Source organism: Cupressus sempervirens, chromosome 10 (genome assembly GCF_028749045.1).
Source record: "Cupressus sempervirens isolate cs-2001-9-10 chromosome 10, ASM2874904v1, whole genome shotgun sequence".
Classification (NCBI taxonomy): Eukaryota; Viridiplantae; Streptophyta; class Pinopsida; order Cupressales; family Cupressaceae; genus Cupressus; species Cupressus sempervirens.
In genome coordinates, this window is record NC_143127.1 from 469,502,315 (window position 1) to 469,574,403 (window position 72,089).

The following is a 72,089-nucleotide window of genomic DNA, read 5'->3' on the forward strand; positions in this document are numbered from 1 at the left end:
TTCAAGAAATCTTAACCCAAAAGAGTTGATCGATTGGATCAATGAACTAGAGGAGTACTTTGAGTATGAAGATATTGAGGATCTGGATAGGGTCAAGTTTGTGAAGGAAAAACTAAAGGGACATGCAAAGATTTGGTGGCAAGAGGTTCAATTGGAATGAAATAGAAAAGGAAAGGACAAAATCACCAGATGGGATCAGATGATAGCTAAAATGAAGTGACAATTCATTCCTATGGATTATGAGCTTGATCTGTTGAAGAAGATGCAAGGAATGAAGCAAGCGAGAAAATTTGTTCAAGAGTATACCAAGGAGTTCTACCGAGTTCTCATTAGAACAGGCCATGCAGAAGCTAATAAGGATGAGTCTAGTTTGGATGAATAGTATTGAGGAGGCATATTAGTTTATCCTAAGAGTTAAGGAGAAATAGAGCAAGAAGTTTGATAATAAGAATAGTGGAAGAGGTCGTGGTGGAAGATCTGGTAGATGATTTTATGGAGATCATAATGATGATCAAAAGAATAAGGATGAGACTAGAAGTAGTAACCAGAGCCAAAGGGGAAACAATTCCAATTGTTTCCACGATCAGAACAATAGAGATTAGAGAGGAAGAGGTAGAGGACAAGGATCAGGAAGAGGAGGCTTTAGTGGAAAATGTTTTCACTACGAGGAAGAAGGGCATAGGGCATTTGAATGTACCTAGTGCCAAGGAAGGAAGAATCGAAGAAAAAAAGGTCAAGAAAGAGTTGCACATGTTAATGAAGATGCCAAATCCTCACATTATGAAGATGCTGAAAGAGGAGAAGTCCTAGTTAACAGAAGAGTCCTATTGAATGGTGAAAATGAACCTGATCAAATAAGGAGTTTGTTTCGAACAAGGTGTAGATATGAAGATAAGTGTTGTGATGTGATCATTGATGATGGAAGTACTAACAACCTGGTTTTAGAAATGATGGTCACCAAGTTGAAGTTGAAGAGATAGAAACACCCACATCCATACGGTATTGCTTGGGTGCAAGATGACCACAAGGTTATGGTCAATGAGCAGTGCTCAGTGAAGTTCAAGATTGGGAGCTACCAAGATGAGGTACTATGTGATATCATACCTATGGACGTATGTCATATGTTGTTGGGTAGGCCATGGCTATTTGATAGGCATGTTTTACATGATGGGCGAGTAAATACCTACACTCTAACTAAGGATGGAGTGAAACATAAATTGAAGCCGTTGAAGGATAAAGAAGAAAAGGTATGTAGTGCTTCTAGAATATGTTTTGTTGATGGAAAAGAGTTTCTTAAAGGTATGAAACATGAGCATATGTGTTTTTCTATAATTCCTAAAGATAGTAAAGAAGAAATAGAGGAGGTACCTGTAGAAGTTGTAGATATGTTGGAAGAGTTATTTGATATTTTATCACATAATGTACTTAATGGATTTCCCCCAATAAGGAAGATCAGTCACCATATGGATTTGGTTCTAGGAGCCAATTTTCCAAACAAGGTAGTGCATAGAATGACACCAGCAGAAAGTGAAGAGTTGAATAGGCAAGTTCATGAGTTGTTGCAGAAGGGGTTGATTCGAGAGAGTCTGAGTCCATGTGTTGTACTAGTAGTGTTAGAACCAAAGAAGAATAGAGAATGGAGGATGTGCACAGATTCTTGTGCTATCAACAAGATCACCATCAAGTATAGATTTCCTTTTCCAAGGATGGATGATATTATAGACTATTTGAGTGGAGCTCAGTATTTCACAAAGATAGATATGAAGAGTGGGTACCATCAGATTCGTATCAGAGAAGGTGATGAGTGGAAGACTACTTTCAAGACAAGGGAAGGACTGTATGAGTGGTTAGTCATACTTGAGGCTCATGAATGAGGTACTGAAGGAGTTTCTAGGTAAGTTTGTCATTGTTTACCTAGATGATATATTGATCTTTAGTAAGACATTGGAGGAGCATTTCATTCATATTCGCAAGGTGTTTGAAAAGTTGAGGGAAGAAAAGTTGTTGATAAACTTGAAGAAGTGCAATTTTTTAAAGAAGGAGTTGGTGTACCTAGGATTTGTAGTCTTGAGAGAAGGTCTGAAAATGGATCCAAAGAAAGTGAACGCTATCCTTGAATGGCCTACTCTAAGGAGTGTGATAGAGGTAAGATCTTTTCATGGACTTGTTACTTTTTATAGAAAGTTCATAAGAAGTTTTAGCAATATTTTTGGACCCATGACTGAAACAATGAGAGGAGACAGAGTTTAAGTGCACTGTAGGAGAAAATAAGAGTTTCAATCTATTGAAACAAAAATTTACTAAGAAACTTGTTTTAGCACTTCCTAATATTAACAAGGTGTTTCAAGTAGATTGTGATGCTAGTGGTACTGCAATAGGAGTTGTTTTGAGCCAAGAAGGTAGACCTGTTGCTTATTTCAATGAGAAGTTGAATGATTCAAAAAGAAAATATTTTCTTTATGATCAGGAATTTTATGTCATAGTTCAAGCATTAAAGAAGTGGAGACACTATCTTCTTCCCAAGGAGTTTGTTTTGTATATTGATCATCAAGTTTTGCAATATTTGAATAGTCAAGAAAAATTGAACCAAAGGCATCTTATACATTCGTTTTGAAACACAGAAGTGTGAAGTCTAAAAAAGTTGTAGATGCTCTTAGTAGAAGACAACTTTTGCTAGCAAAAATGTAGATAGAGGTGTTTGGGTTCAAGGAACTTAGTACATTGTATCCAAATGATCCTAATTTTGGTGAAGCGTGGAAGGCTTGTATAGAACCTGTTACACTTGACAAGACAAAGTGGTTGGATTTTATGATCCAAGATAATATGTTGTTCAAAGGAAGCCAGTTGTGCATTCCAAGAAGTTCAATGAGAGAGAACCTCATCAAGGAGAAGCATAGTGGAGGATTGGCTGGACATTTTGGCAGAGATAAAACTGTAGCTTTGGTTGCTAAAAATTATTACTGGCCACAATTATAGCAAGATGTGATGAAGTTTGTACAAAGTTGTCAAGTATGTCAGATGGCAAAAAGAGTGAAGTAGAATACAAGGTTGTATCAGCCATTACCTATACTAGAGAAGTCATGGGAGGATGTCAACATAGATTTTATTCTTGGATTACTAAGGACACAGCGTGGGCATGATTGTATTTTTTTTGTGCTTGACAGGTTTTCAAAGATGGCACATTTTATTCCTTGCAAGAAGATTGGCGATGTTGTTCATGTAGCAAAATTATTTTTTAGAGAAGTGGTCAGATTGCATGGTTTGCCAAAGAGTATAGTTTCAGATAGAGATACCAAATTTGTTGGGTATTTCTGGCGTACATTGTGGAAGAAGTTGAGGACAAATTTGAAGTTTAGTTCATCATAGCATACACAGACTGATGGGTAGATAGAAGTTGTGGATCACAGTTTGGGAAACTTGCTGAGATGCTTGGTTGGAGATAACCAAAAGGATGGGATATGATTTTACCATAGGCAAAATTTTCATATGATAATTATGTCAATAGGAGTACTGGTAAATCACCATTCCAGATTGTATATGGGAGTAGTCCCAAAAATGTTTTTGAATTGAGGAAGTTGGATAAGGGAGAGATAAGTAATGTTGAAGTAGAAGATTTTGTTGAACATTTGAAGAACATCCATGAGGAGGTGAGGAAGCACATCATAAATATGAATACATAGTATAAGGCTAAGGTAGATGTGACAAGGAGATATAAGAAATTTTAGATTGGAGATGAAATCATGGTTCATTTGAGAAAGGAGCATTTTTCAATAGGTACACATAATAAGCTAAAGATGAAGAAGTTTGGACCATGCAAGATAGTGAAGAGGCATGATTCTAGAAATGTGTATGAAGTAGAGTTGCCTTCTAAATTGAATATTTCACTAGTATTTAATATTTCAGATTTGACAGAGTATTATGAAGGGGGTGGTGGAGATGAAGTTTCAAAAGCACATTGGAGCATTCCAGGAACTAGTTCAACTGCCAAGGAGATTGAGGAGATACTAGACAGTTGTATTGGAAAAAGTACCAAAAATATAACTTATGAGGAATATTTGGTCAAATGGAAAGTGAGACTAGTTGAGGATTCATCATGGCTAGCAAGGGAGGAGGTCAACCATCTTAGTTTTCCTCTAAACACCTAAGATGTGATGGGGTCACTTCTCAAATTACCCCGGATGTCTAATGCAGGAGCATCCTGGGTGTAAGGAAAATCTTGCATCACCCAAAAATATTTTATTTTCAGCCTTTTCTATTTTAATAAGGACTAGTAGATAGGGTGGTTACTATTTATGGGAACCTACTATTTTTAATAAGTTTTTCATACGAGCTCAAAATGTTCTCATTTTCTACAAGAAGGTTCATTTTAGAATTGTAAGCCTACCATAAAAATCTCATTGCTCAAGCATTAGTATTAGAGAAGTTATTGCAGATTTTCAATGGAAAAATTTGCAGGAAAATCTTCAAGATCACCATTAGAGGCTTTAGAGTGCTCGGATGAGGTCCAAAAACTTGACAGAAGGGCGCTAGTGGAGTTCCAAGCATGTAGATTGGGAGTTGGCATTTCCAAAAAGTGGTTATAATAGCCAGTTGGAGCAATAGTTCGTGAGTTGTGGCCTTCAAAAGTTGGGCTACCAAAATTTCTAAAATAACTTGTTAAAGATGTATTTGGCCGACTCTATGTGTATTGTTAGGGTCTATCAGCCCTAAGTATTAAGTTTAAGAATCTGGAACCTTCCTGGGCAACATAAAACTGTCTATTTACAAAAGGCCTGAAGATTGTCTAGGACAGCTTTGGGTGATAGTTTGCAGCACTATCTTGTAGATTACTGTAATGAAGGCATCCATTTGGGTTAGCATATTGTAATTGAGAATTCTACAATTCTGCATTTACAGCAATAAGAAGAAGTTCAAATTTTATTCTCACATTTGTTGTTGTTTCTTTGTTTCTATTATGAGTTTATGGTATTAAGGGGAGTCCCCTGCATTAGTTGCATGCATTATTTTCCAAATGATGATCGACCCATGAGATGGCATTGCCAAATGGTGAAGATTTGTCACTAAAGTAATCTCTGGTCGCACTCTCAAAAACACCTTATCACCAACAGAAAAGTGATGATCCACCCTACGGGCATCTACATACTTCTTCGGCATGTCCTGAGTAGTAACCAAATACTCCCTAATATGAGCAACCTATTGCTCCATATCCTAAAGCATCTCTAGACCCAAAAGAACTCGATCCTCTAAATGATCCCAACTTAAAGGGGTACGACATGGTCTATTGTACAAGGCCTAAAAAGGTGACATTGCAAGAGAATTATGATACCCATTATTGTATGCAAACTCAACAAGGTATAAATAGTCCTCCCACTTCATGTGCCCATCAGTAGCATACATGTGAAGCATATCCTCTAGAACCTAATTCACTCTTTCAGTCTAACCATTGGTCTCTAGGTGATAAGCTAAACTAAAATTGAGCTACGCTACCAAATCATGCTAGAGAGATGTCCACGGTATAGAAGTAAAAAATGGATCTCTATTCAAAATAATCTGATGAGGGATCACATGAAAATGAACAATATCCTCCAAGAAAACATGTGCTAGAGAAGAAGTTGTGTAGGATTCTCTAATGGGTGAAAAATGTGCTACCTGATATAATCATGCCTCCATGATGACATAAGTAACCCTATGATAAAATCAATGGATATCATATTCCATTTCCACTCTGGAATGGTATGCAGCTACAAAAGACCCATCGGATGTTGATGCTTTGTCTTCACTCTCTGGCACTCAAGACATCAAGTAACAAAATTAGCAACATCGTGTTTCATCCCTGCCCAAAAGTACAGCTTCTTAAGATCATCATTCATCTTCTTGACACTAGGATGTGTGGAATATGGTGCACAATGTGCTTCCAAAAAAACCAAGGCATGAAGATCACCTAACACATGTACATTGATATGCCCCAAGTGTCACAGTAGTCCATCACACTCAAGCAATTAACCTAAAAATATTCCCTCGAGGGTACATCTTGACTTGATCACCACCGTCACCTCCTGATACCAAGTGTCACTAAGTAATGCCTCCAAGATGCGACCTCTTAGATCCACTCCCAATGACAACATTGATACCTCATGTCACCTCCTACTCAAGGCATTTGTGATGACATTATCCTTCCCTTTGATGTCATGAACATCAAAGTCATACTCACACAAGAACTTCATCCAACAATGCTATCATGCATTCAATTTTGACTAAGTAAAGATATACTACAAGCTCCTATGATCACTATGCAACTCAAACTTGTGTCCCAAAAGAAAATGTCTCCAATAGACAAGGTCATGCACCACAACCGTGAGCTCCAAATCATGAGTGGAGTAGTTAAGCTCATGGTCCTTGAGTTTTCTAGACTCATAAGTAATCACTCGACCATCTTGCATCAACACCGTATCCACGCCTTCCAATGAAGCATCTATGCAAACCATGAAATCACCTACAAGGTTAGGCACTACAAGGACTAGTGCACTGGTCAAACAGTCCTTAAGAGCATTAAATTTTTCCTTGCACTGATATGACCAAATGTACTTCTTCCCTTTCTATTGAAGAGAAGTGATGGGATGATCCACTCAAGAGAAATCCTTCATGAAGCAATGGTAATAACCTACCAATCCCATGAAACTAAAAACTTCTAAGAAAGTAGTGGGTACTGGCCAATCCATGATAGCATGAATTTTCTCTAGATCCACTACAATACCTTCCCCAGTGATGATGTGTCCCAAATACTTCACCTCTGACTAGAAGAACCAACATTTACTCAAGTTGCCATACAACTAATGCTCTCTCTAGCACTGCAATACTTGACATAAATGGACCTCATGCTCCTCAACAATGTTTGAATAGATCAATATGTCATCCAAAAATACAATGACACACTAATCAAGGTAAGTGAAATATATTCCATTCATCAAACTCATAAACACTGATGATGCATTGTTTAACCCAAAGGGTACAACTATGAACTCATAATGCCCATACCATGTACAAAAAGTTGTTTAATGAATGTCAACCTCCTAGATACAAAGCTGATGCTATCTCTACTTTAGATTAACTTTTGAGAACACTTATGCTCCCTTCATCTGATTGAATGAGTCATCAATCCTCGACAAAGGATATTGGTTCTTCAACATTACCTTAATCAACTATTGTTAGTCAATGCACAAATGCAAAGACCCATCCTTCTTCTTCACAAAGATGACTGGTGCACCCCACAGGGATACACTAGGATGAATATGGCCCTTTGCCAACAATTCCTCCATCTGCAATCGGATCTCACTCATTTCCTGAGTAGTCATGTAGTAAGGAGCTTGTGAAATCAGCTCCACTCTTGGTACAAGATCAATCCAAAAATCAATGTCATGCTAGAGTGGCATGCCTGGAATCTTATTAGGAAACACATTGGCACACTCATGAAGGAGTGGGTGATCATCAAGGGTCACCATATGGCTCTCAGCTTCCTTGAGATCACTGACAGAAACAAGAAACAATTGAAAACCCTTGCACACACTTTGCTTCAGTTGATTAGCTAAGATTCTCTGAAGTGAGACTAGTCTTTGGACTCCCAAAAGTTCCACCTGTCCACTTGAGTCATCAACACATTGTACCATCTTACGATGGCAATCAATATTCGCCTGATGTGTGGCTAACCAATCCATACCCAACACAATATCGTAAGATCCTAGAGGTAGGATATGAAGATCCACTGTGGTAGTGAAGGTTCCCAAATTCAAACTACAACCTCTAACGAACAAGTCTACAAACACCTTGGAACCCATGCCTAACTCAACCTACCACCGATCGACCTAACTTACTACCACTAGCCCACATCGTTGCACAAGAGATGGTGAAATAAAAGAATTTGAAGTACCAAAATCAAATAACACTAAAGAGGAAATACCATGCAATGTATTTGTAGCCTTGACTACTATACATTGATGCTCAGCTTGATGATTATCAACCACTGTAAAGACTCAATCATTTCTTTCCACATCTCCTACTATAAGTTTAGATCTAACTACACTCTTATCAAGTCCTATAGATGGTTTAATGGCACACTCAAAAGATCTATGGCTGGGTTGACCACAAGAATAAAAATTCCTAGCAATGCTAGAACCTATTCCACAACCACCCTGAGTGGCACTAGGATAAGGTACACTACCCCTACTAGAGTTTTGATAAATGCTCTAAGGAGGACAATCATGCTAAGATTTATGTCCTTGATTTTGGTCACCTCCCTTCTTTCTTGAAGCACCTGAAGTTTGCTCACCCTTGGTCCAATATCCCTATTGATGACCACAACATTTACCCCCTTGAGAGGGTGTTGACTGGGTTTGTCCCTTTCCTAAGGGCTGAGAATATTGTGCATCCTACCCCAAAGGTCATGCATTTTGGTTCTAAGAACCAAATTTACTATTGAACCCCCTAGTCATATTGCTCTCTAAGATCCTTGCCTTCTCCATGGCAAGTGCAAGTGTCCTTGGTTGATGAGCATGGACATCCCCAATGATAGAGTCCCTAAGGCCCCTAACAAAATGTTGAGTGATGAGTGCCTCATCATGCCTATAGCTGGAGTACTATTTTAGCCCAAGGAACTTCTTCTCATACTAATCTAGTGTCATAAATTATTTCCTAAGCTCATGAAATTCATCAATGCTAGCCTCATGATACTGTGGCAATAGGAATTTCTCCCTAAACCTCTCCTCAAAGATCTCCTAAGTGAGATCCGCAACATTGATATGAAGCCTATCTCTCTTCAAATCCCACCAAATAGAACCATGTTCCCTTAGTTGTGTGATAGCACAATGGGCCTTTATGTAGCTCCCATAAGGTACTAAGGAAAAACAATGCCCCATATCTAGCAACTAGGTCTTAGCCTCGAGTCTTGTCCCCTGGTCATCAAACAGTGGTGGCTTGGACCTCTAACATTCTAGCATCGTTTGACCTAAGTGAGATCATCATTATCATTACAACCAAGGCCTATCCATTGGTGCCTTCTACCACTAGGTGGTATTCAATAATGTTCCCATTCATGCTCCTCCTCTCTATGTTCTGATTGATGGGAATCTCCATGATGAGATCCCTCCTCCTGATTGTGATCTTGTTGGCGCTCCTCTATATAAGGGCCCAACCAAGAAAGAATCTCTTGCAACACCGGCATTAATGCCCCAATGCCATTCTGATTATTGTTACCCTATTCTCCCTCCCCTTCTTATCATCCCTCTTCCTAGTGTTCTTCTCCATGGTTATTGCTACAGGCACCACCCTAACCACTAGGTCTACATGTAGGAGGCATCATTATGGAAGCAACAAGACAAGGTTAGAAACACACATCACAAATATAGAGTCAAAAGCATGAACCAAATGAGATATCTCAATATCAAACATAAAATAGCAATACGCAACAGAAAATAGAAACATAGTGGAAACATAACACAGAGATCCCAATGTTGCAACATGGGCTCTGATACCAGATGTAATGTCTTGCCCAAAGATCCCTGGAACAAGGATAAATATAAACCAAGATAAAAAAATGTTTAAAAAATTATGGATGCATGCAAAATACAACATACGAGGATCACAAAGATTGCAATAGAAGACTAAATGACTATCAAAACACCAATAGATCTCCAAATGCAACTACTAACCAAAATGACTAACCACAGAAGGATGCAACCAAATACGAATCTGAAAATGTACTGAATTCAAAAAAGAAATTCCAAGGTATTCAAGAACACCATAAAGGGTATCCAAAAAACCTTAGAAAAACTTTTGGACAAACCAAAAAGTGCCTATTGGCTACCTAGATAGGTTTTTCCAAAACCTAGGTGATACTTTAAATCATCACAATATGATACTTTCTAGTATCGTAGGACCTTTCTAATGAAGGTGTGTGATACAATCAAGGTTTTGGTGACACTTCTCATAAAGGCATGCAATACTTCACAAGTATCGTACAACCTTTATTCAAGATGCATGTGATACAATAGAGTGTTGCATGATAGAGTTTCAATCAATGTGCGACACTTTCTTGTATTAAGCAATTCATCTTCTTTGGGCATGCGATACTTTCTAGTATCACCCAATGCTGATGCATGGTCACCTAGGAAAAGCAAGAAATAACACTAAGGACAAAACAAGGGATAAAATAGCAAAACAAACCTCCATATCAAGGAGTACCGGATCCACAGTCGAGGCATAGAGACTCGAAACAATAACTACTAGATGAAACTACATCTAACCATCTAACATAGTAGTAATAGAAAGTATAGAAGGTAACTTCAGAGTGAACTAAAAAAACATCATAATAAACTGAAACAACATCGCAATGAACTAAATAGCCAAACTAAGTATGTGGTTCCTCCCAACTGTAATAGCATCATGAGACCTCAAAGGTCCTAGCCATCCCCCATGCGTAACATACCAAACTACCAACTAGATTGTCGAAGCTATCTTATGAGGACATCACTACTAAAATGTGCTACAACATACAATTAAGGAAATCTAACATGCTAGAAGTAAAGTATAAGATAATCCTACAAATCAAACTCATCATTTAACATATGTTAAATATCATAATACAGGAATGTGATAATTAAACTAGCATCATCCAACATGATATCCAAGCATTCCAATGAAAGCATAAATCACAAGATAACATACTTTGAAAATTGAAGTACCAAGTGAAACAACAAGAAACGATCATACTGGGGTAAAGAACTATCTCTATTCATTGGTCCCCAATAGTGGTGAAGGTAGCTACGCCTCCCAACCATGTGGAACCCATAGGTCCACTCCTGTTGTGCTAATGGAGATAATGATCCAACCACAAACACACATAAAGCAAACGTCCATGGCTAACACTCATGCCAGATAGTATGATGACCGAACCCAAGATCAAAGACAATGCAAAACTAGAGGTCCTAGTCAAACACTCAATGGGCTACTAAGTAGGGGTCGACATCTTGGAGAGTCACTTGGCATCGAAAAGACCAAGCTTGGAATTGTGCGGACTCAACTTCCCAACATAAGGCTTTCACTCTAAAGCATTTTTATTATCTTAAATTTTATTACCACCCAGTATTTTATTTAGTTATCACTTACTTAAAACTTCCTCTGCTAATCCTATGGTGCCCATAAACACCAAGTTGTGAGATAGAAGCCCCCTCCATATGCTACCATACCCTACTCATGCTCATCCAATGATGAGTGCTCATAGGCATGCATATTCCCAACCTAACCCCGAATGATCATAACTCCACTGAAGTATAAACAGAAGATTGGGCCTCGCAAGTCAATTGACAATATACGCATATGTACTTGCATGTGGCACATCACCATCACAAAGATCATAACACAAGAATTGGATGAGAACACAATGCAAAATATCACTCAACCAAAAATAGCTCAAGAGGGTAGATGAAGCACACATCCCAATGCAACATAAAAAGAGCAACAATGGTCTAACTGAGATCCAAAAAAATGATCCAAGTCCATGACAAACATCATGCCAAGAAAACTTGAGAAAATAGGATAGCAGGCAAAATGAGGTAAAAACCCCAAAAACTGGAAAAATTCGAAATTAAAACCCATTTGGTCTTAGGGCACAAAAGCCTCAAAAATCCAATAAAATTTGGTTTCAGACACTGTATGCAAAAATAGCCAGCATAATGGTGTGAAACCCCATACCCTTATCCTAAATACAAGGAAGAATGTTCATACCTGACCAACCAGGTAGAACTAGCAAACAAAAATGGAGGGGAACACTAGTTCATAGCCTCCTAACAAAATACTACTAGAAACAGAAGCTAAAATGAAGCAAAAAGAAGAAAATAGGAAAGCCCTACCTGATAGCCAAAAGGGCTAAAATAGAAAACAACCAGGTAAAATAAATAACCCACAAATAGAGTTGAAAATGATGGAAAAGCAAGGTCTCCCCGAGTTGGATCCAATGAGTCCATCCTCGTGAAGATCCCACGCTCGTAGCCCTCGCAATGAATAGAAAAAAAATTCATTAGATAAGGATTTCAGAAAAAGCTCTCCAATTCCTAAATTGCAAAAGTGAAAAAGTGAGGAATTAAATTCCTCTTTCAATACTTATTCAATTTTTGAGTGAATAATCAATTAGGGCAAATAACTAGCCAACCTAGTTAAACCTTGAATCAACCCCAATGAAAATAGGTTATTCCTCGTAATAGGAATTCACATAAGGAAAAGCTACCAAAAATTATATTCAATATAATTTAAAGCCTAAAAACCCAAAATCACATAAATTTTCTTAACAACTTTCATAACAATGGGAACCTCAAAATGCACAGACATGCTCACTATTCTAATCATGTAATGTAAACAAGTTCGAATTTGATAATTACCAAAAGGTTTAATTAAATAAATAAAATAAGGATGTGTTGACCATACAAGAATGACATTGGTAAAATATGAATGGATGAATCACTAGCTCCATGTGCCACTGCCAGGGATATAATTCATGCACACTAAAATACACGATCAAGTATTACATATAATAATATAGCTGAGGCAATAAATGCATTAAATAACTAATTTAACCATTTATTCAATTATACCTAAATAGTCCATTTACACCATTCATGTTCACCCATAGCATAATGAAATAGAATGAAGTAAATATCCATAGCATAAAATCTATCACATAATAGAATCAGAGATATGTCCAAATACCAGATAACCAAATATCATCATAGACCTATTGTCGTTTAAAAATAGCATCAACATGAAAATATGATAAACTAAATAGCATAGCAGTGTAACATCTATGATATTGAGATCAAAGTATAACATCCAACCCTTAGGTCATCTCAAAGTACAAATAATGAGAGTATCAAGTATCTCTCAAATTAAAAATAAATAAGGTACAGACTACAAACATGAGAGGTACTACATAACCGATTCACTTATTAGAATGTCTCAGCAATGATCCTTCGATTATCACTCTATTTCTTGATGAGTAATCACCTCTTTCCTGATGTGTACTTGATCATTTCTAATCAGATGTATCTCTAATGTCTTCTAATTCCTTTCTTTGTTCTCCTCTAACTGATTCTACAATGTATTTCAAATCACAACTCCTTAGTCACCATGAAATCTCTCTTTATGCATACAAAACTCTCTCTTTTCTCCTTCCTCATACATATAAATTTTAGGGTTTGTGCTCCTTAAGAAGACCTAGGTGACTTATGGGTTAGGTATGAATCAAGGATTGTGATTCACCCATATTGCCACTTAATCCTTCCCTTTTTATGATTGGTTGTATGTTATGCATAGGGATTCACAATAAAGATTCATTCTTATCATCTAAGATCGTAAAACAATCCTTAAGTCAGCCCAAAAATGGTTAACATAGAAGTTTGTGCCATTACAAATAACTATGTCAAAACTGTATAACTCGGCATCTGAAGTCCCTGATGCTTAGCATCAACTACAATTTCAATGTTGTAACTCACCCTCTAAATGACTCAGCATCCATTGATAACTTGGCATCTGAAAAACTTGGTACATACTATCTGCTTGGTACTTGAGTGACTCATCACTTACTAGTTACTCGGCACATATTGTTGCTCAGCACTTGAGTGACTCAACATGCACTATTTGACATGTTATTCTTGGCATGCATTATATGTTCGGCATGAACTAAGTACATAACTTATAAATGACTTAAGTGAATAAACACTCATTTGAAAAAACCATTCTAAGATCAACAATGTCCCACTTTGACATGAGTGATAAAAACACTTGGTCATGCATGAATGATTTTCATTTACAAGCATAACTCAAATATCCAATATCTTTGTTCGGCTTATATACAAAATTTTAAAATTTTGCAAAACATGACTTATCAATCATACCTCAAAATTCAATAACTCCCCCTAAGTTAATTGTCTTGTTCTGTATCTGAACCAAAATCATTCCTCCTACTCAATAGATTTGCATAAGCTGATTTGTGTACTTTGTTTTTGTCTTTGACTCCCTCTTTCTTAAAAATAGTAGCTCCCCCAAAAATATTATCTCCTTCATTATTTCTTATTTCTCCCCGATTTTTATTTCTCCCCCTTTTTGACACTTATGTCAAAGGGTTATACAATTATAATGTGTTTATTCAAAAAAAATTTATGGATCTCAAACATGATTTTCAAAGCAGCATCCCAATTGTCACAAGCTACCTCCAATGATTTGATTTGGATGGCCAGCTTGGCAACAAGGTGTACTAAGCCTTTATGAGTAGAAAGATGCAAATCTTTATTCATGAGTGTTTTAGCAAAGGCTAGTTCCTTGTGCAATACCTCCATATGTGGAGTTAGCATAGACTAGATGTTGATCAGTTTAGCTTTTATGTTTGCTTCATCTACATGTAACACTACTAACTGACTCTGGGAGTTTAGGAGGTTCTTGAAATGTTTCTCACTTTAGGCTAGAGACCTTGGTAAAGTTATGCAACTTGACTGCATATGAATCTTCAAATTTATTATGTAGTTCCTGACTTCCTATGTGAAGAGTGTTAGATTGCACAATTTGCTGTACAAAGAAAAAATGTTCTCTAGTACCTTCTTCACATGGTCAATTTTGGTTGCTAACTCAACATGTGATAGTGAAATAGCACTTGATATCTTTTCATTAACCTTATTTTGAAAATTTCTTTCAGACCATTCAAGTAATTTCACATTTGAATCCAAGTATGTGTCATTTACCTTCTCAACTAGGTTGGTTAACTGCTCTATAATCATCTTTGTGGCTTCTAGTGTTAGCAAGCTAAATGCATCAAGAAAAAATTACTTGATATCTAGAAAAGCTTGCTTTTGTGTATGCTCCTATCTAAGAAGTTCTAGGTTTTTCTTCTTTGCAAGAGCATCATGTAGTATGCTCATCTGTTCAATAGTGATGGTTGCAAAATCAAACTTGGACAACTCAATCACTTCATCCAAGTTCAAATCAAAAGATGATGTAACTTCATCTACATTGGATATTCTTGGACTTGGCCTTGATGATTGTAGGGGTATAGCTTCTATACTTTGCCAATGAAGAGCTTGACTAGGAGGAGTAGTAGTTCCTGGCAAAGACACTAGTGTTTGTATTGCTAGTTTCTCCCCAGATGTTGTAGTCAAATCTATCTATTTAGTCCTATCCTTGTCTTTCTCTACATTCTCAATTGCACCTTGATCTTGTGTTGTAGGTGTAGGAGTATCTACCTAACCTATTGGAACTTGTGTTGTATCCAGTGCTTCTATAGCAACTTTTGGTACTAACATAGTGTGTACAAATTTGTTGATATTGCTCATGGATGGCTATTTTCTTTGATACACTACAAGGGGTAATCTAGGTTGTATCATGGTGGATTAAGGAGGGGTTGTAGATGTCTCTTGTGTTAGAATTTCCTCCCCTACAGATGCCTTGTCTACCTTCTCAATCACATCAACACTTACTAGTATAGGATGTTCACAAAGTTTTTCTTGAGTAGTGAAATCTATCAGTATCTTCTTCAAGTCTTCCTCTATAAGGGGGTTGATGTTCTGAGTGATAGTATCAAAAAAATCATTAATCTTTACAATATCACTATTTGTATTCAACTCATGTTGAGGATTGGCACTTGGCACTAGTGTATCCAGTACACTTTATTTTATTTGTTGCTCAGCCTCAGTTGTAGCCTATGTATCTTCATTTGTCTCAGTGCCTTCCTCTTGTGCAACTATCTCAGTGTCAACAGTAGTAACCTCAGTTACTTCTTGTTGTTCATCCTTGTCCTCACCTACCTCAATAGGTGTCTTCTTTTTTTCCTTGCGTACTGTTAAACCATTTAATGATTTCCAAATCTAAGTGGTCTTCTATACAACATCCTCAATATTATTTTGATGTATGCTAAATGCTTTGTATTTGCTAGAGTAAATAATTAATTATTTATTATTTATTCTATTTACTTAAGTTTACTTAGGTTAATGCATGTAGTTAATAGTTGTAGTGATGAGCTGTTGACAACACGGGAGTTTGTTCCCTTCTAGCATGTTCCACCTTTTTGTGGAAGTGTGCTTAGTTGTCAACTATATCTTCTACCACTTTCCAGCTTGTTCTACAAGCTTCCATAAGGCCTTTATATTCGGGCTCTCTCTTTGTATTTCACAACTCATTTTTCATTGTAAATACATTTTTCTTGTTTTTGCAATATCTCTTTCTCAAGTCCGTTTAGGATTTTTCCAAGCTCCACCTCTTCCTTCTTTGGTTTTCCTTTGACATGCTATTTTCATGCAAGTGATCTTGGTGAGTTGTGGAGTTGGATTTCATTAACTCCTACATAGTATCAAAGCCTCCCTACTGCTTCTTGGCTAAATGATTTTTGAAGCCACGATTTGGAGACACAAACCCTAGTTTGTTTGTGCATTTTTCTTCAATCTAGGGGAAGAGCATTTTTTTAGAGCACTTTGGGCCCAAATGGACAACCAAATGGACATTTCTATTAGATTTGAAAGGCCATTTACAGTCGAGATTCATATAAAAAAATTTGATTTTGGAGAAAGTCACTCCGGGAGGCAAAAAAAATTTGGTTGCAGGTTGTTGTACAGTCGTACGGATGAATTTTGACCCAAAAAAAAAATCTTTTTTTGACGCACCATTGGGTGGCCACTACTACACCACCCCGCGGCCACCATTGTGTAGCTCGCAGGCTGCCACAACCAACTGCACCACCACAAGGCAGCCCGAGCCCAGTCGCCACTAGCAAGCCACCCGCTCACCACCTCTGCCAATTGCTCCGTTGTTCTAGGCAACCTTTTCTAGGTTGCACCTCCTGCACACTGCCTCTATAGCGCTCTGCCAACTGTTCAGCTGTATGGAGTTTTTATTAACATTTGGCACAGTTGTGGGGGTGACACATGGCACGGGTGCCATGTTGGCACTTTTCCACATGGCACTTGCCACTTCACTCGCCATGTTAGGACATTTCCACATGGCCCTTTTTTGTCGTGATGGCCCTTAGGCCATCAAATTTTTTGTAGTAGATTGCTAACATCAGCACTGCACCAACACCCCTGCCAAGCTCTCTAGGGTCATTTTGACCTACTTGCAATTTTTTGGCCATAACTTGAGCATACGGAGGCATTTTTTCAATCCAAAAGAAGCATCAAAAAGTTGGTTCTGAGATGGAGACTTTGATATAGGTATTTTTAGGTTTTGATGTAGTTTAGTTGCTCATTTTTGTAGTCAAAGTCTAAAGTTCTTTTTTTGACTCCGGCAAGCTTTTCTTTTACATCCCATGTCCATTTTTTGAAAACATTATATTTTTGGAAAGCTAGTTTTGTCATCTTTTCATAAATGTTGTCATTTTCTTCAAATTCTGCCCCATGCTTTTTCTATTATGTTTTTGGCATTTTTTCTCTATGGTGGATATCTTGGGTGTTCCAGGTCTGAGGATCATTTTCATGGCATGGGATCTTTTTTTTTGGGTTGTACTAGCTTTTGTATTAGTTATTTTCCTTTTCTGATCATTGTAGCTATCATTTGTAAGCATTTTTATGTACACACACTAAGATAAAATGCCACTCTTTCATTTTGGGTTCATGAACATTGTTTTGAGACAGTTGTACTTGCATTATTTTTATAAAGCACCATGGGGGGGATAGTTGTTTGCCGCTTTTGTGCCTTCTTCCTTTTGTTTTCTAATGCAGCATCGGTGTGACCATGTCTTTATAAGTGTTTGTACCTCTTCCCCTCTCTCATCATTCTTGGTTTTGTCTACAGAGGATATTGGCCCACCTTCTTAGTTTCCTATCATCTCACCCCATCTACATTAAGTGGGGGTTATTCTGGTGTTCTAATGCTTTTGTGGTTTGATGGTTCGATAGTGTGAGCTATGTATTTAGTGGTTGATCCTATATACTAGGTGATTACAGTGGCTGACTACCTATGCATTTCGGTGAGATGGATCATCTACCATATAGACACGCTCGATTCGTGCCTTCTTCTTCCATGGAGGTTCTTTAGATCAGTAATTTCTTTCTAATGGCAGAATTTAAGGCTTCTTCATGCTTCAGTGATGCTCTTCATAATCACTCTTTATCCCTGTCTTTTGGGACATTCTACTACTTGGAGGCTTCTTTAGTCCTTCACTAGGTTACCTCTTTTTGGGGGAGGGTTTTTCCCACGTGGTTTACTCTCTTTCTCCATTTTTAGAGGTTGCATTTCTTTGCATTTTACATGGGTACCTAACATGGCCTTGTTGTCGGGACCCATTTTGCATTTCATCTTAGTTTTTGTGAGCTTAAGGCATTCCCCTAAGTTGCACTTAAGGGTGGTGTTAGAGTAAATAATTAATTATTTATTATTTATTATATTTACTTAAGTTTACTGAGGTTAATGCATATAGTTAATAGCTGTAGTGATGAGTTGACAACACGGGAGTTTGTTCCCTTCTAGCATGTTCCACTTTTTTGCAGAAGTGTGCTTAGTTGTCAACCTTATCTTCAACCACTTTCCAACTTGTTCTACAAGCTTCCATGAGGCCTTTTTATTCAAGCTCTCTCTTTGTATTTCACAACTCATTTTTCATTGTAAATACATTTTTCTTGTTTTTGCAATATCTCTCTCTCAAGTCCATTTAGGATTTTTCCAAGCTCCACCTCTTCCTTCTTTGGTTTCCCTTCGACAAGTTATTTGCATGCAGGTGATCTTGGTGATCTATGGAGTTGGATTTCATCAACTCCTATAGTATTTAGGTGCAAATTTTTCTACATGCTTCTTTATTGCCTTTATCATTGTTGTCCTATCCAACTCTGGCATAACTTGTGCAAGTGTAATCTCTTTGATTTGTCTTTCTATATTAAGACTATATTGCCACTTTTGCTCAACTCTGTCATATAGATATTTTGGTAATGAGTTGGCAATCTCAATAGGATTTTGTTTGAATGTTGCCATCATGACATATATTGACTCCTCTACATGGTTCATCTCAATTTTTCCAAGTTTATCAAATTTAATGTGTGAGACCAAATAAATCAGCATTATTCTTTATATTCTCACATATATTGTCTAAATCTAAAGAGGGACTATGACTTACCACTTTGAATTGGTTGTTGTCATCAGATTACGTCCTCTCTTCATCATTCAACTAAGGTCATATACTTTCTCCTCGGTCTCTTCTTAGACTCTTCTTTGCTAGCTAATCTAGCCCTCTTCTCTTTTGTATTTTCTACTTCTTAAGCCTTCTTAGTAGTAGCTCTTGTGCTAGTTCGAGTAGCTTGAACTAAAGGCTTAGGTTTTACAATCTTCTTAGGTTTGATAGCCATTATGGCTTTAGCTTTCCTTTTCTTCTTCTCTGGTGCTTCACTGGCTTCTTCTCCCTTCGCACCTTCTTCAAGCTCGACTTCCTCTTCTTCTTGATCTTCCCCTTGACCTTGAGTTAAGGCCAGTGGTGCTTGAGCAGTAACATCGTCATCTTTATCTTCATCATCAATATTTTCTTCTTCATTTTCCTGTGCTCCTTCACCAAATTTCTCTTTGAGTTTCTTGATAATTTTATTCTTCTTTCTTATGATTGAGGTAGTCTTTAAATCCATTGTAATTTTAGATTTAGCCACATCATAATTCCCAAAGGCAGTAGCCTTAGTATCTACATCTTCTGCAAGTAATGTTGTAATTGTTGCAAAGGCTTCATCCACATTGATCTCATAGCCTAGTAGCCTTAGCCACCTTACCCTTAGAACAACAGCTTGAACATATGTAAAATCAGTGTCAACTAGAAAGAAAACATCGTTGAAATGTTTCTCAACTAGTGAAACTAGTATCCTTAGTCTTTTCTTCATTGACTGCTTAAATTCTTCAAAGTAGCTAGTCGTTACAGACTCAAAATTTTCTACATGTTGCTAAATAAATTCATCTATTTGCACTACAATAGATTTGTTTGTTTTCCATGCAATTTTACCAAAGGTAGAGAATGTATTTTGTACATAGAAGAACATACATATAAGAATTGAACCAAATTTTCATTGTGCACTCTTGGTCTTCCTTATTGCTCCCAAATTTTCTGTCAATTGTTGCAACTACAACTCAGCAAGATCATAGGTATGATCTTTCTTAACTATCTTGTAGCCCATGTCAATAGGAATACATAGTACACTATTGAGCCTATTAGATTGATAGAACTTGTGTGTTATAATCCTCACTAGGGATCTGAGATAGTGTCAATTGTCATTCCTTGTTTGTTCCACACTACCCCTGTATTCTTCTCAATAACTTCTTTTGCTTCACTCGTCAAGGTTTTAGGTTGGTCTAGGGTCGGATACCTTGTTACTCTACAGACAATATTCTTTGTGATCTTCATTGGTTCATTTTCCAACCAAATAGAATTATCATGAATTCTGCTCAAAACTATCTTTATCCATTCAATTTTGAAGACATTGGGGAAATCTAGGGCACAAGTTAACCCTTTTGACTCTATAATTTTCAATTCATATTTCAATATTTCATTTTTCCATGATTTCCCATAGGTTTCCCTAATCTCCATGTCACCTATGCTACCCACCTTGCATGTGTAGCAACATCTCACATCTTGAATCATTAACACTCGTGGTGGTATCATCAATAACGCACCAGATGTATCTTGCTTGTAAGCAATATCAGGAATAGCTCTAAAGTTTGGTTGCTTAATCTCATTGGTTTCAATTGTACATTCAAAACTTCATTCCCCTCTTTAACCTTAGTTGCTTAAGAACTAGACGCCATTATGAAAAACTAAGATTTGCAAAAATTCAAATTGTGTAGCTTGGCACATGATAAATACCTTTGTAAATCTACTAAGATGGTGTCAAGCAACTATTGAATCCTATTTGCAAACACTTAGAATGACCTCTTAAATTTTCCTTTAGCTCTTCGTGCTCTTCTTCAAATTTGAATGATGTCAAATTAGTCAAAAATCAATCATATAGACCTTAAAACCTAGCATTTAATGCTTCGTGCTTATACAATTGTAAGCTCAGCTCGAATAGAGATTTCAACTGACTCAGCTTCCATGAAGTTTCCTTTATGCTCAACAACTACTATGAGCTCGACCAACACTATCATTGATGATATCTCGGCATCAACTAACATTTCACTCGGTAGCTAAAGTGAAACTCTTCATGCCCAGCAATAACATGAAAACTATCACAACTTAAAGATTTCTTCCAAATTATTATCAACACTTTGCATCTTACTTCATGCATTTATAATATTTGCAGAACTAAAACCTTGGAACTAGTGTATAGTATACCTTTTAAGAATCAGTCTCATACATACCTCTTGGTTTCTTAGTTGAAGATGATGTGATCATCTAATCCATTGGATGAAGTGACCTCATCTAAACTTGATGTGATGTAATCTTCCTTTCTCTTCCATGTCTTGTTCATCTCATCTCTGACATTTTCAACATCTGCCTTTGCTTTGCCTTTGTTGAATTCACTGCTAGGTGCTTTTGACCTTGTTGGACAATTCCTACTTATGTGACCAGTCTTTAAATAGCTAAAACATGTAGTTTGACTCGACCATCTTTTGTAGTCACTTTTGAAATGTGTTCTTATGCAATTTTCAGCAACATGTCCATACTCTTGACAATAGTGACAACTATACTTAGTATTATAATCCCAATTATAAGAGTTGCCATTGTGCTTTACCTTTGCCTGCTTTTTTGATGACCATTTAGGCTTGGATCTGCACTCATATGCTCTATGTCCATACTTCTAATAGTTATAGTAGTATCCTTCAAATCTTTGTGTGCCTATGGTCTTGGTTCTGCATTCATGTGCCTAATGTTCTTGTTTGTTGCATTTGTGGCAATGACCCATGAACTTTTGCTTAGGATTCTAATTTGCAGTCTTGCTCCTGCAAACATTAGCAGTATGACCTATCTTGCCACAATTATGACAAGTAGGTTTGGAGTTCTTACCTTTTTTACTTCTTTCTGCATGATTTTTGGATGACTCTCCTTCTTTAGTACTAGTGTAATGTAATCCAGTAGTATCACTGTTGGATCTAGGAGACCTCATCAATTGCTCAAAGTACTTGATAGTTTCACTAGGTCTATTGAAGCTTTCAACAAACTCTTTTTCTCTTTTCAGATCATTTCTCAGTTGTTCATTCTACAACTTTAGTGTTGTGATCTCAATATCTTTTCCATTCAATTCATGATTGGCAATCATGACTTGATTCATTGTCTCCAATTGCATGTTGGCAATTCTTTGTACTTTTGATATTTTCTCCTTCATTCTATTGACTAGTATCCTTTTGTCATCTTCAATCATGACTTTGTCTTCTATGGCTTTCTTTTTCTAATCAGTGAATTCACATAGCAATACTGATTGGACTTCTTGTTCTCTCTTGAGATTTCTGACCTCTTCGATTAGGGTTTCATTCTTTTCCATCAGATTTGCAACTACTGCATCAAATTCACTTATGTTTCCATCTGCAAACAATTTAGTAGTGTCAGTTTCTTGGTAATGTGTGTCATTCTCTTCAATAGCTATTTCCTTCCTTCTTTTCAATGATCACTTTAACTCATCTCTTGCTTCATTCAGCTAATGTAGGGCAAGTTGTATTTCAATGTTCTGGTTCTGAATAGTCTTTCCCAACTTGTAGACTTCTATTTCCAAGATCTTTCCTCAAAGCTGCAAAGCTTTACTTCCAGAGAACTTCACTCTAATACCAATTGTTGGAAATACAATAGGAAAAGTAAACTGAGAGAGGGGGGGGGGGGGGGGGGGGTTAATAGTGAATCAACACTTAAAACTTTTAACCATAAAATCATTCACTTCACATCCATCTCATAATTCAATAAATAAACTAAAATATCAAATCAAGCATATACATCTAAAGTATGTAAATAAATGAACATTCACACAAATGTATGACACAAGATATGATTACCTAGAAACCCTCCAAGGAGAAGGTAAAACTAGGGTGGGGATGACACCCACAAATCTCTGCTACTGCAGTAATAAAGTGTATCCAATGAAGATTACAATGTTTTGATCATGAAACATGATCTACCCTATGAATGGTCTACAATGTTAAAGGCTTACAAAGACTATCAGGTCTCACGCTGTTAAAGGATTCCAACACCCTGTAAAAAGTGTGCTTGGTAAAAGGACTTTGACTTACAATGAAGTAAGCACCCTGTTAAAGGATTTACAACAGCCTATTAAGACTACACAGTTAAGAGATTTAACTGATTCACCTATTAGAATGTCTCAACAATGATCCTTCGATTAGCACTATGTTGCTTGATGACAGATCAGCTCTTTCTTGATGTGTACTTGATCCTTTCTGATCAGATGTATCTCTATTGTCTTCTAATTCCTTTCTTCTATTCTCCTCTAACTAATTGTACAATGTATTTCAAATCACAACTCCTTCATCACCATGAAAACTTTGTTTGTGCATGCAAAAATCTCTCTTTTCTCCTTCCTCATACATAAAAAGTTTAGGGTTTGTCCTCCTTAAGAAGACTTAGGTGACTTAGGGTTAGGTATGAATTTGTGATTCACCCATATTGCCACTTAATCCTTCCCTTTTTCTGATTGGCTGCATGTTATGCATAGGGATTCACAATAAAGACTCATTCTTATCATCTAAGATCGTAAAACAATCCTTAAGTTGGCCGAGAAATGGTTTACATAGAAGTTTGTGACATTACAAACAACTATGTCAAAACTATATAACTTGGCATCTGAAGTCCCTAATGCTCAGCATCAACTACAACTTCAGTGTTGTATCTCGACCTCTAAATGACTCAACATCTATTGATCATTCAGCATCTGAATAACTCAGCACATACTATCTGCTCGACACTTTAGTGACTCGATACTTACTAGTTACTAGGCACTTGAATCACAAAGCACATATTGTTGCTTGACACTTGAGTGACTCGGCATGCACTAGTTGACATGTTATGCTCAGCATGCATTATCTGTTCGGCATGAACTAAGTACATAACTTATAAATGACTTAAGTGTATAGACACTCATTTGTCAAAAACTAATCTGAGATCAAAAACCCATGTGTACAATAATGTAGTCTTTTAGTAATGGGTACAATTTCAATCTCGCATTCTTTGTCCTATCCCCCAAAAAATAAATATAACAGTTCCTTGACCTTTAACGACTTAAGGGGGGGAAATGTGTATAATGAACCCATCAAATTTATTTAACAATTTTTCACTTCCTAGAATATATCTATTGTAGTACATAAACTATTATTAAGATAATCACATCCTAATTGTGTTATCTTAAAATGATAAGTTATCATGGCCCAACTTAGCTCATTTTTAGCTTCCTTGTCATCAATCCATTTTATTAAGTACACAACTACTAACTAGAGGAGGGAAGGGCCTTGACATCTAACTCCATGCACAGACTTTTACTCTCTAAAGTATGCATGTTTCTCCACTTGACTAATATTTGTTGTATTGCTACATCAAATTAGAACTCTTTGAGTTTCTAAATGTGCGTCAACATTTAGATTGTTGAGATGTCAATGACTAAGTTGGTTTTTTTATTCTTGAATTTTGAAAGAGCCTACATGCATAGGGACAAGGTGCTCTCATTTTTTTATAGTTGTAAATACATGAAATTAAACAGCTTGAAGTTCAAATAGGTTAAGTTTCTATGAAGATATTGATGTGCAATAATGTTTTGCACAAGCAAGATTGCATCAACATGATCGCAAGACTTTTTTCAACTTACACAACAATTTAATACAAAAAATAATTATGAATACAATGATTCTCAAGTCATAGTGATTTTGAACTTCAAAAAAAAATAAAGCCTCCACTAAACCATCAACATACAAAGTATAATGAATGAAATGAAATCTTTCTTAAGTCTATGATGGCAATAGGTTATATAGAGAAATATATCAAATATAAGAAAAAAGTCAAAAAAAAATGATAAATTGATATAAATTGAACGAGGAAAAAATGAAAAAAAAAAAAACATGGTATTCTTTGTAGTCAAGAAGTAAACAACCACTTACACATTTTGAATTCATTTCATTCTAATAAAAAACGTAAATGCTTTATTGTTATTGTTGGTTCATTTTTATAATGTTTTGCCCTCTTTATTTTAAAAATGTTTGATCTGCAGCTTTTGAAATTTTAGAATTTTATTGAATTAGAGAGGATGATGTGGATTCATATAGAGTGAATTTTAAGATTTAGTGTATTGATTACTTGATTTGATATCCAAATGGTTAGCCTCATATTTACATATTTATATTGATTTCTAGATTCCGAATATTTGTTGGCTCTCTCTAATCTAAACATCATTGCATAATATTTGTGAAAAGAAAGGTACAATTTTGACAAATAAATTTATTTTTATGTCTAAGTTATGTTCTTGACAATATTAGTTTTAGTTGTTTGAGGGCTACAAGTTAGACAAATAAATTATTTTATAAAGTATCAAGCATATATTGATGTTGACAATATTGTGTTTCCACAAGTTACTTGAAAGATTGTGCATACATGAATATAATATTTTCTCATAGTTCTATGATATTTTTAGAGCTTTATTTACAATGAACTACTTATTTCAATTTATTTGGTATTGTCTAACAGATAATTGGATACATTTTTGTGAATCAATGCACCATGCATGCGTCATTTTATGTTACATTCATTTGTTTTGTTTTGTGTTTTTTTGTTTTTTTTTACATTGCACTCATTAGAATAAAATCCTACCAGACTCAATAAACCCTTTATCTTCATAAAAATAATTTTGTATTTTATTAAGCATTGCTGCTTAAATTTTATTGTAAGTAGATCCAACAAAGTACCCATTAGGAAACATTTACCTCAAAAAGAGCTTGTTCTAAATGACTTCAACGAGAGAATGAAAACTAACAAAGTATGTTACAGGGAAAAGTATATTGTTACCTTTAAGAGTCAATAAATCTATGAGAGTAGAGTGTTTTCAATAAAATAACACTGGATATCATTGCCAATCTGACTTCACATTTGTTTTTCACCTTCATTTTTCATCCTCAATTATTTGGGATATGATAGTTTAATCATACTGGATTTCATTTGCTTATATTATATGCATGATTTCCTTTGCTTTGGCATTGCTGATTGGCATAATTATTAGTATAAAACAATTCAATCTAATTACTCTGTTTATTGAAACAAAAATGTCACTGCAGATCATGGAAAAGCTGGGGCTCTCAGACTCCCATGCCCATCGTTATTCCAAGACATCTAAATGCAAAAGAAGTGAGGATGAGGTGGCAGTAATGTACATAATTACTATTATATTGAAATTTCTAACATGGATTTTAAAACAGTAGCTGTCTTCTGCTTCTAATGGTCTGATCAGTGGCAATGGGGGAAGCAGACGAAGGGTGCCTAGATACTCTGTATCCTAACATACCCATAGTCTCATCAATCAAGTCCTTGAAGATCATTCTTTCAACATCTAAGACCACCTCACCAATCTCACTCCTATAATCGCACCACCTTTCTGCATTCTCTGCTAAATCCTTCTCCATTATGGAAAATATATTCTCACACAAATCCACTGGAGGAGAAGAAGACAGTAACCCCTGTAGCTCATCCCATACTAGTTTTACTAAGTGTTCTCCGCTCGGCCTCGTGCAAGCTAGAAGAGAATTATGCTGCTTTGTTATCCATGGCTGCTGCAACTGAAGGTAAGGATACAGTTTCCTCTGTAATATGTCATTCACAGTTCCGAAGAGAAGCTCTCTATTCAGCTTCTCCTGATCATCAGATTTTTGAGAATTCCCTTTTTGTTCCAATATATGGAAGAGCTCTGGATTTATCGGAAACCCAGATGCATGGAATTCCATGGGGATCGAGTCTGGATCCTTTTGCAGGAGACCTGATGCTGATAGGATTTCTAACATGTATTTGTATTCAGGAGCCTTGTTTTGGTTGGCAATGGCTATGGATTTCATTTGCAGATCCATGGTTGTGTCTTCTGTTGTGGCGAGGTCTTCCAGTTTTCGCACCAGACTCTCAACATTTTTTAGTAGTTTGCTATTGATAGCTATGGGGCTAACTGGGATTGGGTCTGGAGAATAGTAATTGAAGTCAATCCAGTGGTCCTGGTTACAAGCCTCTCTGGTTTCACCTTCTGCAAATGAACAGTGAAATGAGATTCATTTATAATGGAAATTCTTAAGTCAGATATTAATGAAAATGACTTGGCTGCAACAACTAGCAAATGAGTCATTTATATTTGCTGATTTCATTTACTTTTGGAATGGATTTCAGAAATAATGGTTGACAGAGGGCCACTGATGGTGTACAGAGAGCTAATAAAAAATTAACACAATTGGCACTAGAACATCTGATATGGCAGATTTGGTCATCATGTTGAACAATAGACTGGATGACAAACTAGACAAAAAGTATTTCTTTAGAGAAAGCAACTTTTTACATTATGCATTAAACCCCAAAGCTACTGGTACATGCATCTAAGCTATCATTGCAAGGATAATGATCTACTTTTGAGATGTATTCATATAGAGTAAATTATATGATATCATCCAAGGTAGAGCTGTGAGTGCACCTACAAAGCCTACATGTCATAGGATACCAGTCCTTAAAACATCCAATCTTTAAACATTATCACAGGAGGAGATTACACCTAGAGAGAGAAATTCATCCAAGGAAATAATATTTAAGCCATGGAATGAACACCAAAATGAATAGCATGTTAGTGCAAGCAACAATCCTACACTACTTCAGGTCCACGTGCTCACAGAGAATGAATTCCAGGGGACTATACAAGGCAGAGCAGTGAACACGTACAAAGCCTATGGTAGAAAGAGCATTGGAAAGCTCAAGTAGACTACATGCCAAGATTTCTATACACAGAAAATTACTGCAAATTTATGAAATTTTAAGAATCTGATGAATGAAACTCCTACAGTACACATAATGGAACTACCAGATGGACATATGCCTAATGTTCAGATGGATGAAATCAGTCAAGGATGTTCTAAAAGGTATGGTTTGGGGAATAATGTATTTGAAGTAATTGAATTAATGATTGGTATAATATGAAAAGAATTAAGTACATACCTTTGAAAGGGATTAAGCATTTTTTGACTGGCGATGGAGATAAGTCCTCCTGGTAGAATAAAGAAGCATCAAGTACAGACACAGGGCTGGGCTGCTCAGAAGCCTCTGGGGCTGTACTGGATGTCGACATTTCTTCACACTGATTCAAATGAAGTTGTTCCATTTTTGAATGCAACTCTTCATCCTTTGATTTTGGAGAATTTTTGCAGATTTCATGTCTGGTCATTGCAGTTGATGCCTAAACAATACATATAAAGATTAGAAATGGAAACCGTAGAAAGTGTTCATGCATTAATTAAAACAAAAGAAAGCATTGAAGAAAAACAAGGTTGCAAATTAACCTGGTAGTCTGTTCTGAAATGTGATGTTTTCTTCAACTTGGCATTTGTGGAACCAGTTGATTGTACTCCATAGTAGTTTTCATTATCAAATTTGCAGCCATATTCTTCCTTCACATCACTGATTTTGCTTGTATATGACCTTTCACTACTTGTAACTTCATAGTCCATATGTGAAATTGAGCTTAGGTTACTTTCTGACCGAAGAGAAATTTCATCTGCCCTTGGTGTATCTGGGCATTGATCTCCTGCTGTATCTCTGCTACATTCACTCACTTCCTCCAGGTGCACAACAGAACTTCCTTTAGTTCTAATTCTGTTTCGAGGTGATCGATTTTCTGTTTCTGATCCAAATAGTTTGGTACTTTGTTTTGGAGACTTTAGAGATCCAGATTGTCTGGGTTTCCTTTCAACTTCAGTCTTTCTTCCTTGTGCTTTTGGAGTAGAAAAACTAGGATGGTTGTTCTTTGCATTGTTAATGATCTCCCTAGAAATCTGTTGGCTTCGGGTAGGAGGACTCGAAGATGGCAATGGAGAGCGAGGCCTTCCCCTTTGTGAAACTTGACCTGACTGTTCTACAGACTTTGTCCTACTATTCTGTTCTCTTTTATTTTGCCTTGGAGAAGTAAGTTCATTGTTGTAACAGTATGTAGACTCTCTATTATTAGGTTTACCTGATTGGGGGTCCTTAAGAACTTTGTTGCTGCCCACAATTGATCTCTTACCTTCTGCATTCTTAGACTGATTTATTGAACACACTTTTCTTGGAGAACCAGGAAATCCTTCGATTGGACCACGAGTAGAGTGATTTGATTTGTTAACCAGTTTTGTAGGCTTCATTATCACTATGGGTGCCTCAAAAGCTGTTGCAGAGTTTGAGCTTCCAGATTTCATATGGTATCCTTGCATTTCAGATGCCCTTGAAGTAGGTTTAGCTTCTTGAAATACTCTGGATCTAGGTGTGCAACTTCCATCAGTTTGATGCCGATTTAGCCTCTCTTTAGTGGAATCCAGGAGACCCTTATGCTGCATTGCTTCAAGAATTTGTTTGAGAGTCCGAAGATCTTTATCACAATTTTCAAGCTCTAGTAGCTTCAGCCTTTTTTCAATTTCACCGTAAAGGTCTTGGGATGATCCATCATTCTTTCTGGTCAGATCTGGCAAGAAGTGTTGAGCTTCAACTGCTTTTCTTGGTAATGTCTGGCAACTATCTGGTTGTCTCCATGGAGCAGTTTCAACAGGACACCTTTGAGCCAAGATTGCTTTTGGAATTGTTTCCTGATGCTTAAATCTGGGTGAATCTGAGCACTGAACGTGTCTTGTAGAAGTCAACTTTCTGTCATCTGTTTCTTCAACAAGATTATATCTCTCTGTCCTGAACTGTTGTTTAAATTTATGGCTCTTTGACAATTCAATTAAAGTATTTTCTTTCTCTCTACTCCGATTATGAGATTCGACCTTCAAATATTCTAAGCTTTTCCTCACCTCTGCGGAAGTTCTTGAGACAGATTCTTCTTCAGATGAGCATTGGTTCGGTAGTTCCCTTTTTTGAGAGGGAGTAGATGAACCGGTTGGCATCTCTTCTAAACCCATCAGACGTGCAACAACACTTGGTGAACGCTTATTTCCACTACACTGTTCCAGCTCTATGAAATCCCCACTAGAATGGCCATGCCTTTGGGTAATATTGGGTGTGTCGTTAACGGAAGCATTTCTTTTTAAATCAACAAAATTTCTTGAAGATTCTCTACTGTCCAAGGACAGTCTTGGAGGTTCTCTGAGTTTTAGAGATGAGGAACGAGGTATTTCCTTACCATCGTATGAAAACCTTGGAGAATCCTTTAAAAACGAAAATCTTGGCCCTTCTTTTGATTCAAAAGAAGGCCGCGGGGCCTCCTTGCTCTCCACAAAATTCCATGGAGCCTCTCTTAACTTTGAAAGAACTCTGAGAGACTCGTTCAAATCAGCAAGAGATCTTGAACTTTTATTTACACCTTCTGAAGCTTTATCTGTTGATGTCCTTGACTTGCCGTCTGATGAAACTTGAGTCTGTGACTTTGGTTTTTTTCCCACTTTTGGTGAGAAACTCGGTGATGACTTCTGTTGTTTACTTGCATCTTTTACATCCATTGGAGGTCTTGGAGAGTCCTTTGGCTTGAGAACATATTTGTTCCCCTCTCTGCTTTGAGCTCTGTCATCAGCCTTGATCTCAACCGAGAGCCTAGGACAATCTCTGTAGAATGAATCCCTTACCACATCTCTGATATCAAGAGAGAGCCTTCCTGCCTGTCTAGAATCGAGGGATGGAGAAGGTGGTTCTTTGGAAAGAATAGAGGCATTTCCCCTGGTGTCCGCTGACAACCTTCGAGGATCTTTTGCATTCAAGCTTTTCGTGACTCTGTCATCCCACGAGCTCCTCGCAGCCTCCAGCTTCTCCGAGGCCATTGATTCAGGGATAGACGCAGAAAATCTGCTGCTGCTGCTATAGTCAACAGAAGAAGCCCTGGAGGCTCCTCTGGAACTTGGTTCTGCATTTGAATGTCCCAAGGAATCGACTGGCGATCTGTGATTATCATCAGCTCCCTGCATTTAGGAGAGAAAGGCGCACAATTCTTGATCTATATTTTCCCTCCATAATAGCAACATAATGCTGAATGAATTCACTAATATATCGCAATGTAGTTCTCTCTATTTTAACTAACCCAGTAAAATTAACTCGGGAGGGAGATTTCAACATACCACATACTGTACAGAAAGTGTCTTGTCATCAGGCCTTGGACTCTCACAACTGGAAGATCGCCGAGCTGAAAGAGAAGGAAAAAAACCGATGGTCAACGAAACTCAAGCATAAATTGTAGCGCTGATGTCATGAAAGGCAGCGAAAAGAAGATGTAGGATTTTCTAGAAACAAACCTGCGGGAAGCTTCTTTTGGCCATACAAGCGCTTCACAGCCAGAATCTGGTGCCTATCAAACATTTGAAAAATTCCCGTCATGCACCCAATTTGCTTCTCAATCTGTTTCTCCAGGTTGGGATCATCAGAAATCGAATGAAGGAATTTGGCTGACATTGTTATCTACCCTCTTTATCAAACTGTTGACTGGTTCGTTAAAACCTCAAGCCTGCCTGCTTGCTCTCCTGTGGAGAAATTGAAATTCTCGGGTCAGAAGGAACATGGCATTCATCTACCAAAAGAAACTTCATACAAAACCAGCATATATTCCAACCACACAAGAGACAACCTAGTTGAGAGAACGTAACATTTTTGCATACATTTGAGGCAAAAGACGCTTTTAATTTGCTGGAGGCCAGAATGCATGTATTAAAAAAGGCTAAGAAACCAGTCAATTTGAAGAAGCTCCCCAAAGAAAGGAGGGGGAAAAACCAAAAACAAAAACATGCTACAAGTAGTAACTAGCTGCTCCACGGGTAATTCTACATTTCATCACTACAATACAGGTGTTCGTTAAGAAAAGCTGCAGGACAGCAGGCTCCTGTCAAATAATGCCAAACGTATAAATATCCCGTCAAGGCATAACAAACCTTGTTTTCAAACTCATTTGAGATAGCAGACTGCAGGTTGAGATCTATGACATCACTGGCCAAGATAGAGCACAAGCAGAGAACATACAAGCTTCAAACACAAAGCCCAAAAAAGCTGAACAGGTGGTGTTTTCTATTGAGTACCTATATCTGCTATGCATTGGAATGCAACAACAAGATGGAATGAATAATTACAACTTACACAACCATTTAGCTCCAGTTGTCTCCCGCCCGCTGCAATGCCGCTCAGAAAATCCGAGGCATTTTGCTCTACAGCCATGGCTGCGCTGGACTGGCCCAACTGAGACAAAATTTGGGTTTATTTGAGCCCACACAAGATTCAAACACCGGGAGGGTTCAGGGTCGACTCAAATCCAATGCAAAGAAATGAATAAATTCAGATAAAGAGGGGTTAAGTGGGGGAGGCAAGCAGTAAAATATTAAAACAGACCTCCCATACAACACATGTAGTGTTGTTATTTAACGACTACCCCTCTGTCATGGGCACGTGAAGGCTGAAGTATACATGGGTCATGGAGGACAATAAGTAGATTCCGCGCTGAAATCATTTCCTCTGTAACCCAACAATATATACGCATAAAATATGAAAAAAGTGAAGGCAAATCCCATTTCACCATGCAGGGCTCTGATAGTATAATAATAACAACAATGGAATCACGTACCAGGTGGGTCTCAATCAGATTGGCTGAAATGTGACTCGAGGGCTTCCGATAAATTATTATCTATCGAAATATAAACTATTTTACAATTTAAGGAAGCCCCAATCATAGATTGTGAGTTAAGCCAGGCTGACAACCCTCGCAAACACATGCATTACATGGATTATTAAGCATTTCTCACCCTCATTGATGATGTAAGCGGCGAGTCTCTGGGCTGTCTTCATTATTTATTAATGGTCATCTATTGAAGACCAGAAAGCCGCCCTTCATTAAGATCGGGCTTAACATTTTGTAGGGATTATTTAAGGCGATTGACCGGTGATGGCCACCTAATTCAGACAAAACTGGGTACCTTAAGAGTCTAGGAAAGCTCATCATAGACCATGGTAAAAAGTGCATTACAAAGGGAAATGTGATCCTACGATTGCCCTTCAATGGGAGAATGGGCAGATGAGGTTCTTGTCGTTGGATAAGGATGAATTGCCTGCAGTATAAGCAAGGTCCACATGGTACTTATGGGGGGTGCTGCCAAGAAGACTTTCCAGCATGCTGCCACACTGAAGGCCAGTTATGTGCAGTAGTGATCAACCGAATGAATACAGTGGGCCACAACTGTTGTGTTTTATAATGTACATTCATGCACTAAAGTCCTCTTGTCTCCATACCCAAACTATTAATGTGGGAAGGGATGGTTGCTCTAGTCCAACTAATAATAATATTTCCTTATCTACTCAAATTGGGTATTCCATACCCGAAAAATAAACAAGTTTCGTTTTCTCGTAGGGCTCTTATAGTCTCTATCACCTATATTATGGTGATCTCATGGCTATTGAGCCATATACTTAACACAACATAATGGGTAATGAGGAGAGTTTTCTTCTTTTTTTAATTTGAAAAAAAAGCTAAGAGTCTCCTTCATAGGATGTTGGTGATATATTAGGTAATAAGGAGAGTTTTCTTAAAAAGCTAAGTGTCTTCTTTATATGATGGTGGTGATGGTTGTGGGTCAATGGTTAGTATTAGATGTTGACAATAATTTGTGTGGTAGCAAAAAGAGATTTAGTTGGTATGATATTTTGGGCTTTTTCTACTTCAGGCTATGCATGTTTATATGTTTGATGGCTATTCATAAGTCCAAAAAACTATTTAGTCTTATAGACATATGAAAAATACTATTTCATCCAATCATTGGTGAAAAGGTTATGGAATATCTAATAAATCTATTATGTTGGATGTGTTAATTAATCCCATAGATCTATTATCACCAATGTGATATTGAATCAAATCTATATTAGTGATCATAAGGGTTGAGTAGTTGGGCATTTTGGAATAATTGTGATAATATCTAATAATTTCATGTTCAATATTTATAATAGTATGACACTAGTAGTTGTGACTTTAAAGTTGTTAATGTTGACCATAAGTACGCATATTTAAGTGAAATGTATTCTTGAGATTTTAAAAAAGAAACAAAAAAGTATGTGATGCCACCTCCACACCAATAAAAATATGACATATTAGTATAACTACTACTCTATCATTATTTAAAGTTTTTTTTACTATGTGGCCTTATTTTCACCCAACATGCCTACCCTTATTTTCATTTCAAGTGTTTCATTTCTAAATCTATTTGCTTGTTAATTTTTCTCATTTACAAATATGAGACCAGTGCATATGACTTTACTATTTAGTGCATATGACTTTACTATTTTCCCTCTCTGATTTCATTGCTTTGGTTGTGTTGTGAGTTGTCTAGGACCACAATCTTCCTTTGTGAAGGAGCTCTCGCCTAAATCCCAACATGGCTATCACTTCAATGATAATGAGGTATTTTTTCTCATGTTAAACTAGAACTATTATAAATAGCAAGTGTGGCAAGACTATGTATGATGAATTGATAGAGCACGAATGGATCTTTGAGGGATATAAGAGAAGCAGTGTGTGTCATTGTATCAACAGGTTGATTATCTTTTTTGTGGGATGGGATCAATGGTGCAAGAAGCGAAGTTCTTTAATAGTGATAAGACTATGTCACGATATCTTTGATAGCTTACTTTATCTTTTTATTCTCATTGTCAAATTTAAATTGCCAGAGAAAAGCAAGTGTTAAATTTTCAAGGATAAATCTACACACTAACCACCAATAGGGGCTTTGTATTCAACAATGTTGCTGAAAAACAAGCTTGGAAGAATTGGCTTTCTTAAAGGAGGTACTAATAAGATACCAACACCAAAGCTAGTTTGACATCTAGAACAATCAAAGAACAAATCTCATACATTATGTACGTCCAAAGGGGGAATAATATCATCAAGTTAATTAGGAAGAGTGAGAGGTGAAAGAGTATAAACTAAGATTCAAGAACATGTTATATTGATGAATATGTTCAAAGAGTTGGTGTAACGCCCCGCCAAGGGATCCAAAAGAATTAACCTAAAGTTTCACTAAGTTTGCTAAACATTTTTTTTTTTTAAAAGTAAGAATGTATAACATACACATCAAACACATAGTAGCGGAAGCAATAACATGTAATCATCGACAACCATACATTGCAAGTTACATTTCTTAAAGATCCCAAGACGTTGAGTCACGTTTAAATTTAATTAAATCTAAGTCTAACAACTATCACATACATATGAAAGAATAATCAGAAAGTCCCATGTCCATAATATACATTTGATCTGAATGCCTCTCGGCAAACTAATTCAGAATGCTCAATCATCCACTGTACAAGTCACAGGGTATGAAAGGCTTAAAAGAATATACATATGTAATAATAAAAATGCATCAACCTCCATGAATCCATGATACAAAGTACAGTAAAGATATATACAAAACTATTCACCATACATGATACATCCATACATCCATAATGATAAAGCATCTATCATAAAATCTACCCATCCATCATAATAATCCAAGAACATAATGAAGGTAAATGCCAATCACGAACACTCCAGCCACAGTGACCACGGAACGGATCTCAATGGTAAGAGTAAAAAGCACTACCACCCGACCGCGTGGAACCTAAATGGTCCACTCCCACCGCGCTGAGGAGATAGTCTCAAGTCCCAAATAGGATAACAAAACCTATAATCATAAATACTCTCTAAGTCCAGGAAAACCTATAAGTATGCTAACTCAAGGGTTCCTAAAAAGATCGACATCTAAATCCCAGAGGTACCACAAGACACGTAGGAAAGCTAATATGCAAGCGGGAAAGTGTCATCGCAAAAGTCACGTAGAAGTTACCCGAGCAATCCCTTAGGAATCTCGGTTCCCTACTGATCCCTGCGGCCACTAGTATCCTCTCATACTGACGAGGCATACTATGGAGTGCAAGGTCGTAACCAAGCGTTCTCTCTACCCCATCCTAGTCTGTACTAGCACTCAAGGCAGGGGAGAGAACATACAATTATCTTATTAGGTTCATTTTCCCTTATTTAGTGTAAATGTTTTCACTTATTAAAACAACTTACAATGGGTTACTCCAGGCAGCCTCTTAGGGCCCCGATCCCCATTGCAAGCCACTTCCCGACTCTACACATAGATAACCTACCCTAGGCTCATGAAATCATAAATCAAAGAATCATAATAAAACCACCTCAGTCCTATACAAGCAACTGAAAAGACATCATAAAAGATAAGCCACAAAACTATATCAGTTCTTCATGAGCAATAGATAAGCACCAAATAATAATCATATGACCACGACAGTTCTCTATCAGCAACTGAAGGCATCAATGATAAATCACAAAATCCAATGGTTCTCCAATGAGCAACCAGAAAGTATCCCAATAGTAAATTACAATACTGATCGAAGACTCCAAAATGGTCAAGTCAAAACATGACATCGTCAAGAACATAACAAACACTTCAGTCCTCTCAAGCGACCGAAAAGCAATCCAAGTATAACTGATCGAGACTCAAAAATGGTTATCAAATATAACTGATCGAGACTCGAAAACGGTTAAGTCAGGTATCTCAAATACATACATCTCAGCTTCACACAAGGAAACTGGAAAGCAATAACAAACAGTAAATACAATCATGTCATAGAGCACTTCATCACATTACCATGGTCAGGTTAAGAAAGATCGAGACCAAATCATCATAACATCACATTCACATAACCCCCGAGCCTCTGGTAACAACCTAAGACTGGTCAACTAAACAACCCCCAAACTCCCAAAGCATAGACAGAACATAGAAAACATCATAATCTCACAGTTCATAGTAAAGTTCCAACTTTCATTTTAGTGTAAGTTTTTGAATTTAAAGGGGGTACATCTTAATCCCTATAGTTTAACCCATGTCCCATATCTAAAAAGAAGTCCAATTATCCAACTTGGTTTAAATCAATTTTCTAAAATGATGTAAAGGCAAGTTATTTATTTAACTTATTGAAATAAATAAATACTTCTGATCTAAAATATATATATATTACAATAGATCTACAATTTTCATTTAAAATAAATTCATCATTAATTTAATTAAACTAATTTTTAATTAAATTAATTATTGATTATCAACCTAAGTACTTATATTAATATCCCAGCAATTATTAGATATCAATAATTAATAAAATTATCAATAATTTTATTAATTAAAATAAACTATATTTAAATGCTTCAATATTTAAATCGATAAATAATAATAAAACTCACATTATTAAATAATAGAAAAGTAATGTTAAAATAAAATAATTATTATTTATAACATTACAAACTAATTATTAATATTGTTACTAACTGCTAATTATTTTTTTATAAAACTAAACTAAACTTTTATTAAAATGATTAATTATTAATTAGAAGTTTTATTAAAATTATTAATAATTAACAAAAACTTTATTTAAAATTATTAATAACTAATATTAAAAATATATACCAATTTGCAAAGTACGATTTAAATAAATCGCAGGCTGTATGACTGCGATGCTAATGCAGACGTACTGCGACCACAGTCGCAAGTACGGCTGCAACAGCCGCCGTCGGCTCAAAAGCCGCTAACCTATGGTAAGGGGGGGTAGGTTTTAATTTATTTTTGTTTTATTATTATTTTTTTTATAAACTTTTTTTTTTTTTTAAAGATTTTATTTGTATAAACAAACTCACTTTCATTTGATAATATATATATATATATATATATATATTTTTAATAAAAACTTTTAAATTAAATTAAAATCGCCTCCACTAAAAAAAATAGTTTTGTTTATTAAAAGACAACCCTTCTCATTTAAGTTCAATAATATATGTTTTATTATTACATATATTTTATAATTAATTAATTTTAATTTTTAATTTTTTTTTTATAAACATTCACAAATATAATCTGATAGAGAAAATAATATTAACCATTCGAATTTTCAACTACAATTTTCATTTCCAAAGATTCAAACTCCTGCCAAATTTAAATTCTTTAAGTCTATTAATTAAACAAAAATCCCAATTTGATCCAAATTCCCTTTTTACCTACGAACGAGGTTTTCTAAATGGTTTTCCAATCTAGATTTACAAATGAAATCGAATAGCAAAAAGGTCCAGAATGAAGAATTGACACATTCATACAATGAAATTTGAGAAGACAAGTTCTTACAATCACGAAGTAGACAGAAATATCAAATTGCATAATTCAAGCAATGATCAAAACACAAGACCCTACCTGAATCTGATGCTAACACACAAACACCCAAGAATTGTGAGAAGATTCGCCTCCAAAATTCACGTCCAAATTCGTCTCTAAAAATGTTGTCTCCAATTCCTCTCCCAAAAATGAACCCCCCAACGTTTGTGATAAGCCAATTTTCTCCTCAAACCGGGGCACTTAATTGTGCGTTCACCCGAGAAGACTCTTTGCACCACTGAGTTAACTCCAATTAACCTTTCTTATCTTTTATTTTATTTTGCATTCATCTTTCATGCACATTAAGTTGATTTATTAAATAACTTTATTTAATATTCTACTTGACTTCTATTTTAGATTAATTTATTACTTTAATCGCATGTGCACTTCATGAAATTAAAATAACATTATTAATTTCTATTATTTAATCTTTTAATAAATTTCTTTTATTTAATCTTATGCATAAGTCATGCAAACTAGAATCTTTTATTAAATAATTATATTTTCACTTTTTAAATTATTTTAGAAACTAAATTGATAAAAATATTTATTAACTCAAATAATAATAATATTTAGCATTTATTTAAAAATGAACTCTAAATATATTATTATTAAATTAACTAAATATTATCACGTTCTAAATTATCCTTAAACTTTTATATCCAAATTTAATTCTTTTTATTTAATTAATTTCTTAATTAATTAAATATAATCAAATATTAAATTATCATAATAATCTTCTATTAAATTAAATCATTAATTAATCGTTTTAATTAATTTCTTTTATATTTAAACTCATGCTTAGATCATGCGATCTAGAAACCTTTAATAATTTAATATCTTTTCCACTTTTAATTTATTTAAGAAACTTTAATTGATAAAATATTTATTAATTCAATTAATAATAATATTTAGCATTTATTTAAAAATGAACTCTAAATATATATTATTATTAAATTAAATAAATATTATCACATTCTAAAATTATACTTAAAACTTTTATTTCCAAATTTAATTCTTTTTATTTAATTAATTTCTCAATTAATTAAATATAATTAAATATTAAAATATCATAATAATTTTCTATTAAATTAAATCATTAATTAATCCTTTTAATTAAACTTAATTAATAGAAAATACATCAAGGACTCATAAAGCAACATATGAAAACCCATCATAGAAGAACACATACTAAATCAAACAAAAAGGGTTATAATCACGAAATAACATCATTTGATGCATTCGGAGGGTACTTAACTCAGATACTTGTCTTAATTATCAATTAGGACAATTGGCTAAAGGGTTTAGGATTTGGACTTAAGAGTTTATCTCCCCTCTCTTACCATTGAGATAATGCGATAGGGTACGCTCATCCTCACAATTCAGGGAAGTCGATACCCGGTACCTGCAACCTGCATAAAATTTACGCATGTACAGACACAATATTCTAAGCTAAACAGACAATGGCAGGAAGTGGTGCATCATGTAGATCCCGACTAGCAGGTGACTACGACTCCCTTCCTTAACCACATCATAAACACCATACATAAAGAAAACAAACACGCACACCATACACACGCAGTATGGGGTAAGTATCCATAAGAAAGCACGTGTGATAATAAACCATATAGCTAATCATCATTGATAATTGAAAACATTGAATAATCATCATACATGCATGAAATATAGAGTACCAAGTCATCTCATCATATAATAAATTGAGTGTAAAACAACATCTAATAATATGAAAGTAATGCTACTAAACATCAAGTATAAAACTGGCCTAAAAGAGTTTGGCAATAAAGACTGAAATGCGACTTAGGGGCAGGCACTACAGTTGGCAAAGGATTTTGAGATGATATTGGCAAGACATGGATTTGGCAAAGATTTTATATATGTTGTCCAATAATCATGATAGTATTTTTACTAATAAACAAGAATATTCTTCACACAATCTCTCATTTCCAACTCTAATCTTCAATACATATCATTGTCAATACAAAAGAGGATCGACATCAAACATTGCATCAACAACCAACCTTAAGGTGTAGTTGCATCACCAATCACAACATGTTGACATCGAAACTAAGTAGGTGAACATCTACAACCATCTACACAAGCTACTACCATCAATCGCCTTTGACAAACAAAGTTAAGGTTCAGTTTAATTAGTTCAACACAAATTATTTAGCTAAGCATCCTGGAAGGTTTATTTTAGAGAAAATATGTCAAATAAAGAATCATAATAGCTTTATGCTATTAACACTAAAAAGAAAATTATTAGATTCAAGTAAATGTTATATTTATGAATATGTTTAAAGATTTGGCAAAGGATTTAGAGATGATCTTTGCAAGAAATAAAGTTCTCCAAGATATCATCTACACAATCCTCTAATCATGATAACATATCTACCAACAAACAAGAATATTCTTCACACCACCTCTCATTTCCAACTCTAATCTTCAAACATCAAACATTGCATCAACAACCAACCTTATATTATAGTTGCATCACCAATCACAACAAATTGGCATCAAAACTAAGTAGGTGGACATCCACAACCATCAATCACCTACACAATCTATTGCCTTTTACATCCTATCAAAATATTGGCACATCGTATCTCCAATAATATCTTTGCCTCTTCACAATTAGAGAAAAGGGTTGACACCTCAACACATATTAGTAAAATCACAATTGTTAGCAAGAAAAATGTTCATATTAATGACGGTATCAACTGCCAACATGGATGCAGTATAATACTTTTTCCCCATATTCACATATTCATTTTGCATATGATAAAACCTTGATAAAAAAAGGGCATAGAAAGAATTAATGAAGAAATGGATTTAAGAAGAACCTTGAACACTTATTTGGATGCATTTTCTCAAAATATTAATAAGTCTTCTATTTTCCTTGTTAATGATCCTTAGCTTTTCCAACTTGAATGATTTCATGGGTTCTTAGATTCTAAGTCAATTCCCTTCCTCTAGTTTATCTTGGGATACCCCTTGCCATGGATGTCAACTTAGAGAATATTAGTAGGGTTGGAATAATGGGAACACTATGGGAGTGAATGTGTGATCTATGATACTATTAAACATTTTATATATTATTATAAACATATATGCAATGATTACATCAATAACATGAGATGTGTGTGTGTGTGTGTGTGTGTGTGAATTGCAAGTTAACATACACAATAAGACACATGCACGCATCAAAATTGATGTTTTTAGTGAAAACCCTTTAAGGGAAAAAAAGCACTTTCTAAATATCCTTTACTTAGCCTTTATGGCACATATTTAGAGCACCCCTCCAAGAAATGCCAACCCTCATAAATTTTTTAGGAACACTCATTCTAGGGAGCACCTACACCCTACCTTCTTTAGAAGCACCCACTTCAAGGAATGCTTGTCCCTTATAGCTCTAAAGCACCCACTTCTTTTCCAAATACACAGAAAATTATATCCAAGGGACACTATGTTGCTATACATAGCTTTGACTAGAAAAGTTGAGAAACACAATCTACTTTAACTATCAAATATTCTTTCAACCACTACTTCAACTAGTAAGATACATACAATCACCTTTTTATCGTCTTCTCCTATTGTGTGCCCCCTTAATTTCACCTTTTACTATCATAGTTGAAAGTCTTGGAAAATGCAATCATAAATACTTTCAAATCAACATTCTTCCACATGTATTTCTTCTTCATAAGTTGTACATTGATGTTTCTCTTCATTTGCCTCAAATTGGTTTCCTGTACTCAGAAATTGTGTTGATTATTGTTAATCAAAACTATAGTCATTAGTACTTGTTGATAGGCAAATACTATTGCAATTGAAATTACTTAACTAGTTATTATTTAAATTTTATTTGATCAATTATATATAAGTATTTTTCATATTGATAATTTATTTTAATCATAGTAAAGTCTAACTATTTTTTAATTTTATAAATCTAAAATGTAATTCTCTAATCATTGATTAGATAATGATATTGGGGTCTTATATATAATTTTTTTGGCATCTCAAGGGTAATGGATGCATGATTAGTACTTGTCGGTAGTCTAAGCATTTTTGTATCACTTTATGGATTGCTAGCCTTATTTAGTGATTAAATAAATTATTTTTAACTAATCTTCATCAATTACGTACCACCATTTTCTTCATATTTGTAAAATCCTCCTTCTTCTCTAAGTATACTTGTGTATTTTTTAAGTTATGAAAATTTCAAAATTATTTATCTAGACCATGATTGGATAAAATATTAGAGGTTTCATACCCAATTTTTTCCGGAAGGTGCGCAATTTTTTTTTTTGTATATTTTTTCTCCTTTTTATAGGGGTTTTCACTTCTTACAATTGGAACTAATCACAAGTTACACTCATAAATCTTTTATTTTATTTAGTAAAACTAAATAATTTAAGATTAAACATAATTCTTATCTATAGATACAAATTTTAACTAAATAATTTAAGATTAAACATAATTCTTATCTATAGATACAAATTTTATATTTCAAACAAATAAGCAATTCAAAACAATACTTTATTGTACAGCTAATTTTTTTTTACGAAATTACAATTATAATGACTTTTATTACACTACAATCAAGCTTGTGATTAATTTAGTTATAAATTTGAATTGAAAAATTACAACTATTGTCATCAATGTAATCACATTGTAATCAATGTAAACATTTTTAATTCAATTATAAATATCAAATTCTACCTTAATCATTAATTATTAATCACAACTGAAACTAATTACAAGATATAATTGTTTATATATATATATATATATATATACACACACACACACACACACACACACACACACACACATACATTTATATATACATACATACACACACACACACACACACACACACACACACACACACATATATATATTTACAAATACACTAATTCTAACATAAGGAGCTCCCAGAGAAAATAACTAGGAAGAAAAACTCCATTCATAACTCCATCAAGAAAAAACATCCAAGAAATGTGGGATTGCCAATCTAGGGAATAGAATCCCAAGATAAGTACAAAGAAGAAGAGGGCTACAACTACCCTAGAAACCTATATACTAAAATCCCAAAACTGCCTTGCCCCATATTTTTCCTTACATGACATATTGCAACCAGATAAGATATCATAAATCTGAATGAGAAGAGAAGACCATTGCAGAAGATAAGCTTGTCCTTCGATAGTAACCAAACCCAAAAGCTAGTAGAAAACACTCGAAAACTTGCGCAAGTGACAAAAGAAAAAAACACAAAGGGAAAATTCACCACATAATAAAATATCTTATTCCTCCATAACACCTATTATGGGTTCAGAATGTCCAAGCTTGAGAGTAAGATGAGGAGTGGGGAAGAGAGGAGCTAAAGCCTGCGAGGCTATGGGTGCCTGAGAAATGTCATGTTCCAAAAGATCCATAATGGAAAAAAATACTTGATGCACACTATTCACACATTATCTTGATAAATGAGCACCATATTGTTGCAATGCAGCCTTAACTGAGCAAAAAGACTGCATCTTGAGAGCCTTTTTAATGCTCTTGAAAACCACATAAACACCATGGTTGTTAAGAAGAGCATGGAAATGAAATAAACTTCCTATTAGAGTGGCACCACACCATAGATCATATTTATGGCAAGCTCTTACAAGCTTACCACCCTGCAGATAACCAGGCTTAACAAATTTACTAACTATCAACTCCGGATGGAACGAAGATTGCAACAGATCCAAAGCATTAGACAAAAAGACTAATAAAATTTGAGAAGGATAGATTTTTTTTTTCTTGGAGGGAAGAGAATGCCATGCCCAATGATTCTCTTTATCCCTCCATGGATGCATGGGCAATCACAGAAGAAAATGGTTGCCAACAAATCATCTTTAATATAACCCAAAAAAGGCAATTCCCAATTTTCAATTTCGAAACACACTATGTAATTCTGAGGGTAATAATCCATCTAAAGTGGTGAGCAGACCAAATAGATCTCAACTGGGTAACTAATCCCCACAAAAAAACTGGGATGCCCTGACATAATGTTGCCCACAAAGAAAATCGAGAAACCAGAACCAAAAGTTAGAGTAGAAAAATAATAAGACATCAAACCCACATAACTAAATTTATTCCTACTCATGAGTTTATAACCTTGATAATATAATGATGAAGAGATATGAGATATGTCACATAAGGTGAAATAATTAGAATATACGAATGAAGTACAAAGCCATAAAAGAAGACTGAAGTTAAGCATAATTTCACACAAGCGACTACAAATCTAAGTGCTCAATAGAACTCTAAAAAAATATTTGCTACAAAAAGAGAATCAAAATCCAATCATCAGATGAAAATTATTAATTGCCTCCATAACAATATACCAAAGATAGCATAAGCTTGCTGAGGACTCTAAATAAAGACACACGAGCCTGGATTATGGAAAAATCAAGATCCAACCATTAAATAGGAATACACCACATAGGTAGACAAAGTACATGTAATGGACCCACTCTAAATTAATGAAGAATCCACTAGCCACTAACCCCTCATCAACTATAACTTAAACAATCCACTAACCACCAACTGCTAACCCTATATTACCATTCACAAAATAATATCATACAAGGCATACTTATAGCCATATTTACTTACACATATAACCTATATAACTAGTTATGCATAAATATGCCCAAATGATGGCATTAATCATACTAATATATCATTAGCAACTCGCAGCTAGCAAGATATAGATGCCTCATACTTGATGATCGCAGAAATGGAAGGGAAATTATCTAGCATAGTAGAAGGAGAATGAGAGTCCAAAAAACTCTACAACATTCGAAATTTGCCAAGCAGTCTACCAAAGCATTACCTTCCCTATATATATGGGACAAAGTATATCTATCTAGTGAATCAATGAGACTCCAAATCTGTTGGAGGACATAACTAAGTTGCCAATTAGTGCTCTTCCTATGAATGCAAACATTAATGACAACTGAAGAATCACCCTCAATATGCAAGAAAGAAAGAGACATTCTCTTAGCCAAAATTAAACCTTCTAATAGAGCAGAAGCTTTTGCCATATTATTAGTACCACGACTAATGGGAGCTGCAAAAAATACCATCACTTCACCAAGACCCAATGCCCGACTCACCGAAATTCCCTCTGGATGAACCATCAAAATTGAGCTTGACAAGAGAGGAATTAGGAGGATCCCATTTAATTGAATCTCTATTGATTGGAATATTTCTAATACAAGGAAACACAAGAGAAGTAGGAAGTGAGATAAACTTCCAAGATCAGATTATAGAACTATCCCAAGATGAGAAAATACCATTCCCATTGAAATGCCTAAAAGCATAAGTATTCACTCATTCAGAGATAAGACACTCAAGTGTGGAAATAACTATATTCACATCTACCACCTCTTTTCTAAAGATTCTCTTATTATGCTCCCACCAAATAGACCAGATAACTAGAGAAGGAATTATGATCCATAAACATGCAAATATTGAGTTAGTAAATAGTATGGGCCATGTTTGAAACAAATCCCATAAGGATCTAGGAAGAGGAAAGGAGATAGAAAATTTCCCCATAAAATAATACCAACATTACAGAGAAAATTGATAGTGCACAAATAGATGATTAGTTATTTCTACACATAGTCCACACAGAACACATGTGAAGGAATTGGCTATATGAAGTTTTTCTAATCAATCACTAGTTAAGACTCTATTTTGAATAGCCAACCAAGAGAAAACTCTAGCCTTAGGAAGAACACACTTATCCCAACAAAAAACAAAGGCTCAATGGGATACATGTTGCTCAGCCATAAACTGAAGGGTTTCATAACTAGATAACAGAATACACATCATTTTTAGCAGGGCACCACAATAGTTTATTGCATCCTTTGGACAAAAAGACTAACCTATTTTCCAAAATATCAACTAATTTCTTAGCCCAATCACTTCCTAGAGGAAGAGAGAAGGGGTCTTTCTAGTATACCTTATGTGATACAATGTCAACATGATCCATATAATTCACTAAAAAATACCCCAACATGTCGAAGACACCCCCATGACTTCCTTTAAAGTAGAATTGAGGCATAATGGAGTGCGCCCATTCCACAAATCTTTCCAAAAGGAAACAATAAATCCATAATGAACCTACCAAGAGAGGAACTTAGAAACAACTTCTCTAGAAGCCATCATGAAGTTCTAGGTAGATGACCTAGAAGGGGGATTAGAAATAGTAAAAATTCTATGAGCACAAGGAGAATCTAGATATTTTGCTTGCATAATTATTTATATTTTTAAATTACAACTTATGACTATTTTTTTATTGGTAAACCTCTAGTCTAGCTTGGGATCTAAGTCCTAACATGAGTACAAACCGATGAAAGGGGCATACTCTAGTTTTAGTTTTTGAAAAGGATGTACCCTTCTCTACATCTTTGAATTTGTATACAAGTGCCCTCAAAAAAACTTCTCGCCTTCGAAAGGATTTCCCTTGCTTAAGGTTTGCTAGGATTTTGTTTCTTAGCTACAAATTGATGAGAGCTTGGGTTGCATCGAGTTCCAATTCTAGCTCCTTTTGAATTTGTTAATGAAATTCTTCATAAACCTCTACATCTAAATTAGATGTCAAGCTCACATAAAATCGTTAGTCTTTAATAAAAAAATAATACAAAGAAATCTATGTATTAGGGATCTTAACTTTCTTACTATAAGCATAGTAGAGTTGTTTTAATTCATTTCCAATTGTCATTATATTATTGAATTTCTAATAATTTGTATAATTTATTGCTAATTGGGAAGGTTTTGAAGCTTTTTGTTAAGTTGGGAACTTGAAAATCTTATTATTCTTTTTGGAAGTTGATAACTTTATGTAATAGAGATGTCTTTATGATAATAGAAATAAATTAATACTTTATAAGTTTATTCAATTATAATTGACTTAAATAGGGGTTAGATCTTTAAAAAGATTGTTTGACTTAACAAGTCGATATTATATGAAATTAGATAGAAAGGTTGAGGGTAAAAGATTGTTGGAAATATTCTTAAAGGCTAAGTTACTAAGAGGGGAGGGGTGAATTAGTAACTTCTAAAACTTATAAAATTTTAATCCAATTAATAATTAATCCAACACTGATCTAACTGCATGCATGAGAAACTGAAAACATGAGAGCATACATAACACTTTAACAGAAGATTTGGTGACCTAGAAACCTTCCAAATAGAAAGTAAAACTAGGGTGGGGATGATACCCACAAGCTTTAGTACTGCAATATAAAGTTGGCCTGTTAAGGCTTACATTGATCACTTCTAATGATCTAGTCTATTAGGAGAAATAAGGATTGCTAGGTCCATCTTGTTAAAGGATTTACAAACATACAATGAAGTATGCACTCAGTAAATAGATTTGCATAAGAGTATTAGGTCTACCTTGTTAAAAGATTTCACTAATCCACCTGTTAGGATGAAGTAGTAGCTAATCTTTGATATACAACTTGGTTTTCTGAATGAGATTCCTCTAAGTGTACAAATCACCTTACTGTGATAGATGAATCTTTGTTGCTCCTTATATTGTTGTAGCCTTTGTAATTTGCACTTCCTTCTCTTTACTGATGATCACATTGAGTCCATGCATATGTTCACACACCTTGGATGCGATACAATACATTACATAAATACCAATCTGATTATACAGTTACAAAGTAAGCCACAATACAAGTTTACACAAATATTATAGAGTCGGCTCAAATGTAGACACTTGAGTTCTGAAGAATGACTTGGTGAGGTTCTGATACTCGGCATGGTCATGCACTCAGTAGATGTGAAAGTTCAGTCCATACTGATCACTTCCAAGTAGTCTTGAACTCGATTTGCATTGGTGACTCGGTAAATACTATGAAACTTGTCATATAAACTGAATCACTTGTTTACCACTACATAGCTCGGTAAACACTATCACCTTGAGCTCAGTATAAACTGAGTCACTTGGTTAACACTGAGTAGCTCAGTTAACACTAGACTCACATTACTTCAATTGCGAACTTGGTAACCATTGTATAACTTGGTTTGCACTGGTAAACTCGACATACACTAAGATGCTCGATTTACACTGTTGATCTTTACAATAGTTGTGACTACTCAGTTTACACTAGAATTTGTCCAAAGGACTCGATAGCAATTGTAGAACTTGGTGACAACTTAAATGCTTGGTTAACATTGTTAACTGTATAATAAGCTCGGTAGATACTTACAATCTGAATAAGTGTACGTCACTAATAACAAACTTGATTGATATGTCAACAAAGATAACATGGTTTTGGGCTTATGACTTGATTTTATTTATCTTATTATAGTTGGTTTGATTTGATAGTACTTTATTCTAATTGAGTAAGAGAATTTGTGCCAAGATATAAATCAATAGAAAATACTTTCCATCATAAAGAAATTGATACTTATTTTTATTTTTGAGCCTCCTTATATCTAATAGTTAAAATAGTATTATGGAAAATGGAAAATTTTCTTTAACCTAGAACCAATTTTATTAAAATCTCAATTCCATCTAATTTACCTTGCAACTTGTAAGAGATAAGCATTACATCCATAAGAGTGAATAAATATAAGTGTATTCATCTGACATTATTAGGGGTGATAAGGGTCCATTGTCTTTATGCTCTTCTTTAGTACTTGGGCTTGGTAGTTCTAACATATTAGCATCCAAGCCTGAGTTGTTGTCTCGTGCTTCTATTTTTTCTTTTGGTAGCTATAGTTCCTTCCAATTGCTATTGCTTGGTGTACATCAAAGAAAACCAAAAGAAAAGCTAGATTTCTTTTAATAATAGGAAGCCACTTTATCAATCTACTAGAATTGAAAGTTGAAATAAGGGGATACAATTAAATGAGTTGTCTTTTATTGATAGGTATATAATGACATAGACGATATATATATATATATATATATGATACATGTCATTACTTTATCTAGATTTTGTATGTATTCATGCTTAAATAGCCATTTGCATAAAGTTGATATGTAGGGTCTATTTGGTTCTACTAAGAAATTAATTGCCACAAACATAGCTAGAATATTACTGAGCACTTTGTGCCAATTTGAGTTGTTCACAAATTCTTTACACAAAATTCTATACTCAACCCTCTTGATAAGGTAATGAGTATTCTGCAAGATAAGAGAAAGGTGAAAATCTAAAATGGGTTCCTTGAAGGAAATTTGAGGAGACGGACCCCTCAACTTGATTATAGTATTCATCTTGGGAACCCTTTGATAGGAGAGTAAGACAAGTTTATCTTCTATTGAACCTCAACATGTGGATGAGTAAGGATTGTGAGTGAAAGGAAGAATGCAAAGAGTCTTCCGAAGGGAAAGATTACAAAAAGCTAATATTCTCTATGCAAGAACCAATTTATTGGTTCATCACCTACTTAATATTTTGAAAGGAAAATAAAGTGATTGAATTCATATTGGAAACCAAAAGGTATTATTGACATACTTATTATAAGCCTAGAAATTGCGATGATCTTCTACCTTTACAATTTGTCTTTCTTCACTTATGGTGATCTTGAATTCATTTCAAAAATATCTTTTTGTTTCCTTCTATTTGGAATATAAATTGACTACAATGTCATCACTCTATTTTAAACTTATAGCTTGCTTATTAAGATTTGGGAATATTACAGTTATAGAGTTGCACCTGGGTGATGTCATACAAGGAAAATTTCAACACTTACCATATTTTTATGACGTGACTATCCTTATTGGTTTCACTAGCTCTATTCAAGGGAAAAGATTAACTATTATATATCAATTTCATTACTGTGTTCTGTCTTAAATTAGATATTTCTTTTTTTGTGTTGTTAAGCCCATTTGGAGAATATTATAGTTCTTTGAAAGTTGTTGCTAATATTTCTTTGTTTGGGAGAATTGACAAAGCTTGATTTTATCTTAAACTAGATTTATGTATCTTTGAGATTACTAGCAATTATGCCAGTGATCATGCTTCTTTAAAAACATAAATGGCCTCAATGACAAAGTTTGATTAAGGTTGATTCCAATCATTCTACTTAATTAAGTAAATTACATCATAGTTCATTTAACAGATAAGTTAATTCAATTAATTTGAAGAAAATAAAAAATTAAGAAAGATGGGTCAATTTGAATCATACTATTCAATTTAAAATTGATATGAAAAAAATAATTTCACATAATGCCTAACTAAAGAAAGGAATCCATTTTATATAATAAACTTACTATTTCATTAATATCTTATCAGACTACAAAATGCTTGTTTCCTTTTGATAGTACTCACAAAAATTGGAAGATGATGCTCTAGCAAAAAGGTAGTCTTCTTTCCTTGATCAGTCTTGATCAAAATGAAATTGTAATAGGCTTATATTGAGCCTAGTTATGACATAGTTGATAGACACCAATATTGTTATTTGGGATAGACTTTTCCCTTGACAAATCCCAAAAAAGTGAGGACATTCCTATTACCAAGAAGGATGGAGAAAGGCTTATGCCAAGCCCAAAAGAAAATGGCATAGTTGATAGGTGACCATAACCCTAAGGACTATACATATCTAAGGATGACTATTTCCATACAAATACTTATACAAATATATATTGTCATTCAATAATTACATGTATCATAACTTTAAAAAAATGGTAGGTTCATAATAGGTTACTCAAAGATCCTCTCTCATGAATATCATGATGTATTATTCAACTTCATCTTCGTTGAATTCCATCTACCCAATGCTTCTTTCTATTTACTTGATTTATTGAAGTTAGGTAGTGAAAATTCCAACTTAATAAAATTAGAGAAATCCACCTCTGACGATGTGTAGTATCGAAAAACTCTAAGTTAGGTAAAAAGCCAATTCTAGTTTGGATCTTCAATGATGTTCCTCTATCTCAGTAGGAACTGAATCCTCACATTCACTTTAGGCCAAGCTCCAATGAATTGGCTGTGATATCTAATCTAGAGGATAGGGCATCGAGGGATCTTGGCATGAAGAAAGATGCATGGAGGCTTAGTCATATAATCATCCACATAAGGGATTTCCATGTTCCTAGAAATACTTAAGAAAACATGCTTGAGACCTTCCAACCATAGTTTGTCAACAGATTGTTGCAAAGGCATATGATTTCCCAATGTCCAACTTGCACTCTAGTCATGCATACAATAAGGAAACCTATAACCGAACTATTGGTGCAATAGGTGCACTCATAGTTGAAAATGTTTTCTTCTAAGGCCCTACTCACATCCAACCTAGAAATGTTATCTATAGGGTTAAGCAATCTATTCCATCTCTATGGCTTGATAAAACCTCTAAAGCCATAGTTCAATCCTCAAAGGAAAAATAACAACAGACTCCATACTAAAAACAAGGGAGGACTCAATTAGAGGGTGATGGAAAAATAAGGGATAAGAATGCAAGTTCATAAATCATGATAAATGAGGATTTTAAATAAGAACCATAGGGGTAACTATAAGCTTCTCCCAACTTTGGGAAGATGCTAGAAAGATCATGAGAAGAGTCAAGAAGAGCTTAGGAAAATATTATGCATAAAAGCTTATATTTCATAAGCAAGTCATAGGTAAGTCTAAAATGTGCTAAGATGAGAATGAGGAAATGATAGAGAAAGATACATAATAGAATAACAATAAAGACTACTATTAAGGTTCAAACCTAAAGTCTATATGAGTGAAAGATGATAAGAGTGGGTAGCCTGGATGCAGGGCACTAAGGATAGTAATCATGGAGAGTTAAGAGATGAGTCCTCTTAAGCTTAATAAACTACAATCTTATATTACTACATTTCCTAACTATAATTTATTGACTTAGATGTTTCTACTTTCTCTAGGTCTTTGTGTATGAGGCTTAATATAGCTTCCATCCTTCCCATTTTGCAACATGCTAATTAGTCTAACAACACAACGATATCAAGAAAGTATTTATTAGCAATGGGTGATATATTTCAATTGGGATAACAAGAGAATAAAATGATAAAGGGATAATACAAAACTAAGGGAAAAGACAGGAATAGGTTAATCTTGATAGGGGGGAATCAAAATAGTCATAGGTCAAGACATATGCAAAGATTTTAGTCCATATGACACTACAATTAAAGGGGTGAGTTAGTTTTTACTTTGTACACCCCCTTGGTAATTAGATGTTTCTAGGAATGGGTTTGAGATTATTTATATCTTTTTATGAAGGATGCCCTTCCCATTAGCTCCCATCTTAGCTAAATGATCTATTTCTTTATTCCCTTCTCATTATATGTGTTGGATTCTTATTTCCTCAAACTTGTCTATGATATAAGGCAATTTTCAAGCTTGGAATTTATTTTCCAATTAGGGATGTTGCACTTTCTAATCACATTTAATATTATTTGGGAGTCACCTTTGGTGATTTTTTTTATACCCAAGTCTAAGATTAGATTAAGTCCCTCCATTAGGGCTTCTAGTTCCACTATATTATTCAAGATAACTCCTAAGGGTTTGGCTTGCTTTACAATCTAGTCTCCTTCCTCTGAGTGGATTCAAAGTTCAATTTAGCCCATCCTACCTAGGGGTTCCCATTTTCATTCCTCTCTTGCTTGCTTATACTTTTGGGGTATGCCATTAGTGGGTTGATTAGATTGATCTAGTTCTTTCACGTGTCTACATCCCATTCTATGAATGACCCTTCTTTTATACTATGTTTTTAAGACTGTTATTCTTAACTTCTATAATACTAGCTTCTACTTTATTTAGAAATGAGGAGATACTCATTTTTGAGTTATCGAATATTCTTCTATTTCTTTCCTTCCATATTTCCCACAAAATAATAGGAGGATAAATGTTCCAAAGTTTACTTTATACTTTCAAGTTTCCAAATTTGGGCCAACTATTTAGGTGGCTCCCAAGATTTTTTGGCAAGGTTGTAGTCTAGTTAAGTCTTTGACATAAGCAATGCCAACTTTTTCTCGTAAAGGAGCATTGAAATAACAAATGATCTCTTGTCTTTGAGTCATTTTTACAAAGAGGGTTTCTTGATGGGCCCTCAAAGCCCATCTTAGTAAATCTATCTATTGTTAGTATTCTCTTTACTGTTGATGCCCATAAAAATATGCCCGCCTTAGGTAGGCATGTTGGGTCTTATCATAACTTGAGAGGTATATTTATCTTTTCCCATCTTTGAGAGATAATTATGAGATCATATCCTTTCTTGACATTGTACTGCTCATCCTTGGATGCTCCCCATATTAGTTTATCTTTTTTTATTTTGCGTTTGTTTTGCCTTTGACTAAGGAAGTTTTTAAAAGCCTATTTTTATTGTATTGACAAGTTAGTTCATTCTATTTATTTCCACATCTAGGTCTCTTTAGCATCTTCTTTCATTACTTGCTTGCATTTTTTGACCTACTTACCCCAAAGGTTGACTAATGCATTTTTGATATTTCTTGAGAGATTATAGTTATCTAGGGTTGGGAGTCCATCCCATGAATCTTCCCAAAATAAGGCTTCCTCACCTTTCCCTTTTTCTCACGTTAAATTTTTATTGATAATAGGGTGACATTGTAGCATGAAATTCCATGATTTGGAGCCTTTTGGTAGGTTCCTAGATCTGAAGAGGGATAGCGGATTTGTACTATTTAGATACTTATGGTAACATTTTTTTCCCACTTTCTTTTTTCTCCTGGTATGTTCTCTAGACTAGTTTGGCTCCCAAAGCTTCATTTTTCCAACTAATATTTTTGATACCTAATCCACTTAATTCTTTTGGTTTGCAGAGGTTTTCCCATTTGATCATGTCTTGTTTCTTCTCCTCTTCTATTCCATTCCAAAAGGAATTTCTGATTTTTCTATCTAATTTCTTTTTTACCCTTTTGGTAGGGGAAGGCAAGACATTTGATATGTAAGTATGACTGATAGCACTACTTTAGTTTTTGTTGCTCTACTCGCCTTGGTTAACCATTTCCCTTTCCATCTTTCTATATGTTTATCTACTTTTTCTAGGATAGGGTTCCAAGTTTTGGAATCTCTAACATTTTTTTCTAGATGTATTCCTAGGTATTTACAAGGGAATGTTCCTTTTTTGAAACTCATTATGTTACATAAATTTCTTTCCATTTCTAGTGGTGTATTCAAAATGAAGATCTCTTACTTTTCAACATTAACCATTTCCCTTAATGCCTCTATGTAAGTTTATATAATTTGTTTAAAATTTTGTGATTCTTCTATTGTACTTTCCCTCAGAAGAATCACATTGTCTGAGAATTGTTGGTGTGTTATATTGGGAATGTCTTCTGCTATGGTTATCCCTTTAATTTTTCCTTCTTGTTCTTTTTTAATTTCTCTTTCAAATGATTATACCATGATGATAAATAGAATGAGTGAGAATGGATTTCCCTGTCTTATCCCTTTGGATACACTAAAGAAGTCTTCTTAAGAGCCATTAATGAGAAGTGATATTTTAGGGGTGGAAACACATGTGAAGATTGGGTTTATCCATTATCATGAGAAATTGAATGAGTCTAAATTTTTGCACAAGAATCTCCAATCCACCTTATCATATGCCTTTTGGATGTCTAGCTTCATTAATATACATGCTTCCTTATTGTTTTAAGAAAAATGTATTACTTCTTGAATGATGATGATCCCATCAAAGATGGATCTGCATGGTACAAAACTTGTTTGTTCTTCTAATATTAGTTTTTGGAGAATATTTTAAATTCTATTTGCTAGTACTTTTGATAATATTTTATATATTGTGTTACAAAGTTCTATTGGTTGGAAGTCACCAAGTGCCTCATGAATTTTTTTTTTTGGTATCAGCGTTAAAAATGTATTATTGATCTCAATTAGGAGAGGTACTGCATTTCTAGAGGCTTATATTTCTTTCTAGAGGTCAAACCCTAATATATCCCAACACCTTTGAAAGAAAAAAACTCGGAAGCCATCTGGGCCAAATGATTTTTCTAGATTAAGGATGAGTAAAGCTTTTTTGATTTCCTATATTGTGAAGGGTTTATTTAAAGATAAATATTGTCCTCATTTGTGATTAATTTTGGGATAGTGCTTTCCATAATTTGTTGTGCTTTCACGTTAGAGCTATCAAAGTTGTTTAGGATGTTGTTGTAAAAATTCACTAATACCTTAGCTATGTTAGTTGGATCTTCTTCAATGTTTCCTTCATTTTTTTTTGGTGATTCTCTCAACATTTCTATTATTAATTGTGCTACCATGGAAAAACTTTGTATTGTGATCCCCCTCGGAAGGTCAAGTCTCTTAAGATTTTTATTTCCAAAAAATTTCTTCTTTCACTAATAATTTTACTTGTTTTTCTAGCAATTCCTTTTCTTTGATATATTTTTCATTATCCATTCCTTTTCTGATTATTTCTTCATTGAGTTTTTTAAATTCTTCTTCATTATCTAATTTCTCTTTGAATATATTATTAAAGTGGTCTTTATTCCATTTAAAGATGTTTTTTTGTAAGCAATTTTAATTTGGACACAAACATAACATTTTGGACCCCTCAAATGTGTTTTTGTGCCATCATTATTTGATGTTGTTCATGAAGTTATCATCCAAAAACCACATCTTTTAACTTATGACTATATTTAATAACTATTTGTTTCTTAAATTATATTTAATAACTATTTTTAAAGTAAATTTATATAAATAATTAAAACTACAATTAATTGTATAATTAAAGATAATTTTTTCTATTACAATATTTATAACAAGTACTTAGCCACTATGTGACACTTGTTTGAGGATGCCTTAACTAAGAACAACATACTAGAGGTTAAATATATTTAATGATATATTCTCATTGAAATACTTATATAAGAAATAATTTGTTTTGATTGAAAGTTTGTAAATATTAAATTTATTACAAGTTACAAAATAAACAATATATTAAAGAATATTTCTTTAATAATATGTTTAGAAATAAATAAGTGTATATGGTAAATAAAATAATAATCATTAATTATCTTTCTTAAATCTAATATTCTAGTTTTAATGATAGTTTAAAATTATTGATATATTAATATAAAAAATAAAATTGTAATTAAAAATATATTAATAGTTTAAATATATTAATTTAAAGGATAAAAAATAATTTGAATATTAAGTTTTATATTTTAAAATGAAATTTAAGTATCCATTCAAAATATTAAGTTTTATATTTTTAAAATAAATTTGAAATCTTAAAACTGACATTAACATAAATTAATACACAACCAATATTAATTCTTTTACTTATTTGTTCTAATCATTGGAAAAAGAATTGAGGACTAAATAAACTAGTATAGATATCTTAAATAAATCTATCCAAAGAAATAAAAAATAATTATAATTTAATTTAATACATCTAAACATATTTATATTTTTCTTTATCTCCATTTATTTAATTTTTTACTAAGCTTTTTATTTTAATTTCTTAAAAAATGGATGATTTACATCTCCAAATATTATAATTTAAATGTATATTTTATTATGTGGTGTTTATTAAATTATTTTTAAAAGTATATTTTATTTATAATAAGATTTAAACTTTTGACATGTAGATGGTTGTCAAATTTAACCTAGAAGAGTAAAAGTTAACATTAGTTCATGCTCACACCATCCCACTCCTCCATTCTGCCATTGTAGAATGCTTATCAGCATTAATAACATAATTTTTATTTGAATAATAGTTTCAATAAATATATTTTTATATTTATTTAATTAATTATAAATATTTAATAACTAATTTAATGTCCATTTTGAAATAGGAGATTAAAAACGATTCCTTTTACAAACTATTATAAGAATTTATATGGGAATGTTATATAGACACTTAAAATAAAATAAAATAAATGACCGTTACAATTAAATTTGGTCATATAATTATTATTTTACAATTTCAATTACAATTATTACTTATAATATATTTAACACTAATAGAAATTACTATATAAGACAAGTACTAGCCACAAAGTGAATGAATTTTGAATGAACCACAAGAGTCTATTAATTTTAATTTTATTTAATTCTCATTAGTTTTAAAGTAACTAATGGTCCAAAGCTGATGATACTTCTCTGTTTCATGAAGCCTCTGAAGAGAAATTTGTTGCCATGATCAATAAACTTAACTTCTTCTATAAAATTTATGGAGCTAGATTATCTCATGCCAAATCTATTTGTCTTGGTTGGAATGATCAACCTCCTAATTGGTTTAGTAAATTTGATTTCCAATGGGGTGGTCCCTCTAAAATTGTTAGATACTTGGGTATCCCTTTCTCTGTTGATCCCTCTTTAAAAGAGATGTGGGGTTGGGTCAAGGATAAGATCCATAATAAGCTGAACAAGTGGCACAATAGGTCTCTATCTCTTGCTGGAAGAATCCAAGTTTGCCAAAAGATTCTGTCTTCTTACAATATATATTATGCCTCTGCTTGGATGTTTAATGACTACCAAGTTTTGGAAATCTAGAAAGCTATTAGAAATTATCTTTGGTCTGATGGGAAGGGAAATAAAAAGTTGCATTCTGTCAATTAGAATTGGTGTCATGTTGATAAGCTCCTTGGGGGCCTTGGGTTGAAAGATCTAAGACTCTATGGTCTTTCTTTAGCCTCCAAATGGATCTTTCATGCCTTAGAGGGAGATGATCCTTGGAAAGTTTTGATTCGTAATAATATTGAGAGGGGATATCCTAAAAATGCTAAATTCTGGAAAAATCTTCCTCTCACTGATCTCATTTGTGGTGAATTTCCTATTATAGTTCAAGGCTCGGCAGTTTTTAAATCCATCTAGAAAGCTTGGAACCATGTTAGGAAATTCATCACTAACAAAGACTTCTATGATAATAAAACCCTCCATGGTGAAAGATCCATTTGGTGGAACCTTAAGCTTGGTAATAAACCCCTTGCTCTTACCCAAGGGTGCTCGACTAAGTATTGGGCTAACCTTGGAATCAAGCAATTCATTGATATCTTTGAAATGGATGGACTTATCCCTTGGGATGTTTTAAAGAATAAATTTAAACTTCCTGAATCTCATAAAAAGACTTATAGTATGATTGTTAAAGCTAGTAATGATATCCCTACCCTATGTCATGTGGACTCTAATAGTTATTTGAAGATAAAATGGCCTGATGGTATCATCATCTCCAAACTTAAAGCGAAGAATATTTATTCTATTTTAAATTATAATGTTGACATAATCAATCATATTAACAATATTTGGATTACCAATTTGGATATTTCTTCTTGGATGAAGGTCTTTGATTATCTTTGAAAAAGTTCTATTGATCCTAAAATTAAAAGTTTTAAATGGTTACTTATTCTTAATAAGTTGCCTATTAGGAACTCCTTCTCTGATATTAACTATTGCAGCATTTGTAGAACCCCAGAAACGAGAAAGCATATTTTCTTTGAGTGCACTTTTGCCAAAGAGGTTTGGTTAATGTTTGGTATTTCTATCCCTTCTAATTTCAGTATTTTTGAAGTTATTACTGGCTTTATCCTTAATACTAGAAAAGATGTTAATATGTTTTGGGATATTACCTCATCTTACATTTTATGGCAAATTTGGAAGTGCAGAAATGAAGAAAGGTTTCAAAATATCCCCAGAATGCTTACTAAGGTTTTTCGAAGTCTCACTTATTTAAAAAAAATTTCGTAGATTCAGATGACCATGAAAATCAACAAGGCTAAATTCAAAAGGCTTCTCAAGGACGATCATGCTACCTTTTTTGCGAATGAAGTTAATCATGGATACTTCTGGAGGCTACACTTGGATAACATACATGTTTTCAATCAAACCTTTAGTAGGTTTACCAATGAGATTAAAAGAAGACATCACAATGCTTCTAGTAAGATGGTTTACATGCAAAATCAAATTCAAGATTCGAAAAGCATGGTGTGGATGGATGGCCCCTTGGGCTGGGTAGCTTGGGTGGATACCTAGGCTGATGAGCTTTACTTGGTGTCATGGTCTATGATTTTGTTCTGTTGTTTCATTGTATATACTTCATTTTGATAGTGTGAGGCTTGGCCTCTGAACTTTGATACTCTGTGGTCTCTTGTAATTTTGATCTCCTTATTTCTAATATAAAAAACTAATGGTCCAAGTTACATAATGAGAAAGTCATTTATCAAAGTTGATACCTATAAAAACCTAGACAATATGCACCAAAGACAAAAAAAAAGAAAAAAGTCAAACATGATTCTTTTTCACATTCACAAAAACATAATGAATTTTTTTCAAAAATTTTGTTGTTTTCAATCACAAAATATACTAATCATGAAGATCAAATGCTAAAAATTTCAAAAAAAATTATTGTGTTTTTGTTTTTTTGAAATTTATTCAATGGTGAAATTTGTAGGGAGGATAGTTGCGTCCTAAAAACCAATAGCAAAAAAACTTATATTGGTTCCTTATAATTGTAATTTTAATTATCCCATATGCTTTTACTAGTCATGTTGTCTACCCAAATTTGCTTATCTAAAATTATTAAGTTATTGTACTTGTCGTAGGCAATACTATTGCATTCACTTTTTTCCAATTATTAATTACTTTCAATGAATGATATCACTTAATATTTTCATTTGTAATATAACTATAAGTTTTCTAAGTTAAAATTTCTTTTTTAATTTTTTGTGGAAAATATTATTTTTGAGTAATGTTAATAGTTGAAATCAATGTGTTATAGCGATGCTTTTTTTGAGGAATGAAATGGTTCCTCCATATTATATTCTTTTTGGAAAAGCGTTATGTGCAACTATTAATTATCATCTTTTCTAATATACAATTTAATAAAAATCTAAATTCTTTAATTAAATTAATAAAAAAAACTCATTATAATCTTTTATTAACTTTTACCAAGGTTATAGAGCACAAAACTCTCTTTTCTTGACTAATCTAAATAAAAAATATTGTACATATTAGTTAAATTAAAGTTAAATTTCATTTTAATTTTGTAGAGTTATGGTTTGAGGTAGTAAAGTTTTTTTTTTTGCTCGGTAAGAGCCAAGATTAATTATTATGTGTTGTAATTAATTATTATTATTTATTAAGCGCGATTGCGAGTAGATTCAAACCCAAGACCTCTTCGATAAGAGGCTCACAATTTACCATTGCGTTGTAGGCTTTTGCCTGGTAGTAAAGTTAATATAAAAGAATTTTTTTATATATTAATTTTAGCAATAATATTTGTTTATGGTTAAAATATATAAATCATTTTAGTGCAAGAGTTTACACAATAATTGTATATTTACAAAAGTTCAAACACAAAATATGGCTCTCAATAGATGAAAAATAAATAATATATAGTAATTTCAATTAATTAATATTATAATAATGAAATCTTTAATCAAATATAATCAAATAAAAAATATATGTAATATTATAATTACCATTTTAATTAATTTTTAAACTATTTAAATAAATGATTTTTTATTATAAAAATTCAAAAACATAAATTTGAACTTTGTGAAAAAGTGTGATTATTTTAAAATCTTAAAAATAAAAATTATCATTCTAAAAACTAATTCACTAATTACCAAAGCATATTATTGTACCTATCGTAGGCAATGTATAATTGCATTTACTTCAATCAGTAACTCAATATTAACTCAATGAATATCCACCAATTAGAAATAATTATTTTTAGGTAATATACATATTTCTTAAGTTTTGTAATTTATTGATGATTTTTTAATTATAAAAGTTAAATATCTTAAATTTGATTGGTTCAATTCATTTTGTGTTATAGGAGCCCTTTTTTAAAAGGTTCTCCATATTTCATATTTTTCGGTTAAAATTCGTATACACAATTTGTGAATTGTAATATATGTTAAGAGTTAAATAATATACTACAATTATAACAATAATATACAATTAAAATTTTGATACATAATTTATAAATGATAATTTATTATTAAAATGTAAACTATATTTTATAAAACTACATAATTATATATATCTCTATTCAAACAATTTACATATAATATGTAACTCTATAAATTTATAATATATGATGATAATTAAATATATATATAGTATTATATTAACTCTTTCTATATCTATATATATCTATATATATATATGTGTGTGTATACATAAATATGTATATACATATATGTGTGTGTATATAAATGTATATACATAATAGTAAACTATCACAATTTAAAATACTTATAAAATATTATTATATACTATATATCTAGTACTATTATTATACAACTTTATATTTCTAAAATAAAAATTATTGATTATACTTGACAATATTTAGTATTAAATTAAAATTTCTAATTATTATAAAAACTATTACGACAAGTACATAGTGATGTCACTATGTGGCACTTGTTTGATTACTTTTCAAAAACATGATTTTTTGCAGCTTTATGTTTTGAAGTAACATAATATTGAACTCATTTACATAAATACTCCTAATTGCTCTTAATTAAACATATCTAGTTTTAATAAAATAATATTTATAAAATAATATTGATGTCTATATAATTTTGATATTAACGACGTCTTAATATAATTTTTTTATTTTAGATTTAACCCATTCTAAATTTTTCACTTTTTATAATTACTAGTGTTCATTTTTTATTAATTATTTTTGTAAGAATAGATTTTTTAAACTAATTAACCAAACAATTATTATTACACAAGTACTAGCCACTATGTGACACTTGTTTAATGTTTCAAAATACATCAACATCTTAATTCAATTACTTAGTTTAATAATTAAATTTACAAGAAAGAAACCAAATAATGTTTTAAGTGTTAACTTCTCAAATATTAAGTACTCATTTAATTTACTATCTTATTTATTCTTAATTTATTTTGATGATTTTTTAATTCTTTTATATTTATATTACTGATAATATATATTTATTTAATTTTTATAAATCTAAATAAATTTATAATGCAAAATTGCCCATTATTTTATATAAGGTTATTAAACACATTTAACTAGTTTTTCATTTTTTTCCTTTATATTATCTTTTTAGTTAAATTTTACATTATTTCATTATATTTTATTTTTAGATATGAAAGTGTTATTAATCATATACTGATATAATCAATTCAAATTTAATACATACTTAACTAGAAGTCGTGCATACATTGCCAAAAGGTTTTATTTTAAAATATAATATAATAAGAAACTTACATTATTTATTCATATAGTCATTAACAAATTTGGACTTGTTTACCATACATCTAACACACCTAAATTTGACACCTCAATTTAGTTATGCTCTAATTATAAACAATGAACAAATTGTACTTACACAAATTTAGAAATTTCAGTGCCTAGAAATGTATTACATAGAGACAAATTTAATGTGTAATTTATACTACTCAATGGATATAATTATCAATTTTCTTACGATTAGAGTAAGAAGTGGAGTTAATAACTAATTAATTTTATAAATAAATTAAATAAAAATCAGAGTTAAACATGGAGATAAAAACTAATTAAGCTAAATAAATAAGGGGAAAATAAGAGTTACAAAGTGGAATGAGATTAAAAAAAAACTTATGAAAAATAATTAACGGGAAGGGTTGATAATTTTCTAGTCAAAAAATATAATTTTACGGGAACAATAACAAATTTTACCTCAAAATTGCAATTTCAGCTAGCAAAGCTACCACATAAAGCCTATCACTTTAATTATTCTTAGCTCTCATTTTTTGAAAAAACTAACACATCTATATGCCATATTTAATGTTTCTATTGTTAATTGCTTGTTATAATTTTTTTTGATTGGTAAATGGCCTAAGACCTTGAAATTATATTAATAAAATAGATAAAAGAATACATGGTTCTTTGTTCAAATAGGCTCTAGTAGGAAAGAACAGAGAAAGAACCCTCCAGTCTTTCTCGAGACCTAAGTCCTTTTTAATTACATAAATGAAAGGGGCATACCCTAGTTTTAAATCTTATTGAAAACATGTCTCTTTTAACTTTTATTCCTTCAATTAATACTTGTTTATGTATCTTAGGTGGCATCTTTGAGAAACATTCTTCCCCTTCTAATGATTATAATGTTATCATTACTAAAATCAATGATAGAACAATGGAACATTCAAAGGTTAGGATTGCAATTTCTTTACCATTTGATAATACACTTGATTGTCTACATATGCTATTCCAAATCAATACTTTGTAATTTAAAAGACTTCAAAATCATCTTTAAATGTTAGTCCTTAAAAAATAGAGGTAGATCTAAAAACCATGACAACTTGCAGGATATTGGATTAGTTAACACACATTTTCTGATTATACTTTCATTTTAATGTGAGAATCTACCAAAAAAAGTTTAAGAAAAGTCAAATTATAAGTTAAAGGAATTAATTAATAATGATAATTCTAATTTTTTACTAGACAACAACTCATATTTCCTGACTATGCTTGACAATTTTGGTTATTAATGTTTAATGTTTAATGCTTATATTACATAAAATGGAGATTTGACTCCCTGGCTCATATAGCTAGGTTGTTTCTAGTATAAAAAACCAATTATGTTGATGATAAACTCATTAAATCTAAATAATAGTATTGTTCGAGCCTAAGCTGTGAAAAGAGAAACAAAAAAACCATGTGATTAGGTTGCCATAAGTTTAAGAAATTAAAACTAACCTCCAACTATTGGCAAAAATTGATAGTCACAAAATAACTGAAAGAAGATAGATACAAAATGGCACTACACTTGATATGTAAACCAATAACTTTATATTAATGTTATGAACATATACATATATTACATATCATACTAAGATCATAGTCAAAAAAAGTTTAGAGAACACTGCTAAGCCCAACGAACGTAAAACCAAATAGGGGAGGACAAAATTAGATAAAAACAATTAGATATGTGGACAAAGCACCAAACATATTAGGACAACTTGGGGACAAAAAAATATAGAGAGAAAAACCCAAAGGCAAGGGAAATAAAGAAACTACCATCCAACCAAACTTAGAGTGAAGAGAAACCTAGCCCGGAGCCAATGGCTAGACAATAAAGAGAACCAAAAAACCATCTCAAATTAGGGCTAGGTTTCCCAAAACCTACCCAGAATACTGAAGGGTTACGCTTCCTCCCCTTTCTTCCAACAAACCATAATAATATCTATTGCTTTCTCCAAATCGTCTTCTCTGGATCCTAGTGGGAATATAAAAGCCATTTTCTCTTTGCTTGACTTGAACAAATTTGGCAATGAGAACTCCAATTTGTTGAAATCATCAAAGTCCACCCCTGGTTTGATGTAGGCATAAAAAATATGCAAATATTGAATTATCCAATTCTTGTTATGATATTCCATTATTCCCCTCCATTGAAGCATAGAATTGATATTGGCTTCCATCTTTGGCCATACCTTGTAGAATAGTATGTTGTCTCGAATGTATAGAGTTGGCTTCCTTGACACATTAGCTAACCATAGACTACTAGGGGGATTAGATATATACACTTCAGGTAGAGGAATTTTCAATTTCTAATCAATACTAAGAACTGCACTCTCAAGACCCTCTAACTAGATGGGGTCAAAGTTGTTTTGACATAGATAAATAATCTCCCACTATGCAACATTGGCCCTAGCTAGACAACATATGAAGGAGCCTATGATAGAGCTATTAGTACACTAGATAAAATCATAATTTAAGGCCTTCTCACCTATAGCCCAACTAACAATGACCCTTGTCAAGTTGTCTACCGAATTCAAAATTCTATTCCATCTTTTAGGTTTGACAGACCCCCAAAAAACCATGGTGCGAATTTCTAGGGCATGATACAAGGAAATCATAGACTCCATGATATGCTAGGGATACTAAAAGTAAACACCTAGCTATATACACCCAAAAGCAACAAGAGTATGAGAAAAGGTCAAGATAAAATAGAACCCTAATGCCAAAGATCTAGTCGATAGACCTAGATAGATCTAGAAAGTAGACTGATTATAGAATCACATTTCTCTCATATTTGTTCTTATCAATAATGTTTAATACTTAGTAACAAACATGATTTCTAAATCACAAGGAACCAAAATGTACTATTAAAGTTCTAATGATCGGGTCTTAGGTAATCTCTAATATGTTTACTTTACTCTTCTTAGGTGTTAAGATTAGATTTTAATGGGTTAAGACTTAAAAAGAAATAAAGTATACAAAATGAGCACAAATGGTAAACTTAGGAGAAGGAAAGGATTGAAATTTCTATCCCTAAGATAATTCCTAAGGCAATACTATAGCTTGAAGAATAATATCCCCTCCTTCTACTTCTTTAGTTGCTAGTAAATCTGGTTTTGTGTTTCCTTCTCGATATATATGTTTAATCCTAGTTTCTTCAAACTTTTCAATTAAAATTAGAACACTTTCAAGTCTTGAGTTCATCACCCAATTTGGAGTTCTTCATTTTCTAATGGCATTTAGGATGATTTGGCAATCCCCTTTGATATTAATTCTTTTAACCCTCAATTTTAAGCTTAGTGCAAGACCCTCACTAGGAGCTTCTAATTTCATTATATTGTTTGTTGTTAAGCCCACTGGTTTATCTCTTATAATAATCCAATTTCTAGAATTAGACCTAATTATACATCCTATTCTTGCTTTGCTTGGCTTACCTCTTGATGCTCTATTAAAATTTAGTTTCATCCATCCTTTTGGTGGTAGTTCCCATTTGCACTCTTTTCTTGCTTTTTGATCATTTTTCTCATAGGCTAATGGAGGATTGATTAAGAAGGCCCAATTTTTTTTAATTTCTTCATCCCATTCTATAAAGGTCCCTTCAATTTTGACTATTAATACTTAGTTTTGTGTTGCTAAATATACACCTATTCCTTTCTTTCCATATTTACCACATTAATATGGTAGGAGATATGTTCCATAGTTTACCATATATTCTACAATTATCTTCTTTAAGTTATCCCAATAGATGACTATTAAGATCCTCATGAAGAGGGGAAGTCCAACATAACTTTTGTCCAAGCCAATTCCAACTCTCTTTTATCATAGGAGCATTAATAAACTAAATGATCTGAAGTCTCAGTATTTTCCTTACAAAAAATCCATCTTGAGGGGCCTTCAAACCTCATCTTCATAAACCTGTTAGGTGTTAAAATACTTTTTTTGAGTTATTACTCATAAAATGATTGCTACCTTTGGTAAACATGTTGGATCCCAACATAGCTTAAGAGGCATATTATTTATGTTTTCCCATCTTTGTGAGTTAATTATTAGATTGTATACTATCTTCACTTTGTATGATCCATCTTTGGAGGCTCCCCAAGTAAGTTTGTTTTTCCTATCTTTATGCTTGGCTTGTCATTGTTTAAGGACACTTTCTAGGATCATTTTATCTTCTGATGTTAAGTTTCCAAAGATTGCCATGCCCAAATGTCTACCCCATTTTCCCTTTTGATATGTTTTTAATTAGCTAATTTTGTCCCCCATAATTTAACAAGCACATTTTTGACATTTAAGGGATATTAGTCTTAAAATAGTCCTCCCAAAATACAACATTAATTGAGTCTTAAAAGACATGTAAGATCGTGTTTAACACATGCATCTTGAGTTTGGAATGTTCATTATCAAAACATCACATAGAAATATGTGGAGTTGTCATTAGGGAATCTCTATATGTCCAAAGATCTAAGAATGTAAATGGTTAAAACGATGATGAAAAACTAGCTCATTTTCATGTGGTCTAATGTTAATTAGTTTCTTGCATGTATAATCTCCTAGACTTTGTTGGGGAAGTGCAATTCTTTTGTTGGCATACGAGAGCACAATGGATTATTAGAATTTCCTCAAGTCTCATACAAAACTTAATTAACATATTAAGATTGCATCATTGACAAAAATAAATGAAGGGACTAATAATTTCATTTAATAAGTAAATGATGGGAAATTCCAAAATGATTTTTATTGGTGTGCACATGGAGGATATGAAAAGGTAGGTGGACAAGCTATGCAACTAAGATCTTAGGTCTGTTAGAATATATTTATGAACTTTCTAGAAGAAATAAAATTTGTAAATCATTTTCACCATAAATGTCTATTATACTTGAAAAATAAATAATGAAAATTTAGGACTACATTCAAAATTTTACAAGAGATTCATCTTGGTATTTGAGTACTATTTGTTGAAGTATCAAAATGAGCAATAGAACAAATAAACAAAGAAGGAATCATGCAATAGAGTTGCATCAACACCCATATTAGGTGAAAGATGTGACAATTTTAATTAGTAAGAAAAAAAATCCTTTAAATTCATTGAAACTACTTACCTTTTGCACAAGATTGACTTAGAACAGTAATATTTTCTTTACATGACCTTTTAAATATTGTTGATTTAGGTAGATGTTTCAAGGAAATGGATGGAGAAAGTCTTTTTAGAGTTGGGGTCATGAATTAGCTTGTTGGATCCTTTAAAGTAGCGTCTCAAGTTTAGCCAAGTCACCCTTTGATTATAGTCTTAGGTTGCAAATTCATTTGTCTTATATTTTGAATATTTTAATGAAATCGTCTACAAACTAAGGAAGGGGATCTTTATCTACATTTTCCTCTATTGTGTATATTGTTTTTAATTCCAAAGAAAGTTCTAACTCATTCTCTTCTTTAAGCTAACTTGTTTCTTACATAATCAATAGATTTAATGGTTTGATAAAAATGGTTGCATATATTACTACTAGCTACACCATTTCACCTCTCTTGGTGTAAGCAATAGTTTAATTCATGTGCAAAAAATCAAAATATTTTCTTATGAATATCACACTTTGATAAAATCACAAGCCTTTTCTATTGATTTTAATGAAGTAATAAAATTATTTTTCTCATATAGACCGACAACCAATTCAATCAAATGAACAATTTTTTCAAAGTAGTTTAGTATGTATGAACCATGCACATTGCTATTTTGATAAGTTTATTTCTTTCAAAATGAAAATAAATTATCTTTTATATTAGGCACGATGCTAATTTTATTAACTTTTGGTTACCCATTCAATATATAGTAGTAGATGTCTTGGCAGGCTGGGTAATAATTACCTTACCTTTCTTCTTTAGTGGCTCTTCTTCCTCTAACTTTTCTTCATCTTTTCCTTCTTCATCCTCTCCTTTTCCTTTAGTCAACAGACGAGTGGAATTGGTTTTTAGTTTAGTAATTCTCTTCTTGCCCTTGTTGACTACCTTAGGGAGTTTGATTTCCAATTCTATTCTAGCATTTGCCTCATCATAGGTGCCAAAGTAAGCAACTTTAGGATCAACGGGCTCATTTATCAATGCCTCAATTATGTCTTTGGTTTCATCAATGTTTACCTCATATCTTAGAGGTTTTACCCATACTATCCTTGGCCTAACTGCCTAAATGTATACTTTGTCACTATTAACCATGAAACAAACATCATTTTTGTAATCTTCAACTAACTTCTTCGAAATCTTGAATTTGTTATTCATCTTTTCTTTGAATGCATCAAAGTAGTTATCCATAATAATTTCATAGTTCTCTCCCATTTCAATTATATACTCATTAATTTGATAAAGAATGGGTACATCTTTCCTCTAAACTACTGCACCTTTTGATGGGAAGAACTTTTGAACATAGAAAAATAAACAAGTCAAGAGTGAACCAAGCTTACATGGATTGTTCTTGGAAGTTCTGATGCTCTCCATGTTTTTGTTGAACTAGTTCAATAGTAACTTAGCAAGGTCAAGTGACAGGTTATTCTTGACCACCTTGTATGCTAAATCAATTGCTTCATAAGATACATTGTTCAACCTGCTTGAGCTGTAGAGTTTGTGAGCGATGACATGTATGTTGAACTTCAATTCCATGTTAGTGACACAACTGATCTTCATTCCCCTTCCATCCCACTTAGCAGGGGTTTTCTTATCTAGTTCAATTTGACCTAGGGTTTTAGTCATTTTCACCTTTGTCAACATGGGAAGACTAGTGATCATGCAGATCATCTTCCTAGTTATCAAAACTAGTTGTTCCAACCATAGCTAACCATTGTGCACATGACTGAGAATATATCTTATCCATTTGACTTGAAAATCCAGTGGCATATGTGGAATGTGAGTTAAACCTTTTGTTTCAAGATGTTGATGCTCAAGTTTCAACACACAATTAACACATAAATCCTTCAATGATTCATCCATCTCTAGTGTTTTGATATCTTGAATAGCACATTTGAAATGCAAATGAATATCATTAATTAACAATACCTTTGGTGGAATTTGTGATTGCGCTCCACTTGGATCTAGGGTTTTCGCAACGACAAGAGTCAACTTAAAATTTGATGCCTTCCATTCCACACCTCGAACCAACATGTCTGAACATCTCTTTGTTTTACTGCTGGTGGATGCCATCTTCACTTGGTAGGGTTTGAGAGAATATGAAAACTTTCAATAACAATTTGCTCAAATTACTTGAATGCTCTGAAGATTGCTCTATGTAGATAGCTCTCAAAAATTCATGGTGAGAAATGACTTTGATTTCATCCTTTTATCAAATTTCTCCTTTCGATCACCATAAATGCTTGGTATGATTGTTCCCTCAAATGACAAACTATCATCCACTTCACTTGCATTAAAGAGTCGGTAGAATCTTCCATGACTCAATAACCACACATAATTTAGTTACTCCCGACCTTTCTTAGCAGGGTCTGCAACCTGACCTCACTCAACAAGGATAGTAACTTGGTAGTGACTGCCATCTCTTACTCAGTGATCCCTTTGCATCATTAATGCTGATATAGATATTTTTTTCCTGTCAGCTGGAACTGATATTATATGTCTTCTTCAGTATTCTAGTTTTAGTTCTCCTTTAAGAAATCCAGTGGAAATGTTGCAGTCACCCAAATCTTGAGTGACTTGATAATCATTCCTTAGACTTGCATTCTTAGTAGACTTTGGAACCTATTGATGTCTCTTCTACTTTCTGATGTTATTAGCTTTTGCCTTCTTTTCATCTTCAATTCTTCTAGTATTCATACAGTTCTTGGCAAGATGACCAAGTTCTATACAAATGAAACATCTTCTAGTAGTATCTCTTTTCCTCATGTGATGTTTTTCACAATTCATTCCAATGTGTCCAAATTCTCCATAGTAATGACATTTGCACCAAGTGTTACAATCCCAACCTAATATAGCTTTTACAATCTATTCTACTAGATTCAATATCTTAGTTTTGCATTTTGATGACTTGTGCCCATGCTTCTTACATTTGTGACATTTACCTTCAAATTTTGGTTTCTCTTTGCATTCATTTTCCCTTTGTCCATGCTAATTACAATTGTAGCATTTTCCATTGCTCCAACATTTGTTTGATGTATGACCTATCTTACCATAGTGATTGCAAGTAGGTCTTTGATTCTTTTGAGCTCCTCGCTTGGATGATTCACCTTCTTCTGTATATCCAATTCCTGCTTTTTCTTTTTGTTTGTAATGACTTAGCTCATTCCACTGATTCATGTCTACTTGAGATTTCATTATTCTTTCATTGGTTTTCCTTTTAGTGTTTAGATAATTCTACAATCTTTCATTCTTTGATCTTAGATTCATGATTTCTTCATTTGCATTAGTGAGCTGATCAATGAAGTCTGCTTGTTGAAGGGATAGGTGCTAAATTTCATTATTCTTTCCTTCTATCTCTTCTCTTATCTTGTTTTTCTCTTCCATGACTTCACATAATCTCATTGATTGAATTTCTTAGTCTCTTCTTAGTTTTCTTACTTCTCCTTGAAGAGTACTATTCTTTTCCAATAGTTCTTTGATTGCTTCATCAACTTCATTTGAATTGCTTGAATGGATCTCTTCAATTCTTTCTTCAATGTAGAGTGGATTATTCATCTAGATTACAAGATATTTTCTTCTTTTCAAGGAATGAGAGAGTTGCTCTTTTGCTTTCTTGAGTTGTCCAATAGTCAATTCCAAATCTAGCTTCTCATTGTCAATAGCCTTGTCAAGTCTGAATACCTCTATAGCCTTTGATCTTTGCTCAAGCTGTTAAACTTTTCTCTGAGAACCACAAAGCTCTAATACCAAATTTTGGAAATATTATGATAGGCTAAGTTATTGAGAGGGGAGGGGTGATTCAGTAACTTATAAAAAATCTAATTCTTAATTGGCAATTAATCCTTCATGTGAATTCTGATCTAATTGCATGCATGAGAAACTAAAAGAATTAAAGCATAACACTTATGACACACAATTTGGTGACCCAAAAACCTTCCAAATAAAAAGTAAAATTGGGGTGGGGATGATACCCACAAGCTTTAGTACTGTAATATAAATTTGGTTTGTTAAGGCCTATAATGATCACTTTTGATGATCTGCCCTGTTAGGAGTAATATGGACTGTTAGGTCCACCTTGCAAAAGGATTTACAAAAATACAATGAAGTATGTACTCGATAAAGAGATTTACATAAGACTATTAGGTCTACCTTGTTAAAGGATTTGACTGATCCACCTATTAGGATGAAGCAGTAGCTGATCTCTGATATACAACTTGGTTTGCCTCTGTGAGTGTAGAAATCATCTTGTTGTGATAGATAAATCTTTGCTACTCCTTATATTATTGTAGCCTTTGTAATTCGCTCTTCTACTCTTCTCTGATTATTACATTACTTCCATACCATATATTAGATGTGACACAATACATTACATATATACCAATTCAATTTACAAATTTCAAAGTCGACCACAATACAAG

General features: G+C 33.5%; 1 protein-coding gene across 4 annotated transcripts; it reads right to left on the reverse strand.

Annotated features, from left to right (window-relative positions):
- Positions 1–26,323: 26,323 nt before the first annotated feature.
- On the reverse strand, positions 26,324–32,978 carry LOC149534726 (uncharacterized). 4 transcript variants are annotated; one of them, XM_089803756.1, is made up of 6 exons: positions 32,709–32,978; positions 31,396–31,620; positions 31,222–31,286; positions 28,486–31,065; positions 28,145–28,382; positions 26,324–27,191 (listed from the first exon to the last, which is right to left on the reverse strand). In XM_089803756.1, exons 2-6 carry the CDS (start codon positions 31,550–31,552, stop codon positions 26,374–26,376), a joined length of 3,858 nt encoding a protein of 1,285 aa, XP_089659882.1. In that variant the 5' UTR covers positions 31,553–31,620; positions 32,709–32,978; the 3' UTR covers positions 26,324–26,373. The 4 variants fall into 4 exon arrangements, with proteins under 4 accessions (XP_089659882.1, XP_089659881.1, XP_089659880.1 ...); XM_089803755.1 differs by having other exon boundaries at positions 32,228–32,978; XM_089803754.1 differs by having other exon boundaries at positions 32,221–32,978.
- Between the last annotated feature and the right edge of the window lie 39,111 nt (positions 32,979–72,089).

What these genes read in the sequence shown, in the direction of transcription:
- LOC149534726 (XM_089803756.1), bottom strand. Translation starts at nt 31,552, where the DNA reads ATGTCAGCCAAATTCCTTCATTCGATTTCTGATGATCCCAACCTGGAG. An exon ending in CACTTTCTGTACAGTATGTG is followed by an intron (nt 31,066 to 31,221) that starts GTATGTTGAAAT and finishes TCCTAAATGCAG; the next exon opens with GGAGCTGATGATAATCACAG. An exon ending in ATTTCAGAACAGACTACCAG is followed by an intron (nt 28,383 to 28,485) that starts GTTAATTTGCAA and finishes TGTATTGTTTAG; the next exon opens with GCATCAACTGCAATGACCAG.